The following is a 60,949-nucleotide window of genomic DNA, read 5'->3' as shown; positions in this document are numbered from 1 at the left end:
TTAAAGATAGCAAAAGATCCCAAGTATGTCTTTAATTTATGTTCTTTGACATGTTTAATATATATGTTCTTCATTTATGTTCTTGATGTATTTAATTTTCACTAACCCTTTTAGATGATGTTAGAAGTTGTGTGGGTATACGTGTGTGTGGGATAAAAGGAGGGTCTTGACCATGATTTCGACTGATCATTGTGTTGATTGGTTTCGCTTAGGTCGGCTATCATAATTGCCCATATGCATAAACTCCACGATCTTCTGACAACATCTTTAAGGTCTAGTAATCCGTATGGAAATCTTAACCCTTCTCAAGAACATAATTGTGAACCAAAAGGCTTATGATTTTTGTCTAAAGCTACTTCGAGTTGAGCAACTAAGAATTGGGTAAAATCTGAGACTACACTTCAAGAGCTCATTTATAAAATTCAAACTTCAATCTAAAACTTCTTTGACTCTGTCTGTCTCAAGGCTTTCATTTGAAAAATTCAATCACTACTCAACATTATAGTTTCTAATAATAACCGAAGTTCACAAAATCGTATAACAATGACGATGAACTTGACAAAATATGAACTACTAGACTCACCAAAATTCTTTCAAGTTTATAAAATCCTAGAAGAGCATGTATTCTAAGGTATGATTAAGATTTGCAACAACCATTTCCTAAGGAAAGCCCCCATAAATCCTTTAAATTTTCTCCTCACCTAAATAGTCTTTCAGTGTGCAGTCGTAAATCACTGAGCATCAGGTGAGCTCTCCCCAAAATCTTCAGAATCAGAGTCGTTAACCATCTTTTCCAGTGAATCCATATCGCCAGCTTCAGAAAGAGTATGAAACCGAAGTTTTTCTGCATCCTCACTGACCAAAAGATCAACAAAAGAAATAATCCATCATAAGCAAACCAAACAATTAGTTCTAGAGATTTTGTTTCTAACTTGATATGCGTGAGAAGAAAAAAAGAAAATGCTTAGAAATGGTTTGTTGAGCATTTTCAATTTCTAAATTCTTTACAAGAACCAAATTAGCTAGCAAATGAAAGAATGAAGGCCTACTCTGTAACCCCAAATATTTCCTTGACAATTAACGAGCTATCCCTTGAGCAGAACTCTGGCAGCTGGATCAAAAGTTCAGAACAGAAGCATAATTAATTCAAAATCGCGTACGCACAAAAATTCACAAAGAAATCTAGTATCACAGAATTCAGGGAACCACATATAAAACATTGTATCCCCCAACAAAAGAAAAAAAAAAAAAAAAAAGAAATTAAAGTTCACATCTTTTAGTTCTGAAAGACGGATCCAATCCAAAACAGTTTCTTTTTTTTTTTTTTTTTTTTCCACAGTTGTACAGGCTTCAAACTCAAAAGCGAATTAAATAGGAAGAATGATGCAAGTGAATAGCACAAAGATATTTCTTTTAACCAGATTTATGATATCTAAGTAAGCATGTCACAACATCGAAATCAGAATTCTCAGCCCATAAACTGAATGACCACTGTGCACAAATGTTTTTTGGGAGCAATATTGGATAGCTCAACAAGAGGGCACTACCCACAGGCCACAAAAAAAGAAATTTATTTGTGGCAAACATATTCAACACTTGTGAGCAATAACACATCTTCATGCATGTTTGTGAAACTACTGAGAAGTTGATCATACATCGCAACAAAATAAAATTGATTAAATTGTTTCATAAGGCAGTTTTTGAACCCATTGCAAAGGCCAAGGGCCAACACGGTATGGGAAAAAAGGGCATGTTATAACATGATTAAGAAATGTGACTGAACTGAAGCAACAAATAGGAGTTGGTAACAGTTCATGACTGACTGTTTGGCCACTTACTTCAGACAGATAAAAGACCTTTCCAAAAAGGGTTTGCACAGCAAGTTTTCTCTTAAATCCCTTTTCTGAGTACCCTGACATATCCATGACAACTGGACCTGAAAAACATAGACAAGCATGAGAAAAATGCAATTATCTAACTTATTTCTTACCATAATAGTGCTTCAAGGTAAACAAAAGTAAGCCACAACCACATATAAGTATCGCCATCAGTAAAATAATGTGAAAAAACAAAATAGGAATTTGGACTAGAGATAAACTTTACATTGACAAATTTGTCATGGACTACAGCTTACAATTGATCTCTATTTCAGATTTTAAAGATGAATTTGCTAAATAAGTACAGCTCTTGCTAAAATTTCCCTAGCAATACAATGGGATGATGGCATCCTTAGGACAGGCAAGAGCACAAAGCAAGCCAGTAGAATGTTATCTGAGCTACAAGTTTGGGCATGCACTTATAATCTACAATAAACCAGCAATCAAACATAAGCAGTTAAGAAAAGGGTAGACACAAATAGGATACCAGTACCCACCCTTTATTAGCTTAAAATGCATGGCTCAACTTCCACTCAACCGCCCTACCCCCTCTTTCAAAACCACCCACAAAAAGGCTATGCAGTGGCTTCTAAAGTTTAAGTTGAAAATATAACAGAAGCATGAGAAATATAAATGCATCCTAGCAGGTAAAGTCTAGATAATATTAACACTCCAAGCTAGATAAAGCAGGTGTGGCAAAACATTTAGCATAGTCTAACTTTCAAAACATAATCCCCCTGTAAAAGTCACCATCTAAATTATCTCTATCTTGCACCATTTCATAAGAAGAAAAACAAGTGAACAGTCCAGTCAATTGGCTATCAAATAATTAACAAACTAGATGGGATCATTGATTCTGCTAAGGATCTTATGGACAAGTCCAACATGAGCAAGGCCTACAAGTGTGATTGTTCATACGCAGTATCCCGCAAAATATTAAACACAAGTGTACTATGCACATCATATCATTGCTACACAGGATAGAGGCAATAATGAATGCCAGAACCAGAAACAAACCAAAATCAATGCTATAACAGTTACCTTTCTCTCTCACAATACGCCTAGAGATTTCATTTAAAATTTCAGCGACTTGGGAATCATCCAACACGGAAGCTTTTCTAAGCTGGATTAAGCTCGCAACTAATTCTGGATTGAATGGTTTCTCATTCAAAGCATACCTAATATACTTCCGCAAAATATCCTCCATGCTAAATCCTGTCTGGATGTAAATGACAAGTTGCTATCAAAATCCAATCTGTGTGCAAGCAGTACAATGTATAGTACAAATAACATAGATAAACAAGGAAGCATCACATGTTTCAACAAGAAGACCATTCAATATGCACCTATATCAATATATATGTAATTCTTCGTCCACAAGTGTTAGTGTGTGCTCATTAAATAGCAAGTTCATAGCCGCACTGCTTGAGAGTATAATATCGAAAGGAACACAGGATAAAGAGTCATATGTCTCACCTTTTGCATTAAGTCTTTTAAAGCTGATGGTTCTAATGCATTTCCTCCATTCTGCAGTAATTCATCTATTGATTTGCATAACACTGCATTCCTATTCACCTGAACATAATATCTCAAATTAGGCAAACCCCATAACATACAAACTGATAGAAACTTATCTAAAATCCTCTTTAAAAATAAAAAAAAAATTTACAAAATCTCAAAATTGTAGAATTTCGGTGTGCTGGGCACATCTGAGAAATAAATTTCGAAGTGATGGACATAATTCACTGGTTTCAAGTGTTATACTAAGCACAAGCTACATTGAAAACAACGAAAGCCAAAACTTCTCCAATTAAAAACACATATTAGAAGCACCCAAAAAATTCTCAAAATTGAATTTCTTATATTTTGTTCTTCATCTAAACAGAAACTCAAACACAACAGTGATCTCACCAATTTCTTGCGTTTATATTTAGGGGAATTGAACTTCTTAACCGTCTTAATAAAGGCAATAACGAAAGAAACACCAACATAAGCCAAAGGAACAGCAAGAATCCAAGGCAATTTGCTTTGGCCAACTCTGGGTCCAGGAATGGCTTGAGTGACTGACCCAGTGAACTCCACCAAGTCCAAAGCTTTCTCCTGAATCCACGGCAACTCTTCTTCTATTTCAATTTCAACTTCAACTTCCGCGTCTTTTTTTTGTTTCTTCACTGATTGATTGTTCTTGTCATTTTGAGCTGCCACGACAATTGAAGAAAACTTATGGGCAGTTCTTCGTTGTGGGGTTAACAAAAGAGAGGGTGAAGAGAAGGGTAGTTTGGGAATTCTAGTTCGGGGATAAAATTGGAGAGAAGAGAATGAGGAGGTTGAAGAAGAAGAAGCAAGGAAAGCCATTGCGTGACCGTGGACACCGCAACCGGTGTCAGCTGGGGTTTATAGTTGTTGACAAAATTTTCTTTTACTCCCTTAAGTTTGTTTAAATCCAATAGATCATACTAACTTTGAAAATATTCAAAATTTACCTTGAAATAATGAAATTAGTGATTGTCACATATCCTCCGAAAAACCACCCAATTTCATTGAAAAATAGACGATTTTGGAAATCACGTAATTGTCGCGTGCCAATATGCATGCATTGTGGCTGTATACTTCATGAATTTCATGAGAATTTAGAAACATTAGAAAGATATTGTAAACTTGCAAAGTTTTAATTTGTTTATTAAGGAGAGATTTACTTTTTACTCTGCTTCACCTAATTGCTAGCATATTTCTTCCACATGTTCATTGAGTTTTAAACGATCCGGCCATCTTAAAGATAGATAAAGAGGTAGGAATTTATCGAACGAATTACACTCCTCCATACACATGAGGAGTCCATTGATCAAAAGGGGTTGAGAAAGCTTTAAGGCATGAAATCATTAATCAATGAGTTGGTTAATGAATGAACAATGCCCTTTCTAACCACTTAAATCTAAGGTTTAACATTATGGAAAAATATATATTGTATAGTTTAAGGGGAACTAGAAAAGGTGAAAATGGGACATCTTCAATCTTTTCCCTAAAGCTTGGACTTTGGACTCTGAGGACCCCTGGACCATAGGGGAGGATAGATTTTGTATGTTGGACTTGGAGGTGGCTCTTCCTCTTTCTTGACTTCATCTTCATCTTCATCTAATATGTCTTTAGAAAATGCATTAGGGTTAGCTTTGATACAATTCTGCAAAGCCACGAATGGATGCACGCAATCCGAGCCCTACATTAAGAAAAAAATTATGTCAACACTGCTTTAAAATCTTTTAGATGCAATACTATAACGATAGAAAACTTAATGAAGCTTTAGCTTACCCCCATTGTTACTAGTGATTTTTTTCATCACCAAAAACTGATAATATTATTAACCAGAGGAGCGTAGCAGTTCTGGTTCTCTAAAAGTACAACTAATTCAACATGTCAAAAATGGATATACCATGTGAAAGCAGCTAAAATTTCTTTCTTTCAACTATATTAAAAACGTTCAGGATGATAGTGTGGTACAAGAGTCAAGACCAGCAAACGAGAACAAAACAATGGTATCTAATTTGGTGGCTCAGAGGATGTAAAAATAACGAAATATTCCGAGTAAAAGTGGTTCTCAAATAGTAAGGAAATACTCCAAGTTCACTCTGTCTTTTGTGTTTTTGCCAAACAATGCTATAAACAAAACATTGTCAACTAGAGTATGTCATAAAGATGGGCAACATATGCTAAGTCTAAGGCTTCTTAGAACTCAGAAAAGAGGTATGTGACATGGCCAACCTCATGCTGAAACAACATAGTATAGGTTTCACACACTCATTTCATCCTTTCAGATCAATCTAAGTCACACTAAAAGCTTGAATATCAAAGAGATATGGGAAGAATAGCTAATTAAGGTGGCAATACAAGATCCTAATCACCTATATTTCATCATAATTACCTTTTCCTCAGAAGTACTTTTGAGGAAGCAGAGAAAAGCCTCTGAGAACTGTTCCCCACATGGGCCTTTTCGCAAGTCAGCTATGCAAGGGCACTCTAATGCTTTCTGAGCCTTCGCATCAAGAGACTGAAAAATGCATGGTTCAATTTATTTAGCAGCTATTTTAAAATAGAAAGACAATTACATTACATACAAACAGTGAACCAACCTCATTCTCATCATCGCCATATGCTGCAGCTTCTGTGAAAGCACATAGTTGGAGAACACAACACCAAGAAAGAATCAAAAGGAAGATAATAGAAGAATGAGAACACTACCCAGAAGAATAACATAGAACTAAAATGCAAAAAAATAAAAACTACCAAACCAACACCAAGCCAACAAACCAGGAACATTAAATACATGGGATTCCCAGAAACTGCTGAAGAGAACAACTCAAAACACAAATTAAACTTGTGCACAGTATTTCGAAAACATAACTTTGATGCCACCGCACATAGAAATACACCCATGTTTATATAATGAAGCGAATTATCGAAGATTCGTGAAAAAACACAAACGAAAGTTTCCTTTAGACCTTTTCACAAACACCTAACAATCATGACTCTAAGCCTATATAGTTTGTAATATAGGCAGCAAAGAAAGAGGGTTAGCAAAAACAACCTGCAAGAAGCGATTCCATGGAGCTTGCAGGTGATGATGATGAGTGTTGGGGTTCACTTTGAGTTTGAGCTTCATCAACTGCCTCGCTTTGAACTTGACCCATGTTGATGATGTACCAAAAGAAAGCCAGATACTTGGTCAAAGAGTGTCGACTGTCGAGAGTTGAGATACATGAAATTCTATATCTATATTTTATGACATAATAAAACTAATTAGAAATTAATTTGTATATGTCACATATCATAAATTTTTTTATATATGATTTTATACAATGGATAGAATCACTATTTAACAACATTATTAATATTAATATGAGAAATAATTTAATTATTAAAGGTACGGTCTATCTTGTTTAGAAGAGCATTATTCATTTATAACACCTATGATAGGAATATCGGTTCCTTATCCTATTCTTATTTTATCTAAAATACATATTTATTTTCCTATTCTTAAAATTCAATCATATTCTATTTAACTATTTTTAAATTCCTAAATTTGTTAATTTAGTTAAACGATCTCTACAAGAAAACATTGAAAATTAATAAAAAAAAAAACACTCTCACCCACCTATTAAATGCCAACAGCCAACCACCCTCTGATGGTAAAAAAAAAAACACTCTCACCCATCTATTAAATGCCCACAGTCAACCACCCTCCTATGGTGGTGGCCGGCTACTGCCATTTAATGTATAAGTAGGGGTATTTTTTTATTAATTTTTAATGTTTTATTATAGGGGGTGTTTTAAATTAACAAACCTAAAAGGTGTTTTGTTATTTTTAAATCATATCCTCGTAATAACAATCCAATTAACTTTTTTAAAAATATTACTCAAAATAACAAAATAAACATAGTCATCATTCAACTATTCTTCAGAGACAGTTATCCCACAATAATCTACCGTCGCAACTATGACACAAATATTTGTTTATGCCACCGTTAAAACTTGATTAGTTACAAGTTAAATGATTTAACACTTGTCATAAATGATCAAATAATAAAAATGTCATAAACTAGTTAAATGAGTTAAATGCGCTTAGGATCAGTCCTTGTGAGGACCGATCCTATAAGTTCCAATCCCAAAATTAGACCAGGCCTATGCAAGAGGGCTTGGGCCTAGGTTTGATCCCTCCTCCAATCTCGGGCTTGGGATTGATCCCAAACCCCTGCCTAGTTTTGTGTAAGCCCCTTATAAATATCCAAAACTCCCTAATTTATTCAAAATAGATAATAGATATGGGGTTAAAATGTAGTTTACAAAAAAATAAAAATTTCCCAGGTCTTAAGGATCGGTCCGGCCCTTAAACCAGGACCGGTACCGATTGGGTCCCGTCCTTGTCCAGCTATAGATATTTTTTTGGCATCCGACCCCTCGTATTTTGGCCCGACCCTAAGTTTGCCTTAACTCACATTTTACATGTGTAATTCAAGTTTTCAAAATAATAATAATAAATAAATAAATAAAAAGAACCAAAAAAGCAACTGCTGACATGAGAAAGGACAAGAAACCAGCAAAGAGAATCCGGGAAAGCTTCTGCTTAAAGTGATGTAAAAATATCTGATTAATTTCACAAATGGAAGATCGTTCAATAATGGAAGCAGGAGACGGTGCCGTTGTTGTTAAGAAGGGAGTGTTGGAGAATTTCATGTTGAATCAACAAAACTCATTGAAGTTTCTGTTTCAGCGCAAGAGGAAATCCCCATCTCAATCCCATTCACCATCTAATGATGAAGACTCCCCTGCAATCTCTCCCAAACACATCCCTCAGCTCTCTGCTGTTGCCAACTCTGTCGTCGCTCGCTGTTCCAAGTACGCCCTTTATTCTCAGTCTTTTAACATTCATTTCATTTTTTCAATTCAACTTAAATCTAGATCTAGGGTTTGTAATTATTTTGTGGATTATAACATTAGATTGATCAATATTTGAACCTTTTGGAGTTATTTGATAGTCACTGAGTTACTATGAAGAAAGAAAGAACATTCAGATGCTTAGAGATAATTTTGGTTTTGTCTGTGATAATAAGAATAATAAATACTCGACAATGTTGCAGGATACTTAAAATCTCTACTGAAGAATTGCAGCATCGCTATGACATTGAGCTGCCTGAGAGTGTTAAGCAACTTTTGACATATGCGCGGCATTTTGTTGAGTTTTGCTCATTCCAAACACTCACTGTGATGAGTAGAACTCCAGATTATTTGAGTGACCCGGATTTCCGCCGTTTAACATTTGACATGATGCTTGCATGGGAGACCCCTAGTGTTGAGTGTGAATCAGATAATAAAGTGAGGGAGTCCTTCTTTGTTACTTATTGGCATTTGTAAGATTTAAGCTTGATGTTATTGCTTTGAATTCTGTTCAACTGCAGGAATCTCCTTCTTCCAGCAATCATGAAGAAGAGGATGAGGATGGGTTATCAATATTTTATTCAAGTTCCACAAATATGGCTGTTCAGGTTCTTCTAAAACCATTTTGACATTTTCCCTTTTTTTTTTTTTTTTTTTTTTTAAGTTTGCATGTTAGGGTGTTAGTGCAGGGAAGTGATAAGTATTTTAATCTTAGGCCTGAGACAATTGTAATCAGAATTATTATATACGCTTCCTCAGGTCGGTGACAATAAAACTGTTGGGCCAGAGGCTTTTGCACGTATAGCTCCTGTTTGTGCTGCTGTTGCAGATTTAATAACTGTTCACAATCTATTTGAAGCACTTACAAGCTCTTCAGGCTCTCGACTCCATTTTCTCATATATGAAAAATATCTTCGGAGCCTTGACAAGTATGAATAGCTCCTCGATCTTTATCAATTCTATAAACTCCAGTTGCTTAGGTTTCTGAAAATAATGTGTCAATTTGTGTAGAGGCAACAGGGCGTTATGCTTGTTGATGATTTGGATGCAATAATTCATGCTTCCTGCCTTGATGCCCTAATATTTCTCATAACATTTTTGGAAGTTGCTTTACTATTATTTTCGTATCACTTTAATTACTTACAATGAAGATTCAGAGCATTCTGTCTATACATTTTTGAAATGCTCTTTTGAGCTGATTTACAAGCCATATTGTTCCACAAACTTATATGGTTACATTGAGACCATTATTTCAGCATGTTTCATCTTTCAGGTTGAGAAGAAGAGTGTACTTTAGGTTTCCTTCATATTTATAATTGAAGCACTCATCTTAATTATGAAATGAGAGGGTTGACATAATATGCCCCATTGTAATGGTCGGCCAATTATAATCCTTAAGTTCTTGCATTTACTAGTGAGAGTATAAATTATGTGCCACAGAGGAATTCTCAGGCCGCCAAGACCATGTACACTATATTGAGTCTTAAGGATTACAGTTTTATCAAACGACGATAGAGGTTAGTGTATATTCAGTTGCTCTTCTAAGACCTTGCTTTGGCAGGAGCCATATTTGATAATGACCTTCTATGCATGTAAAACTTGTGTACTACTTGAAGGTTAAAGAATGGGCTTCAAGAAAGGCATACCCATTGCTCTTGGAGCCATAATCTAGGTTGTATTTAGCTATTTATGGGTATCAGGAAAAAAAAAAAAGAAAAAAAAGGAAAGGGTATTTGATTCCTAATTGCACCATTGCATCATATGATTCATATTTTGACCAGAAAGAGTGAAGATATTTAACTATATTGTCTTTTTTTTTTTTTTTTTAATGTAGTATTTTTATTTTTACTATATTCTTTATAGAAGTTGAAATACTTTTTCAATATTTTTATGTATGTGGCTCTTTTCTTATATGCAGGGTTATTAAGGCTGCAAAAAGTGCATTGGGGTCTTCAATTTCCAGACTCCAGCTTGCTGCCAACTTTCAGCTTGCTGAGGGGGAGATCATTCTTGATGTTGATGGTTCTGTTCCTACTCAACCAGTTCTTCAACATATTGGAATGTCAGCCTGGCCTGGTAAGTCATTGTTCCTTAAAGTAGGTCCCCAATGTCTAATCAGTCTATCTGCCTTGCTGTCCATGTTGGCTTATCACTATACCCCTTATCATAGTGTTTAGACAGTTGACTTTGTTTCTTCTGGCGCCATGTTGTTATGCTTCAATTCTAATTATTTGAGGAATAATTGGTTACAGTCGGTACAATATAGTCGCCATTCTCCTCAGCTGAATTGGGAGAATCTGATGTGCTTCAATGATTATTTTTTTCTTCTCTATTATTTTTTTTTCCTGGACTTCTTTTCATAATCATTGTGTTTCTGTTTGTGTAGGGCGGCTGAGTCTAACTAATAATGCTCTGTACTTTGAATCATTGGGAGTTGGTTTATATGACAAAGCCGTTAGATATGATCTGGCAACTGACATGAAGCAGGTCATAAAACCTGAATTGACTGGACCACTGGGTGCACGTATCTTTGATAAAGCTGTGATGTACAAGTCGACAGCTATGTATGTTATCTGACAGCATGTCTTACAGATTGTAAACTTGTATAACTCATGGGCTTACAATCTTTTTTCCTATTTTCCTTTTGTCATGGTGGTTATTTTTTTTTTTTTTTTCTTGTTTATATTATTTATTTTTGATGCATCTATAGAGAAGAGCCTGTTTATTTTGAGTTCCCTGAATTCAAAGGCAACTCTCGCCGCGACTATTGGTTGGATATATGTCTTGAGATCCTGCGAGCACACATGTTTATTAGAAAAAACAACTTCAATGAGACTCAACGATTGGAAGTAATAGCAAGGGCTATGTTAGGCATCTTCAGATATCGTGCAGTTAGAGAAGGTTTCCACATCTTCTCATCCCAATACAAAACATTACTTGCTTTTAACCTTGCTGAAAGTCTACCAAGGGGGGATGAAATCTTGGAAACTCTGTCTAGGCGCTTGACACTGTTGAATGTTGGTGGTGCTCAACATGATATGGCTGTGAGCCCACACGCAAAACAAAAGCTGAAACAATCCCCAGTTGCTATTTTGACGCTAAGTCAACTTGGATTCGTTTGGAAAACAGAGACAAATCTTGATTTAGAAGCGATGGTAATTGGAGATATTTGTGTTGGAGAGACAAATCCTTTGGAGATAGCAGTGAAAAAGTCAGTATCAGACACAGGAAGGGTTGAAGCTGCACAGGCAACTGTGGACCAAGTGAAGGTGGAAGGGATAGACACAAATGTTGCAGTAATGCAGGTAGATTTATAATAGCTTCTTGTTGAATTGTGTTTTATTGGCCAAAATATTAAAATCTGCTTGAATTATACATTTGGAATTTTATTGCTCAGAAACTGTGTTCATTTTCTTCCCTTAGTGGAAGAAAGATGAATCTTTTGTCTCTCTCCTTTAGGAAGAGACCTTGATTTGTCATCAGATCTTGAATATGTATTTCACTTAACTATAAGTGAAAAGTTTTTTAACCTTTGGAGTACTGGAAGCTGAGAAATTGAAATCAAGCTTCTAAATTGCACTGTTAGTGTTAAATCATTTTTATTTGGAGCACTGTTGAAACAAAAGGGGAATTCAATTTCAGAATATCGACACATTGATAACCATAAATAGATAGTCTTTTCTTTATCAATAACAAAAGTTCCTTTGAAATTTAATCATTATTACACTTTCCTATTTTCTGATATTTACTGTGTGTAGAGCTTATGGGATGAAATTTTTGGGTTTTAATTTGAATAATGACTGAGATTGTTCCTTCTCTATGGTGCAGGAGTTGCTGTTCCCCATCATTAAAATAGCTAACTATGTTCAACTTCGCGCCTCTTGGGAAGACCAATTTAAATCAACAGTGTTTATGGTGTTGACTTGCATTGCTATTTCAAGGTAACTTGTCTTTGGATTGAATCCTCTGCATCCTTGGTTACAAGGTTGTTCAATATCTACTTTATTGTTGCATATTGATGGCTTCTGAAAAATATTTACTTGTTTCAATGTAATAAGTTATCAAACAAGACTTACCAATCTCAACTGGATAAAAACAATAGTTCCATCTCACGTGCATGAGGGTCTTAGTTTAAGTCCTAAAATTTAGTTATTATTTTTCCAGAAATTGTAGCTATGTGGATGTTGAGTTGGGTGCTTGTCAGTGTAGAAAATTGTAGAATTTAAGTGGATTCATTAAATAAATAATACAGTGAGGGAAGATGGAAGAACAGGGTACTTTGGGTGTTTTGCCTTCAAGTCTTTCTTAAATTGGTCAGTAGATGATCCTTAGCTTCCTCCTCTTGAGCAAGCTTCTTTAGCTTCTCGTGTCCCTCAATTCTGTTAGTGTTTCCCTGAAATCTTATCCTGTTAGCTTTGCATCTCATATGATTTAGACAGCAAAACATGGAGATTTTAATTTTAGCTTGGACAATAGCTCATGGAAAACTAAACACAATTTAATTTGGAGGAGAATTAGCTTGGGCTGTCAGCTCGGAGCTCTGTGTCATCTTGGTTTCCACATTTCTGAAATTTTAAGTTTTCAAGAGATCAGACAAAGCTGTTGAATAAAGCTATTTATTTCATGTACAGGGGGTGGATCAGTTATATGTTGGCAGCCACTTCAGTATATTTGGCAGTTCTCATGCTCTGGCGTAGGTATTTTAACAAAGGAAAGCCATTAGAAGCCCTCAAAATTACTCTACCCCCAACTAAAAACGCAGTAGAACAGCTGCTGACATTACAGGAAGCTATCACTAAAGTTGAAGCACTAATTCAAGATGGAAATATTGTTCTTCTGAAATTAAGAGCTTTACTATTTGCTGTTCTTCCCCAGGTATGTACTCTAGATCTAGACATGAATATAATATTCTTGTTCCACCATATATACGTGTCTACAGGCATATTGTTTCCATTCCTTACGACATATTAATTTTTGTCATTTTGCAGGCAACAGACAGAGTTGCTCTATTGTTGGTTTTCATGGCTGTTGTCTTTGTATTTCTGCCTTTGAGATACTTAATTATCTTAGTGTTTCTGGAGCCTTACACGAGGGAGATGCCATATAGGAAAGAAAGCAGTGATAAGTGGCTAAGGCGGATAAGAGAATGGTGGTTCAGGATACCAGCAGCTCCTGTTCAGCTTGTTAAACTCGATGAAAAGAAGAAAAAGAAACGATGAATACTGTTAACAAGCATTCAATTGTAAATAAGTAATTACAGTTTAAATCTCCTACTGAATTGTTCTATTAAACATTCAATGAGCCCTTTGTTTCTCTCTACATCTCTTTTTTTAATATCTCTAAGTATACTTGTTATTCAGGTATGAAATTATCGAGTTGACACTCAACTTCATCCAGTACCTGTGACTTAGAAGCTCTAAAAGGAAAAAAGTGGCAATATGATGGTGATATATGTACAAAATTTCTATCATAAACTGTGTGTTGAGTAATACAATTAATCTTGCAACAGCCCAAAAATAAAGGGCAAAAATGAGTCTACAAGAAGTCTAAAACCTGTACAAATTCCATTGTCACACATTATCTGGCCAGAACTCCCTGCGAAATGCCCGCTCAAATTCCCTTTCCTGCAAACGTTGTTCCAACTCCTGCATCTTCCTCATCCTTTTAGATGCCTTAGATTTCCTTGGAGGTGTTTGATCCTGCAATTTATTGCAAGGATTTTACCCCAATGCAGCAAAAGGCATATAATAAGATGATCATTGCAAAAGAGAAACCATCAGAGCACATGTATTATTCATTTTATAGTAAGTCTCTCCATAATATACACGTAAGAGATATAGGCAAATATGTCCAACAGTTCAACAAATCAAGTGAAAAGGCACACTTGGGATGAGAAAACATAGATGTTTCTAATGGTTTAAAATTCTTATTAGAGATGGTCGTCGATCGATTGCTAATAAACTTTCTTCACGACCTTTCTGTTAGTTGATTTCAATCAAAGCAGTCTAATTTCACACAGCAAAATAGATGTATTCTTGCATTTTTCTGTAACCAGTTCTTATACAGTTATTCTTTGACAATATGGATCTATTTCAAGAACTCAGTGGCTAAGGCCACATCTCCTTTCTGACACTTATTTTCACTTTTCTTGGTGGAAGAAGTTTTCAACTCATGATAAAAAGGAAACCGAAGAAAAAATAATTTAAAGATATGGCTAATGAAGTCTACGGCACTAACCTTGTCATTTTGGCATTCTGAAATGGGAGCTTCAAGAGGCTTTGGTAGTTTCTTCTTTACTTTTTCTGATCCTAGACCTCGTTTATTGTTCTTCAAATAAGTTTTTACCGGCTCCAACCTACCCTGTTAGCACCGTAAGCTCAGTGTTAAGATAGAAACAAGCATAATAATAACCATAAAAGTGGCACGAAGAAAACACAAATTGCATCATAACCAGCCACAAAAGACAACTCATATATCCATCACAAAACATACTACTCTTGACCAGCAATAATATTGAGATTCAGCCCGAATCAGCTTACACAGTTCCATTCAGTTCAATAAAATCCACAGCTCTTATTAAACCACGGTCTCCAAAAGCTGAATATATCTACAATTGAGATTAATGCCCTACCTTCAACAACGATTTGTTTCTGTAATTACAACTAACTTAATCATGTTAAACTTTTTCCTTTTTCCAATAACCCAGAAATCCCTCCAACCCACCTCAGCAAATTCGCATTCTAAACAAAGAATTCACCGAATTTTACAAAACAAATTATAGAAACCAGAAATTTGTACGCAACAGAAATTAATAATGAACAAGAACATGAAACTGGTAAAGTAGTCTGCGTTTATTTAGCTAACCTGCTGAGAAATTCCAAGCCCAGTTCCTTCTTTCCATCCGTGCTTCTTCAAAAGCTGCAAAAACAATCAAACCCTTCAATTAACATCTCAAAATCCGCATAAATATATGATGATGATGATGATGATGATAATAATAATAATAATAATAAAACCCCACAAAGCTAAAATTGAAATACCTGGAAGCCGATATTGGATGAACCAATAGCCGTGGATGAACCCGAAAACTCCTCCCCCATCGCTTCCCCTTCAGCCAACTAAACCCTAGATTCCAGATCCCAATTCCAATCAAATAAAAATCAAATTTTGATCTCCCAGGCGATCACTGAATCATCAAATCTCAGTTTTTTTTATTTCTACGAGCCCTTGTCGGTTCAGGACTCTTCTTTGGGCTTGCGGGTTGGGCTTGATGGAAAATTAAAGGCCCAAATAATTTTGGGCCCATCTCATCAAGTTTTAAAAGCCCGTTTAATCATAGGCCTGGCCCAACAGTTTTTTGTTTTTATTATGTTTTCGTTTCCCGTCTACCTCCTAAAATAAATACACACGTAAATATAAAATTAAACAAAATAAAAATAAATAAATAGTAGATCTGGTTTTCTTCTTTATTTAATTTTTAAATTTTTGTTGTTTGTCGACGTAAATTAAAATTAAAAAAATTAAAAATCAAACGCACAGGGCAGGGCTCGTGAATTGCGAGATTTTTTTCTCTCCTCCCCCTTTTCTGAACACTCTCTAAACCCTAATTTCTGTTTTTGTCTCCGACAAATCGGTTGTAAAAAAGTTGAATGGATTTGGATCAGTGGATATCGAAAGTTAAAGAGGGCCAGCATCTGTTGGAAGACGAGCTCCAGCTCCTCTGCGAATACGTACGTGTGTTGTTTCTTCGTTTTATTCACTTTACGAAATCAATCGGGGTTTTTACTGGCTTTCGAAATGATTGATTTATTACCAAATTTTATTCTCTTTCAGTTGCTGATAGTATTTACAAGTAATTTTACGTTTTCTCCATTTGACAATTTCGTTTCTTGTGGTAATATTTATGGTTCGAATGGGGAATTTTTGTTGTTACATGTGAAGTGTGAAGTGGCAACTAGGGCATTTTGAATATGATTTTAGGATGGGTGATACGTTCGAGGGCATTCTTATGTTTGATCGTAGTATTGTGTTTGTGGCCTGCTAAATGTATTTTCGTATGAAATGTTGATGAATTGGGACTTGGTAAATGTGTTGGGTGGTGAAGAGGTTTTCCCAGTGAAGCAAATTTATATGGACTCTTTGTTGGAGCTTGAAAGTAGCAGATCTATTGATTTATTTCCAGAATTAAAGACCCTGTGTATACATTTTGTTACTAAGTTAGTTTTGTGCTGTGGAGTTAAATATTTACTTGGATGTTTATCGTGATTTTTGAATGGTTTTATGGTATTATATTGAATTTGTATGATGAATTTTTTGTTTTTAGTGTACTGTGAGCTGGTCTCTATGACCTATGCTACAGTTTGTGAATAAAATCCTTGTTAAGCGATGGTTGATGATAGTCAGTTAGGCCAGACAATTAGCTAACTATTGGATTTTTTTTTTCTTTTTGGTTGAAAAAGCTGACTTATTTGAATTATATGTATATTCTATACATAATGAAGCTGCCAACTCTCCAGATGAAATTTCCCTCATTTGTGAGAATAGTAGATCACATGTTTTCTGAATTTTGCTCAGTTGATGTCAAATTTATTTGTTATTGTGTGTGCAAATATTACAGGTTAAAGAAATCCTCATTGAGGAGTCCAATGTGCAGCCTGTCAACAGTCCAGTCACTGTTTGTGGTGATATACATGGCCAGTTTCATGATCTAATGAAACTTTTCCAGACAGGAGGTCATGTACCAGAGACTAATTACATATTCATGGTATTATTTCTGTTTAAAAAATGTTGTTACATTGAATTGATTCTTTATAATATTTCTTTTTTAATTGCTTGTGGCATTGAATATTGTAATGTCTTGACAGGGGGATTTTGTTGATCGGGGTTACAATAGCCTTGAAGTCTTCACTATTCTTTTGCTTCTTAAAGCAAGGTATGCCCTTTTTACAGGTTTTTTTTTTTTCTCTTCTTATGACTTTATTAGCTTTCATAGTGTGTTTTCTTATGTATTTTGTTCTTAGTTTTGCTGGTTGAGGCCATAAGACCACGTGAGAATTTGTTTGAAGTTATTCCAGCCAGGAACTTGAAAATTTTGTATCAACAATCATGTGGATTTCTTAAAGGCTTAACATTGATGCTTAGAGTTGTTGCGCCATTGCTTTAGCTGAAACTATGCAAAATAAAATTCTTTGTTCAAATTTATCAAATATTTTGATTCTGTTGAAGAATCTAATAATTCTCTTGCTATTCGACTTGTCTGTGCTTGTAGATACCCAGCTAATATTACCCTTCTACGTGGAAATCATGAAAGCAGACAATTAACTCAGGTATGCTTTCAAGTTTTCTATAGTTGTATGCTTTTTTTTTTTTTTTTCCCCCATTATTATGTTACTAAGGATACATCTATCAGAATTGTGTCATGAAGAGAGTTCAGTTTCATATGGCCTACATGCAAATGTGAGATCTTAAGCTTGGTTTTTCTCGGTCATTTGGAGACCCATGCAAGTTCTGGTTTGATCTGTTAAACCTGCTGAAACTGATTACTGTCCCAGCAGACTGGAAGTATAGAAGAGCACTGAGAAAAAATTAAAAGCTAACGATCTTTTAGGATCAATACATCTAGGAATTCTAAGCGCTTGAAAAAGTGGGATTGACAATGCAAGAAAAAAGAACCTTGTTAATAGCATCTTTCATCTCGTTAACTTTCTCTTATGCACAACCCTGTCATTAGCTCTAATTTTTTTTTCCCTAGCAGTGCCATCAATTTTGCTTGGAAATCCTTCAATTTTGATAGTACTGTGTTGTAATTTTTTTTTTTTTAATTTTTAATATGCTGAGAGGCTGTAATCTTAATGAATGTGTTGCTACATGTACAAGAGCTTGTCTAATGGGTAAACATGTGAATGGAATTCCTTTATTTGTCAAAATGGAATTTCTTCTGGAACTTAAAAATTATCTCAAGCATTTGAGACTTAAAATAGAATGGTGAGAATTCTTGAGATTTCAGTCACAAGCTTTCTTGGCTGTGGGAGAGTGTATTAGAGTTGTGGTGTATTTGTTTGATATGTATTTATGCATAATGTTTATGTTTCTAGGTATATGGCTTCTATGATGAGTGCCAGAGGAAGTATGGAAATGCTAATGCATGGCGGTACTGTACAGATGTCTTTGACTATCTAACACTCTCAGCAATTATAGATGGGACTGTAAGACTCATTTTACCCCTGCCTCTGTTCTTTCCCTCTCAATTATATACTTGTTTATATGCTTAAAAGTGTTTTTTTCTGCCTGAGTACATGAAAACTTTTTGAATTAAATTAAGATCTGTTTTTTGTTGTTTCAGGTGTTGTGTGTTCATGGTGGTCTTTCACCTGATATACGAACAATTGATCAGGTTTCTACCTTTACCCTTGCTTAGTTGTTTAGCTGACATTTATCTGCTTAAAACAATCTCAACATTAGTGCATATTATATTTAGGGTTTTTCTAATGGTCACCCAACATTTTCTGTGTCTGTATAAGTTGGAACTAATGGAATCTTTGAATAAAAATCTGGGATGAAGTTTGAGATAATTTTGTAAACCGCAAAACATGTACTGAGACTAGTGGCAATTAGTGACTGACATGAAAATTCCACTTGAACTTATCTTAAAGAAAATGATACAATATGGTGGGGGCTTCTATTATCAACCTTTTGTGTTGAAAAAAGGGTGATCTTATTAACAAAAAGAAGGTAAGTAAGTTTTGAAGAGAAATAATGAGGGAATGATGCTTTGGAGATTAAGATGTCATCTTCTTCTCAATCTAGCGTGCATGTCTCTGGCATGTCAGAAAAGTTTAAAATTCTGTTTTAAAAATATGAATTTGCTGGAGCAATAGAGAAGTTATACACTCAAGATTTTTGTAAATTCCGTCCCTTGACCTACCATGTTCAAACAAGTGTTGGATCATGTCATAAATTTTGAAATATAAACATGGATATGGTGGAGTGTTCAACATGTATAATGTGTTGTGTCAGAGATTTCAAACATTGCCTTAACTCTTGCTGAAATCAGTTTATTAGTAGATAGCTTCAGAGGGGAATTTGATAGATTGCTTCAGTTCAAATCATGATCAAGTTTTGAAATGTGGACAAGTAACATGCTTGTAGCTTTTGCATTGAACTAGGAGTTCGTCATGCATTTTTACATTTTACTGGGTTCTGGTTTGTTCAGAGTTTGGGTTTGATTGCAAAACGCATAAAGTTCATGATTTTGTATTTCATGGAGCTAGTAACCATATACATCAAACAACAACGTTCTATTAAGTACTGATTTCTCAGCAGCATATGTAACTAGCCATAATGTAATTTTCTCTCTGTTTTCTGTGTTTAAGAGCAGGAATGATCTGGTACCTTGCCTGTGTTATTTAATTTTCTACCTCTTTGGCAGATAAGGGTGATTGAACGGAATTGTGAAATTCCACATGAAGGACCATTTTGTGATCTCATGTGGAGTGATCCTGAAGATATCGAAACATGGGCTGTCAGTCCACGAGGAGCAGGTTGGCTTTTTGGTTCCAGGGTCACATCTGAGGTAATGTCATTTCAGATCTTAACTTACAACAGTATTTTTTCGCTGAAGTACTGATATCTTTCTCTGTCTTATTTTCCCTTGCAGTTTAATCACATAAACAATCTTGATTTAGTTTGTCGAGCACACCAACTTGTACAAGAAGGTCTCAAGTACATGTTTCAAGATAAAGGCCTAGTGACTGTGAGTCTCTGGACCTTTTTGTGCTCATGTTGTTGCTAAAAAATATCGACGGTTTGATGAAATAGCATGGTTCTTGATTTCTGCAGGTGTGGTCTGCACCTAATTACTGTTACCGTTGTGGGAATGTAGCTTCTATATTGAGCTTCAATGAGAATATGGTATATATTACTAGCTTTCCAGTTGATGTGTTTATATATTGGAAAATCTAATTAATTCACTGGTTTCTATCATGTATCATGTCTACAATGCTATGAAAATTTAGGTCTAATAAGTTGTTGAGTCGTATTTATAGTTATTAATTGGCCCCATTTTACCTTTGTTGCTGCCGGGAAATTGATATAGGATCACTTGGATACATTCATTTGGGGTCCAATTATTTTTTTCTGTAGTTTGCTCTTTCATTCAAGCGCTCCTTACATCTCTTGCCGTGCTGTTGATAGATCACTTTCATTAGTGTTAACCTTCATTTTTTCTGGATATTTATGCGGTTCGTATTTAATTGTTTCCACTGTTATTTGTGAAGGAGCGAGAAGTGAAGTTTTTCACAGAAACGGAAGAGAACAACCAGATGAGGGGACCAAGGACAGGAGTTCCATATTTCTTATGATTAAAAGGGAATTTATCTGCTGCATTACTTGTAACATTGTCCGAATACAAGTATTGTGATTGGTAGTTGACGACCTTGATTACCTTCTTAACCTGTTTGCAGGTGGACCTCATGTTTGCTTGGCTGGAATTCAATCTGGTCCAGGCTGCTTTGGGAATTTGTAGGTTGTGTATTAGAGTTGATGTATGTTACTATCAGTTAGCTTCCATTTTCATTCCAATATGTTTTTTTTTTTTTTGGTTGTGTATTTGTCGGCTCTCTATATGTTTTACTTAACCATTAATCAACAATCATTGTTTTTTCATAGTAATTTTGAATTTTTGTATTGCATTACTTTCTGCAACTCAAGACTTCTGGATTTCACGAGGCTGTTTATAAATGTCTTTTCTACTAACTGTTACTGAATTAGATATTGAATGCAAGACAGCAAGAGTTAGTGAAGTGAATTTAAAATAGATGATTATCAGAGTATGTCTCTGACTATATGTGCCCTTGTCCATGAGCGGTGTTGCTATCCTGAACCTGAAAAGTTGGTCCAAAAGTGAAGAAGTTGAGCAGGTGTTTGTATTAGTTGAAATGGTTGATTTATCTTGGTTTACTTTATTGCATTGTTTACAAGTATCTACTTATGAACAAAGCACTCAATTTGTTAGAATTTTACAACAGTTTTCGTTTATTTAACTTGAAGATGACGGAAGGATATACAGTTCCTATATTTTTAGCTGAAAGGTAACTAAAATGCATCCATTAAAGCTAAACGACAATGAGAAATGGTAATAAACTATAGAATAAGCAAGGATCATGCTACGAGCAGTCAGTGTGGGTCATATAGAGGAGCTTGGACTCAAAGAGGTTTCTGTCATTTGGTACATCTATGCATTCTAAGTTTCCCAGGTCTTCAATTCAAATGTCATTCCATGAGGGATCCACTGAAGGCAGCTGGTAATCTTCAGGTTTTAAAGACAATTCAAAGTCCGGCAATGCGGGAGCTGTCTGCAGAATCCTGTAACCAAAACACAACCCACCCACCAGTATAAATATGTCTACAGAATCCTGTAACCAAATTAGAAAGAGATCAAAAACTGATACCAACTCACATTTCATGATTGTGCAGGTGACCATTTTTTAGCACTCTGCTTGGAATATCTTTTGGAATCCTGTCACAGAGGTACTTGCTAGTCCCCCAAAGAGGTGGATTTCTGTACCAACATAGCGCTATGTTAGAAGCCAAAACCCAGAAAGATACATATATCAAAGAGAAAGCTTTCAGAAGTAGAGTACCTACCGCGAAAAAGGAGGTGCCATATGGAAGCACTCACAGGCCTTCTTACTTTCTTTCAGAAACTCATCAGCTGCCAGAAGAGCTGCCTCACCCATCTCATTACTTTCTTCTGTTTGTCCCTCTTCAAGGATTAGACCATGAAGATAGTATGCAGCAGCCTGAAATGTATTATATATAAGTCTGCCTCACATGTTTTTATTCATAAGATCAAGAGGAACGAATCTCATAAACAAAAATTGTACCTTGGCTTCAGCATATTTCCATTCAATGAAAAGTTTATGCTTTTCTCCCCATCCATTTGCTAGTGGAAGGTCTACTATGTTTTCTCCAGCCTGCAAAGTATACCCAATCCACATCTGAGAATTTTTGTATTCGTACAATGTGTGAATAACACTCTTTCAGCATGTATAAATTTTTACCTGATTCCAGTATTTTACCAGCTCGCATGCAAACCTTCGTTTTACTGCCAATGTGGCTTTGACACTATCAATTGCCATTCCAAGTTGAATATCAACACCCTGTATCATCGGGGGAAAAAGTTTATACAACCGATACCTAAAATTTCATGTCCATGAACAATCAATCAGCAGGAAACAATGGCATGTGTAGCTTCATTGATGTATTACCTGGCCTAGTGCTTGCAGACAAAAGGCTCGAAGCACTCCCTCTGCCAGGTCCTGAGGTAAATCTTTCCTGCAGAAAAAAGGTAGCAAATTTCGCTTCAAAAATCTGAGGTTTCTGTAAGAATAATTAACCAGGCAAATCTTATAATCTAGAAATGTTTGTTAGTGATTAACCAGAAAGAACCAAATTATCTGAAATTTTAGAAGAACCTGAGTTCAGGCGGAATTTGAGGGAGAACATGATGCACAGCAAAATCTAAATATCCAGCTGCCTTTAAGAATACATCAATAGAGTCTCGCCTGCAATCTGGTAACATATAATTATGTCAAACAGGATGAACAATAAGCGAAAACAAGAAGTAAAAAAATAACCTCACCTTCCGATGATTTTAGCTGATAACCATCGGTAGAAGCTTTATGAAGAAGCAAAGAGTTGGCCTGTGATAATAATAGCATGCTCATCAAGTGCAAAACTGATAATACCTCATACCAAGAATTTGACATTGTTGTTTCCTGCAAAGAAGCAAATCCATATAAATCTTAGCCTGAAACATCAACTGGATTCTGGAAGAACAAGTCAATTTCACCTCTGCAGCATCCTCCTGATTTGCCCAAGAGAATTGCAACTTATTGTGTTGCTGGTTTCCTTTTTCAACTAGCCCCAATACGACTGGCAGGTAATCTTCAAGAGCTTGCTGAAGATCAGCCAATGTAGATCCTCCTACAAGACAATAATCCAAATCCAATTCATCATGCTAATGAACAAAAGTTTAACAAAAAAAAAAAAAAAACTTTAACAGCTCTAAACAAGTAAAAAAAAAATAAATAAATAACCATGCTGAGTGGCTTTTCTTCTTGGTTTTACACACATGGGCGCTTCTTGGCCTGCCATGACAACTATCCTTGTTCTAAGAGCTGATAAATGTTCAACCAAGCTCCTGGATAACCCATCACCAATCTGTTCAGAAAAGTCAACAGGTTTCGGAATCCTAAACCCTGGAACAAACACTTCAATCTCCCCAACATTTCTCGGCTTTCTTCTATTTCCAGCAGAATCATTTGAAGTTGACGGAAAGCACCCCATTTCAGAACTCGTATTTGTTCTTGCACAATCAACGGAAACAAGTTTCAACACTCCCAAAACCCCTTCTGAGTTTTCAACACTCCTGTTAAACTTGGATTAAATAACACACACAAGAAACAAGTTTTCACGAGTCCCACGTTAGAAAACAAAACTATTAGTAAGAGAGTTTCAGTTGATGTGTTTTCAGAAAGCATGTTGTAGCATATATTAATGCTTTGCTTTGTGGCAAAACTTTGTTGTAAAGAGTAAGATGATCTTTTTCTACATACTTTGAACCAAATCTTAAGGAAGAAACAAACAAAGAAACATTCTAACGTAATGGGAAGAAGAAGATCCCATTCGAAGAAAACTTCATTATTATATGCAAGTAGGAAGTATAAAACCAAACATAATGACATATACTACGTTACAAACTCAACTAACTTCCCAGTTAAAATATGAAAAAAAAATATGTTTGGTGCCAGCCATGCCAAGAAAGCTATGGAAAAGGAAAATAAACCGTCAACCGCCCATTTTATACGTAATTATTAAAGTTATCAATACATAGATAGAGATGCTCATGCTAATCAAGCAAACAAAAGAATTCAGGACTGCATGATTGAAATGTTATGAATAAACATGAATGTTGAATGAAGATATTTTCTTTCTTTTTGGCATGATATTATCTTATATATAAAACAAATTAAAAACAAGCCTGATCTGACAATTTCTTTTCAAATAAAAATGGTTTTGTATCTATTTGTTTATTATTTAGAAAGACTTTACATTCATAGAGTTATTTTCACTGTAATGAATCAAAATTTATGCATGAAACCAACAAAGATGATAGACACAACCTTTTGTATATGTAGGTGTCCAACAAAATTTTAAAATTTTTTAGAATTTTTTGTTTAGACTTTAGATTGCAATATAAATCTTATTATATTTGAATAATATAGTGAAATAAAAGCGTATTTGTATATTTTGACAAGATTGAAAATATTTTTTTAACCCATTAATAATACATTGTTATTTTAATTTGGCATGAATGAGCATACATAATGTTTGAAATAATATAAATGTTTCCATCAATGGGTGGGTAAATATATTTATATGGAGTTTAAGTATTTGTTTTAATTAAATTAACAACAGCTTATATAGCATATTAAATGCAACTAAAATGATAAGATCATATGTGACCAGTTCTCCAACTATAAACAAGTATCCATTGGTCCTTGACATTATTAGGAAGAAAATTGAAACCCCATATATAATCAAATTAATTATGGTTGAATGCTTTTCAAGATTATATAAAAAAATTGCCTGCATTAAGTCATGTTGATAGAGGAAATTATAAATTAATTTGAACAAATTATAAATTAATGTGGGGAGATAATTATGTGACGCGTGACTTTTTATTTAATATAAATATAATGTAGACAAACACTTTCGACAGATTAAATGGAAATATTTAATTGAATGGTACTATGATCAAGGCTTTGAATGCAATGTTATTATTATAGTATAAATAATTTTAAGAAAATATAGTCATCATATAGTGACAGGCGATAATACTATATTAACAAAGTCTATATATAAAATTAATCATACAAAGTGACATGATACTACTTTTTCACTGTCATTTATTCACTACTATTTAATGTGTATTTTATCAAATTGATGTTTTATATTAATTCATCTGGTCATAATTTAACAAGTCCCTTTATAGGGAAAACTTTATATATATATATATATAATTCATCTGGTCATAATTTAACAAGTATATATATATAATTCATCTGGTCATAATTTAACAAGTAGCTTGGTAGGGAAAACTTTATATATATATATATATAATTCATCTGGTCATAATTTAACAAGTATATATATATAATTCATCTGGTCATAATTTAACAAGTAGCTTGGTAGGGAAAACTTTATATATATATATATATAGAGAGAGAGATAGAGAGAGAGGAAAACATAAGAATAAATCATATCACACAAAGAGACATAATATTTACGTGGTTCAATATAATCCGCCTATATTCATATATGAGAGAAATCCACTATATTTTCATGAACACAGGATATAAGAGTACACAACACCATAAACCCAGTACATATAACAGAGCAGAAATATCCTAGTTTCTAATCATGCTCAATCCAGTACCTAGAGTGAAAGCAATCCCAGTTTCTAAGACACTCTCCCCATAATGTTTAATAACCCTTACATCAAATACCCTGTGTTCACACATTCTATCATGACATTATCCCAAGCATAATAAGTATGCCTATATAATTAACTATTTTTATATTTTATGATATGAATATATATAATGTAATGTAATTTACTTATGTGAATTGCATGTATAAATATCTGTCAGTCAGGTAAAAGATGATATTTATTATGCATTAATACTTGTCATGCAATCAATCCGGAGATGATAATTCACCATTACGATATAAGATATTTAGATCGGCTCAATTTGGAAGGAAAATATTCAGATTGACTTAGATTTCAGCTAAGGTAGTCGAAGATCATGCAACTTCATAATTCTACGTATTTGAATCTTATCTCAACTCTATCATATAAATGAGTGTTATATAAACCCATCATAACTTATTTTCATAACTTATTTTCAAGGGGGTTGGACAATTGTTATTATACTGTTTTTTGTAAGCTCTAAAAAATAATAAGACAACAGTTAACGTAGACTTAAGTTCTAACTTGTCGAACCATTTTAAAATTCTTTCTATCATTTATTTTATTGTATTTATTATTCATCTGGTTTTCTGTAATCATAAGCACATGTTCATTTGGATCAATCGAAATAGTATCGATCAAAATCCTCTAGTTGGTATAGATTTCTGTATGAGCAATACTCATCCACAATATTCATCGATCGCAATCAGTTGAATTCAATCAGAAAAATACGATGAAAATCATCCAAAAAATTATTTTAACCTTATCCTTTTGATCACTGCCACTTTAAGAGGAGCAATCAAAATCCATTACGTATCTTCTTTATATTATTGAAACCAACCATTCATTCTCCATCACCAGTTTCATCGTTAACTTTCCTTTTCATCACTTCACTCACATAGCCGAGCCATCAGTCATGCCGTCTTCAGATTCTTCATCATCATCACCCCAGTATCTCCAATCCCTTTTGGCCATAGCTCGTCCTTTTCTTCGAGGTGAACTCGAATGCATTGACAAGAATTTGCCTTCCCTTGTTGCTGTTTTGCGTTCTGTTGGTGCCGGTGAGTGCTGGCATAAACATGGAAGTTTTCTTGAACATCTTGTTGATATGTATCGGATTTTAAAGATTTGGAAAGTGCCAGACTGCGTTTGTCTTTGCGGGCTTTTTCATTCTGCTTATTCAAACTCTTATGTGAATCTTGCCATATTTGATCCCAACACTGGTCGTGATGTTGTTCGTGGCCATGTTGGCGAGGCCGCAGAGCGGTTGATTCACTTGTTTTGTATTGTGCCGCGTCAGCCTTTGATTCATGATGATCTTTTGTTCAAGTATTCTGATGGAGAACTGGTTGAACACCTTAAATTGTCTGAAATTTCATTGCGGAATGCTAAAAAGAAAGGCTTGTTCAACGGAGAGGAGGCTTGGAGGAAAAAGATTAATGCTTTATTGCCTGCAAATGGGATAATTGTGAAGCATATCAAGTCTGGGGAAGATGTGTTGGTTACAAGAAGAGTCGTGGCTATTTTTCTGATGATGACTATTGCAGATTTCAGTGATCAACTCTTTGGTTTTCAGGATTTCCTGTTTGATAACTTTGATGGTCGGCTTGAATTTGTAGGGAATAGTTATACTTCTTTGTGGCCAGGAGATGGGAAGCCTGGACTATGGATGAATTCATCAGCAAGAATGGGTGCCATTTATAGTTTGATTGTGAGAGAGGAAGAGATTTTTATTGAAGAGAGGAAAAGGGCTGGCGGTGTTGAGGTGGATAAAGGGAGAGATGAGGACATTGAGCTTGTGATACCACCGGTATTTGAGAATTGCACTAAAGTTTTGGGTGCAAATGAACAAATAGAGGGAACGGATTTGTACTGGGAAGCTGTTTGTGATGGTAACAAAAAGGGTTTAGACAAAGCTGAGGAGTTATTGTTGAAGTGCATTGAGAAGAACCCATTTATTGGTGAGCCGCATGTGGTGTTGGGTCAGATTTATTTATCAAAAGGGAGGTTTGAGGAAGCAGAGAAAGAGGCTGAAAAAGGGTTAACACTGCTGTTGGAATGGGGGAGTCCTTGGGATAAAAGAATGTCTTGGGAAGGTTGGATTGCTTGGAATAGAGTTCTGTATATGAAGGCAAAAGAAAAGTCTTGGCCAGAGACATCTTGGGGCATCCTTAATTTGGGACTTGTGAGGTAAAATGACGATTTGATTGATATGTTCTTCCAGCAAGCACTAGTTAAATTTGCTAAACCAAAAATAAAGTTTGCTCTGTAGTGTGTAGCAGTCTGTATGTTAATGATGTAAGGTGCCGCCTGTAGGCAGCAAATTTAAGATTTCCATAATTAGGAATAAAACATTCCTGTTTGTTATGCTTGATCTGAAAGAAAATATTTTTCAATTTTCCTTTCGTGTAGTATAAACTTTCCCAGCTGTATTGCAAATCAAAAGCTTTTCTTAATGTATAGAAGACAATATATACCTAACAAATTATGATATGTAATGTATTCATATGCAAATCCTCATCGGATGAACACGTTTGTTAATATGAATCCAAATATTACAAAATGCAATTATTAGAAAACGTGTCATTGAACAATGATTAAAAGAAAATAATTTTTTTTTTCTTTTGATGTCTGCCAAATTAGAAGAACAATGAAACCCCATTATGTCTCCTCTATATTAACGAACCACTCACTAGCTCATTCTCCAGCCCCAGTTCGACCTTTCAATCTTATCAATTCACTCACAAAAACAAGCCATTCCATCTTCAGATTCTCCATCATCACCCCAGTACCTCCAAACCCTTTTAGCCTGGACTCGTCCTTTTTTTCTAGGTGAACTCTAATGCGTTGACAAGAACCTTCCTTCCCATGTTGCGTCCTTTCGTTCTGTTGGTGCTGCAGAGTGCTGGCGTAAAATGGGAACTCTCTTGAAAATCTTGTTGGTATTTGTTGAAGATGGTGATATCTTGCTGAAAATGATGAAGTCTAACACACGGTGGGAGTTGTAAGTTTTTGGCGCCACGGTTTGAAATGGTGCTGTGCGTGAAGCTGCAGTTTTTTTGTCACTGTTTGAAAGACTTTCGTGATGTTCAGTAGTGATGTGTTTAGGTGGATTCAACTTTGATTAAGGAATGTATTTGAAATGCTTGTACTTGTATTAGTTTTATGTGTTTAGTTTAAATTCAAACTTGTAAAATATCCCCGCATTAGGTGATACAGTGGACTGACTTTGTATATAAATTACCCCTGTTTTTTTAATGCAAAACAGAGCAAAATTTCAATTCAGATTTTCTCTCTCTATGGCTCTCTCTCACGTCTGTTTTGGTCCCCTTTCCTTAGTATTCGCCAGATCTAAAAACCAACAGTATTTATCATATTTTAGTGATATGGGGAGTGCCAGACTGTGTTTGTCTTTGAGGGCTCTTTCATTCAGCTTATTCAAACTCTTAACGGAAGTTTTGCCATGTTTGAGACAGCTTGACAGTGTAGGAGCTTACTTTTATTGCCTGCAAATGGGACCACAGCGAAGCATATCAGGACTGCTGAAGATGTGTCGGCTACAAGACGAGTGGTGGCTATTCTTCTGTTGATGGCTACCGCAGATTTCAGTGAACAATTCTTTGGTTTTCAGGATGTCTTGTATGATAACTTTGATGGTCGGCTTGATTTTTCAGGAAATAATTAATGCTACTTTGTGGCCTGAAGATGGGAAGCCTGGATTATGGATGAATTCATTATCAAGAATGGGTGCCATTTATGGTTTGATTGTGAGTGAGGAAGAGTATTTTCCTGAAGAGAGAAAAAGGGCTGGTGTTGTTGATGTTGATAAAGAGAGAGATGTGTATATTGAGCTTGTAGTACCACCAGTATTTGAGAATTTCACAGTAGTTTTGGGTGCAAATGAACTTATAGAAAGTAGAGACTCGTATAGCCACAACTCTTCTTACAACCATTGTATCTTCACCAGTCTTGATATGCTTTACTGTGATCCCATTCGCAGGCAATGAAGCATTAATCTTTTTCCTCCAAGCTTCCTCTCCGTTGAACAAGCCTTTCTCTTTTGCATTTCACAAAGAACTTCAGACAGTTTAAGGTGTTCAACAAGCGGTTCATCATAATCAAAGGTGGGCGCTGAGCAACACAAAAGAAGCGAACTTTCTACTGCTCTGCAGCCTCACCATCAAACAACTTACCTTCGCTTGTTGGTGTCCATGCATTCAGGCTCACCAGAGATGGCATGGCTTCTTTAGTCAGAAAAATTATCAGATATTGTAGGTATCTTCGAAAGAAACAGAGTATTATTATGCAATTTGTGTACGATCCATCTTTTATTTTGTATTAAATATTAACTAATTTGCTTCGGCTAGAATGTAATCCTAAATTGTACCAATGTTTTGGGTACAAATGAATAGATAGTGTAACAAATCCCGGTCCATTGTAGAATATTGTTGGATTTTTGTGCTCTTCCGTATAAATAATAGGGATTAAAACTCACTTCCTTAGTGGGACTCAAAGACAGTTCCTCTTGATGTTGATACCCAGTTATTGGTGAGCCACATGTGATGTTGAGTCAGATTTATTTGACAAAAGGTTTGAAGATGCAGAGAAATGGCTGATACTATTATTGGAATAGGGTGATCCTTGGGATAAAAGAATGTCCTGGGAAGCTTGGATTTCTTGGGCTAGAATTTAGCATATGATGGCTGAAGAGAAATCTGAGCTTGAGATCTTTGGGCAGCCTCAATTTGGGGCGTGTGAGGTAAAAATGTATCGTTTTTTCTGCTTGATTTATGTTATGTTTGCTAATCGATGGATAAAGTTTAGTACTAGATGCAGTAGTGTAGTTTGTGTTTGATTTAAGGTGGAAGAGCACAAATAATGTAAGAGTAATAAGTTGTAGGAATTTGAGATGAAACTCTAATACAAATGCAAATACAAAGATGAAAGCTCTAAATTTGATAGCAAACATAGAAACAATACTCTCTCCATTAGAGCTGATCCAATGGCGAACATGTTTTCAAGCAAAGAGATTCCTTTGCTATCATCATGATCTCTCTGCCAGAGCCTCCGATTGTTGTTTCAAGCAATACCAACAGATTTCGTAATAATCAAGTTCTGAGATTATGCCGTGTCTAAACTCCACCAAATATTCAACTTTCCTTCTCAAGAAACCACTGTTGTTGTAGAAGAAATCACCAAAAGGATCAAAGTTACCAAATCCGCAAAAGAGTAAAACCTTTCGTTTCAGCTATATCCTCTGCTTTTCTGGAGAACAAATGGTAAGAGACCATTTGAGCTTACTTTCCACAAGAAACACAAGGACCTGGTGAGGGATTCTCCTGCCATTTTTTCTCCAGAAAGCAGAGGATATAACTGATGATCAAAGGGTTTTAAAGATGTCTACACTTAGCAACTCACAGCAAGATCAATGAATCAATTGGGATTGCATCAACCTTGAACATCCCTCAATATTTGAGACTTTGGCCAAGAGCAAGGAGTTCTAGAAGAGAGTAGGGAGGGCATGGAAACGCGGCCACTCGTTATATTGTCCTCCAGGAACAGAAAAATCAAGCTCGGTTGCTGTCAATGGCCAATTATCTCAAGTTTGATGTGTATGATCTGCAGCTAGCAAATGTAAAGTGTGACTCTGATCTCAGAAGATTGTTGCTGGCGACTGGGAATAGGTCATTTCTTGTGATTGAAGATATTGATTGCAGTGAAGACTTGCCTGAACGGCGAAATGATGATGCCCGAAAGAGAGGTAGAGTTGCCCGGAAAGAGAAGATTGAAGAGTTAGCTACACTACATGTTAACACTCTCTGGAGTCTGGACTACATTGATGGGGTTTGTGGTCTAGCTGCGGAGACCAGCTTGACCACAAACCACATCTCTTATTGTAGCTTTGATGGAGTCAAGCTATTAGCCTCAGATTACTTGGGTATAAACCTGCACAAGTTGCAGAATAGCTGTGAAGAGTGACTTAAAGGAGAAAGAGAAAACTGATGTGGTGACTGCCGACTGGGAAGGAGAAATCCAAAGAAAAAGAAGCAGAATAACATGAGCAGGCAGTTGTGGGCTATGGGTGAAAGCATGTGGATGAACCAGAAATGTAATGGTATATTGTTCGAGTGACCCACTAATCATAATGCTTATGGGCTTATACAGTATTGAAAATTACAAGCCTTGAATGGTCTATTGAGTAACCATCTTCAACAATTATAAGAGTCTATTCTAGAGTTTTTGATACAGTTAGATTTTGATTTGAGCTACTCTTTACTGTTTGTGGAATATAAAAAGAACCATTCATTGAACTTCAAGCGAAGAACACTTATAGAGATGATCACATCAATGGATTCAATTACAATACAATAATTTTGATAAGAATATTGCAGCACGGACTTTACTTTGTTTCAGTACCAGACGACATAGTCACATTGCAATATTGGAGGCCGGCCCCTACCACAACTTTATAACAAGAGTAGTAACATGGGGCTGAAAAAACCATACAAGAATGTCCAAGAGTTGAAGCAATTACAGAGATGACCCAAAGAGACATGGATGACGACAAGAAACCCTGAAACCCTAGTAGCCATATATTTCCATGTGTGTGGTCATTATTCTGAGCCCATCAAATGGACAAATCCATCACAGTTGTGTGTTTACTTTAAAGGCAGGCAACTAAGTAAGTAGCTCATGTGAAGGCTTCTTGTCTGATAGTGTATACAAAACATCCAGATTTCTTTTGACAGCAAAAGTGCTTCTGTAGCCAACATGCATGTACTTTGACTCCACTAATCCAGTTCCTACAGTTTAAAGCATTAGGATATACCCCTGATTAGAGCAAATATTAAGAATAAAATCGGGACAATATCAAAATGAATGGTATTTTAGTCTGTAAATAATAAAAATACTCTCTTTTATTAAATTTAAAGTGGGGTAAATCCTAATATTTCAAAATTAAGGACCTAGACTAGCTGACTGAAAACTCGAGGTGGACAAAATCTCTCTCCCATATGAGTGAGTGATCAATGAATTATATTCTTGATGGTTCCACACGGCAAGCAAAACCAAATAACACACTAAGTAGCTAGATAGGGCCAAAGGAAAATGATCGAATATAAATGGTAGAATAAATATATAAAATTAACTCATTAATTGATATATCATTTAAAGAATAATGTCACATCATTTTATATTCATTTTTTTTTATATGAAGATTTTGTAAGTGTCTGTGTTATACTCATTTGGTGGCATTTATACGTACAAAGAAATTATTAAGCCAAACCAAAGCACATCTCTTTGGTTTATGCAAATATTGCTAGTTATTATTTATGATGAGTTTAATGGTTGCCTCATTACACGAATATTGCTTTACGTCCTGACTTGACCTCTCTAGTTCAATGTAGTTATAGCGTCGGGAGACATCACATATTACAACGTCGAATCACTGGCATCGTGACAGAGTTCATCGGAGAAAGCTACATTATCTCATATAGTGCCTGCATGATCTTTATTTGCTTTCACTTTCCATGCAGCTATTCAGCTTGTGAGTATATTACTTTGTGTATAAATAGATGAATATAGTAAGCAGATGGATGGAAACTTCGTTTGCGACAAATTTCAAGAATAATTGACACAGGATGTATTACACACTGTGAAAATATTCAAGTTTCAGTCTAAAATTCATATTTAAACTAGCCAAAGTTAAAGAATCTGGATTTTTAAAAGAAAAATCAGAATTATCTAATTGTTTTTTTTTTTTTTTTTCTTTTTCTTTTCTTTCTAATGAAGAATAGGTAGCAAGTAAAGAAGCATTAATGAAACCATGATATGGTTCTTGCAGTCGTGATTGAAAAGAATTATATGTAAAGATAATACAAATGGGACCATGATATCAACGATTAATGTCTTAAAACTTGAACTCAACGACTCCAAAAACCAAATCAAATCTTGAGTTGAAGAAAAAAAATCATAAATCACAGTCAATATTGTCGATTATTGCTTATGCATGTGGGCCGTCCGTCCAAACACCAACCTCACTTTTCTACCGCAATCAACGCAGCCTAACTAGCATATTCATCTCAATTTTTCGTATAAATTTTGTGAAAAAACGAAACACCCCATAAAATCATTCATAAAATTTAATCTTCATGCATACAAAGATATATATATATATATACAGTTCATTTCCCACTAACGGATGTTGAAGGATTGACTTGAAAACTGTAAATCACTGGAAATATTAAGAAAGTGATTGCTAACTATTAGAGTTTCTTAAAAGAACAAGCTTCGAATTTGAAAATCTGTAACCTTAATAATTAATAGAATTAGGTTAGAAAGTTGCATGAGTTGTAAAGTGACAATTGTTGTTTGTCGGCTCATTTTTCGGTGAAATGAAATCGACCAATAAACTATACTAATATATAATATAATAAGGTATATATATATTTGGCCAATGAACATTCATTTATTTCATAAATGCGGCTTAACCCTATCCAGAAAGAAATCAAGCTTTTTCTGTTCATCAAAATTCAATCAACATCTAACATCTATCAAAAATATATTATTTAGAGATTAATTTGATAAAATTATTGATAAATTTGAAGGTTAAATTGATGATATTTTTAAAACTAACAAGTGCTTATTACATAAAACTATAAAAGGTTAAACACACGAGAGTTAGGATTGCATTTCCAAAAATAACGAGTGCTCATTGCATAAAAGACCAAACACATAAGGATTTAGTATAGAAAGAACCGTAATATTTATAATATGAGAATATTATATAAATGTAATTATGTATTGATAAGCAATAAATTGTCATTTAAGTCTAGATAAAAGGGTGATTAATTAAATTTCATCATAAAAGACAACACAACACCAAGATTGTGAATGATAGCAAAGGATGGAAGAGTGGAGAGATAGAGATGATGATAGTGGAATCCTTCCAGCTAGCAATAGCAGTGAGCTCAAACACCAAGAAATTACTCACAAAAATGGTTTAGAAACGGCAAAATTTATGGACCCATCAGTACTTTCATTCCCAGCACTCCCCCACAAAGTGGTTGATTCATTGTCCCCTTAATTTAATTTTCGTTTGATTAGACAGCCAATAAGACAATTTGATTAAGAAGAATTAGGATAATAATCTTATGTTAAAAACAGGGAAAGATTTATTAGAGTCAAAATTCAAGGATGATTTAATCGTTTGACAAACTCCTCTCAAATTTTCAACAACTCTGACTAAATTACATTCACACTGTAAAGAATGTCTAGAAAAATGTGCAACTGTAGAAATTTTTTTATTCAATCTTCCTGTTCATTATATATCCTCCATTTCTATGTTAATTTACAGAGAAATTATATGGTGGAGGATGCAACATGAAGCTCACTGAAGTTCAAATGAATCTAAACCACTTACTTTCTTTACTTTGTCAACTTCCTTCTTTTAACATTTTTTAATGATTACTTTTTGTCAACTTTGTATCACAAATTCAAAAACACAGACATAACGGTAACAATTTCTAATTGTAGAAGAAGGTAAATTTGTTTTCATGGCCTTCTTTTTAAAGGGAGTAATATCGTTGTAAATCCCTTTAGAAATCAAACTCTTGAAAATTTATACGTTTTAAGTTGGAATCTCAACTTTGTATCTGAACCCATAATTTTTTTATTATTATTATACAAGTTAAGATGCGAGGTTTTCAAAGTGGGATGATTTGGAAGGCCATTAAAACTCAATTATGGAAGAGATAAATAAGCTAATGGGAATTGACTATTTAGAGAAATGGTTGAATTGTGGAGGCCATCAAGTTGCAAAATAATGAGAGCCCACATGGAGTGTTTGATCACCTGAGTTTCACCATCAACATTAATGGTGTACACACACACACACACACGGACAATACAAAACAAAAGAGATCAAACCCAGAACGTGAACGAAAGTTCATATTAATTCACACCTGTGATTGATTTGTTTTCAAAAAAGTATTTTGTTTTTGATAGAATTTGAAATCTACTGCGCTCCAACGTTCAAAAGTAATTAGGACCCCCTCGTGATCCATCAAACGGTCACAAATTTCCATGTGAATGTCTTTAATCTCATTTCAACAGTCTCTTTGTAAAGTTCTTTTTCTTTAGTTTCTTTAGTTACTATAAATATGTGACTATATTCTTCAGGTTCTTGAGCAAGTTTCAATTAGTTTTATTTTTTTTTTTAGGTTTTTCTAATATCTTTTTCATCATTATACCTTCCTGTCTACGTGAAGAAATAGAATAAACAAACAAACACCATGTTTCCTTTACAACTAGTTTCCCTACTTTTGTGTTTGTGATAGAATATATTTTTCATTCTGCCAAAGTTTTCTTCTTTTTTATATATATAATTTGGAGGAAATTCTCTGATCTGATCACTACCCACTTCTCAAAATGCAGATTCTGAGATGGGTTTGTAAGGTTTTGTTGATTTGTGGTATGTTTTCAGTGTACTCATCACTAGCTGAGGAGGGGTCACCGTCACAATCAGCGACTCCTCCACTTTGCTTTGAAGAAGATAGAGTTGCTCTTCTGGGATTTAAAGCCAAAATCTTGAAGGATACTACTGATATTCTTTCTTCCTGGGTGGGAAGAGACTGCTGTGGAGGGGATTGGGAGGGTGTTCAATGTAATCCAGCTACAGGGAGAGTTGTTTCTTTGGCTTTGCAGAGACCTGAGAAGGAGAATGGCATGTACATGAAGGGCATTCTGTCACCTTCTCTTGCTAATTTACATTTCTTGGAGGCGATGGTCATTAGTGGCATGAAGCATATTACAGGTCCAATTCCCGAGAGCTTCTCAAATTTAAGCCACCTTACACAGTTGATCTTAGAAGACAATTCTCTTGAAGGGAACATTCCTCCAGGTTTAGCTCATTTGTCTTTACTCCAAACTCTCTCATTGAGTGGTAACCGTTTGAGGGGGAACATTCCTCCAAGCCTTGGGAATTTGAGAAACCTTGTTATGGTAAATTTAGCTAGAAATTCTCTGACAGGTCCAATTCCTCCCACTTTTCGCAACTTTGTTGGCTTGCAGTCTCTTGACCTTAGTGCCAATCTACTATCTGGGTTCATTCCAGATTGTTTTGGAATGTCCCAAAACCTTACTTACTTTGACCTTTCCAAAAATCTTCTATCTGGCAAATTCCCCATTTCCATTTGCGGCTTGGCCAAACTGCAAGACTTGTCGTTAAGCCATAACCAGCTCACAGGAGCAATTCCTGATCAGATTGGAAGCCTAAAATCCCTTGCTACTCTTCAGTTGAGTTCCAACAAATTTATAGGTCACATTCCAGTTTCCATTTCTAGATTACAGAACCTTTGGAACCTTAATTTGTCCAGAAATGGGCTCACAGATCCTTTACCAATTATTCCAGGCAGAGGCATTCCTTCTCTGTTGTCAATAGACCTGTCTTACAACAACCTGAGTTTAGGTACAATTCCAAACTGGATCAAAGACAGACCACTTTCAGATGTCAGTCTTGCTGGCTGTAAGCTAAGAGGAGCCCTCCCCAAGTTCACAAGATCAGACTCGTTAAGCTCCATCGACCTGTCGGATAACTTATTTGTAGATGGGATTTCAGGGTTCTTCACAAATATGTCTAGTTTGCAGAGGGTCAAACTCTCAAACAATCAATTGAAGTTTAATCTTGCAGAGATGAAATTTCCAGAGGGGGTTACTTCTATTGATCTTCACACAAATCAGCTTTTCGGGTCTCTTTCTACCATCATTAACAACAGGACAAGCAGCTTTTTGGAGGATTTAAATGTGGCAGGCAATCAAATCTCAGGTGGGATTCCAGAATTCGCTGAAGGGTTGAATTTGAAAGTGCTCAACATAGGAAGCAACAGGCTTATGGGCCGCATTCCCAGTTCAATATCAAATCTTATTGAACTCAAAATGCTTGATATTCAGAGGAATCAATTAACAGGCACAATCCCTACAAGCTTAGGGCTATTGTCAAACCTGCAATGGCTTGATATATCGGTCAATGCACTTGCAGGGAAAATCCCAATCAGCCTGCTGGGGATTAAAGATCTGAGACATGCAAACTTCAGGGCAAACAGACTATGCGGAGAGATCCCACAAGGGAGACCATACAAAATCTTCCCTGCAGGCGCTTATGCTCACAATCTGTGTTTATGTGGCAAGCCTTTGCCGCCTTGTAGGGGAAAGAATGAAGCAAATATGGGCCAGTAAAATGCTGACTCCGTTGTCGAAAGATAAGTGCTCATGCCATGTGAGCAATTTGTAATAGAAGGGATAGGTTTCTGCTTACTGCAACAGTTTATAGTCCATTTTTTATCTTATTTCCAGTTCCCATTTCATCAATAAGAATTATTATTGTAGAAATCATTGATTCAAAGCTCTACTTATTACAATGGGGCATGCATATACATCAAAGGATACAAAATCATTTGGCGAAGAAACCTGTCTCAAGAATGGAGACAGGGACAGAGTTGGCCCATAACCAATCATCTATCCAGTTACTGTATTCAAATAGATCTATTTGAAACAATCAAATGTCATGAATGCAACAAAACCTTATTACAATTCAGCAAATCACAGAGAGGATGCTTGAAGACTAATTCAATGATGCATGATTACAATTTGGTGAATTGCAGAATGATGCTTGAAGATTAAGAGACTATGAAACTTTGACCAAATCTGAAAAATCTGATTAAATTCATTCACTAAGGGAGATAAAAATTTACAATGCCACAGTAATTCCGAGGACAAAAATTAACATGTGATTCCCGGAAGCATCATATCCTACTTACCATCTAATAATCATCTAACACTTCTTCCTCTTCTTGCTCAACCTTCTCTGCAACATCATCTTTCTTATTACCGTCTTCCTTCTCTGCAACATCCTCTTTCTCATTAGCGTCTTCCTTCTCTGAACCTTCATCCTCTTTCTCAACAGCATCTTCCTTCCCTGAACCTCCTTCCTCCTAAATAATCACGAACAGACAAATCTTTCAGCACAAAACTCTGCATGTTTAACACATAAAAAAACAGATAATAATGCAAGTCTTACATCTCCATTTTCGGCATCATTATTACTCTCCAAGGCTTTCCCATACTCTGCTTTAAGCTCAGCAGCCTTGTCAAGATAAGGCTTCTTCTCCTAAAACAAATGAATATAAATAACAAAATTAGAACTCAAAAAGTCCATTACTACTACCGCACAGCTTTCAGAACTAAATAACATGAAGATTTAAACTTACTTCTTCACTCATATTATTCCACCTCTCACCACCCTGTTTCGCAACCTACATTTCATCAAACAAAATCAAACCCACAAAACTTAATCACAATGCTTAAAATTGAACATGCCATAATTGAACCACCAATTCAGAAACATATAACACACCCACCTCTTTTACACCCTTGGACTCGGGATTTGCTTCCTTGTATTCTTTTCTAAAGTCATCCCTGAATAGCAACAAACAAAGAAACACTTGTTACTCTAAAGCCAATTACCTAAATGTCAAAATATTCAAAAATCGAGAGAGAGAGAGAGATTAGTTACATGAAGAGGAAGAAAGCAGTAGGTGGGCGTTTGGGCTTGTTTGAATTATCTTTGGCAGCCTTTCTGAGTCTCTTTGGTTTTGGTTCAGTTGAAGTTGGCTTCTTCCTTTCCACAGATTTCTTCTTAACTTCAGTGGGCTTTTCCACAACTTGAGCCTCCAAATTCATCTTGATTTTAGCATCAAGACTACAACTATGCATACTAATTAGCACCACTGGAACACTCTTGTTACACTCTTCACTGCATTTTTCAAAAAATCCAAACTCACTCATTAACTCAAAACCCTAAAACTTTAAAAAGCCTACCAAAAAAACCAGAAACAAAAAAGAAAAAATTACCATTTGGCGAAAGCGCTGCCATCTCTGGCACGAACAAGAGAAGAAGAAGCCGAAGATTCGGCCTCCACTCTCTTTCGAGGCTTCGGTGCGTTTGAATTCGACGACCCACCTGCCATTTCTTCTTCTTCTTTCAGAGAACAATTGAGAAAATAGAAATGAATTTAAGCGAAATTAATAGACACTGCAGAGAGGGAAAATGAAATTTGGGTTTCCAAAACCAAAATTTTTGGCGCATATTGTTTCTGCAAAGCCCGCGCTCTTTGTTTTCATTTTGGATCAATGACTTGGCACTAGTTTCCACCGTTGGATATTATTTGACGGTTGGGATTCAACATCCCAAATTTTGAAGTGTTACAAGCCCTTGTGTGGAGGGTAAATTCGGGAAAGTGGTATTTTATTACTCTGAAAACCACTTATAAAAAAAGCAACTTTTTGTAGTCTGAGGATTTCATGGTGTTTAATGTGTTGTGCTGTAAATGGAAATGGTTGGAAACACAGCTAGTCAGCTACCTACAACAAGTCTTAACATAAGAGAACCAAATTGGAATACGAAGATTGCAAGCAGTTTTGAGTAGTAGAGGGTGTTTCTACAACACTTTACTGATTGTAATACTTAAAACTTATATTCACTGTTTTAAAAGCCCGTCTCGGTTTAACTGAGACCCAAAAGCTTCACCAAGTCGGGTTTACGTTTTTCTTATTCACCAAAAACCCTAGAATTTGGGATGATGATTGGCGAACAATTGAAGGTCGAGATGTTGGAGCTTTTGAAAAGAAAGTGTCAATGAGTTCAACGGTGACGACGAAGTTGATTTCCGGTGAGTATTTATCAACCAGAAATCGAAAACAATTGGCAACAGTAACAACCGACTTTTGCCAATGATTGACGAGGCTAACGAGGGTGGGGTGAGGTGGGTTTTGGTCGAAAGAAAGGGATGAGTATTTTCAGAGTGATGGGGAGGGTTGTCGACACTGTTGTTGATGAGATCTAGCCTGGAATGTCGTTCAATTTCAACCAAATATTGGGTAAATTTTCAAGGGAATGAGCTCAAGGGACGATTGGGGTGTATTTACTAAATTTTAAAAGTTTTTGTTACTTGGTTTAACCGGCGGTCAAACCAGGACCTGACAACTTTGTCGAGTTTCACCACGGGGTTGGGTTTTAAAACATTGCTTATATGAGAACTATAATTTGTTAAGTGTTAGCTGAAGCTTATGATAATCTATTTGGATAAACCATTTAAAAACAAAATTTCAATTCAACAAAAACTCTTTTCAACTCAACAGTAAAGAGCGTACACAACCATTTATCTGTTGCCGCTCAATGAAACTCTCCAACTAAGTTACAGTTACAACTCTATTCGACAGTCCTATGAGAATACATGCAAACCTTCAAGCTTTTAACTTCTTTGAAGACTTCAATAGCCTATCCTTTCTGTGTCGTTTCTTTACTGATCTGTCTTCACAGAGAAATGGCTTTACTGCACTTTCTGCTCCTTTACCAGATGCACCAGTATGCTCAGAAGCAACTAAATTCTTCTTCTTCTTGTTGTTTTTGCCTCTTGAGATGTCATCAGCCATTGCATGTTTGGCATATTTCCCAGTTTGCTGCTCTTCTTTCTCTGGGTGCCACTTCATGTCTGCCTTGTCCAAACATGGTACAGCAGAATCGAGGGAATGATCAATCTCTTTCCGCATGTTTTTTATATCTAGGGAGTGAGGCGTGTGCTTGGAAGGATCAGCACCCATTTTGAATGATTTAGTTTCAATTGAGCCGAATGTTGCATAAAATTCTTTGTAAGTTGATTGCTTAGAGCTTTGTTTCAACTTCCACTGATCAGGCCGTGCAGCAAATCTGTTGTAATAAGAAAAGAGAACAACCAAACATCAAAAACAACAATGGACCATAAGAAATTAAGGCCAAACAAACAGCACTTAATGTTTCCATGTATTAACTATAGTTTACGGCGTGTGTGGGGACTTACATATGGGTATAGACTAGGCATTAACTTGTTAATCATAATTATTATTTTACGTCAAGAAATAGACCACAATTTATTCGAAAACAAAACATGTTAATAGGTCAGCGTGATTATCTCACCCGTCCATGTCAAGTTTCCTCAAGAGATAAGGGCCTTGTTTTGTCTTGGATAACTCAGTTCGCACCGCTAATAACTCAGATGCTAATGCTATGGACTCTTAATGACAAACTACCAGCTGTAAAGCACCTTTCCACAGTAAATGAACCAGATGAATGCGTTGAAAGCTCTCCAAAGTGTCCTCGTAGCCTAAACAAATGACAAATTAGAATTGCTTCTAAATAGAAGTTCTACATTGAATTTCACTAGAAAGAGGTGATCTTGAGATAACAAGAAGAAGAGTATAGCATTTCACATCAGAGCACGAAATATTTTCATCAACAATTGTGCTTCTAAGAATTCCATATGTTAAAAGAAGCACAGGTAAGAACTTCGCAAAGAAATAGAATATCCAAATAAAGTAGCATTACATACTTCAGAATTAATCTGTGCTTCTGTTTTCCAGAAGCATTTGAACCTAAAAAGGCTTCAATAACTCGTGCTCCCCCTGCATCTTTTGCTGCTTCAAAGACATGATCAGCTTCCATGGATGTGATACTAGTGATGTAAGGCTGTGTAAATTCCTGCGAAACAGACACAAAATATGGCATTTTAATACAAGAAATCATGTAGCAAGCTGAGGCTAGTTCAAGCTTTGATAATAAGCTCCAGAAGATAAATGTCCAATGCTCATCTTTAAAGCAAGTCTCACAGTCCTAAGCATCTGATCTTTTACCATCAGGCGAATTGCCAGAGCATATTTTGTACAAATGAGGCACACTGCACCATACTGTGTATGTGACACATGACATTTTTTTTTTTAAATATTTTCCACACATAATGTAAACTGCCTTAATCTTGAAGGCAACATATAACTGATTTTATTACTCACTCTTCTGTGGTCTCATGTAAAAAAACATATCTATTAAGTAAAAAGTTCCTTTACACATATTAACCTCAGTATGGACAACTAATATTTATAGCAACCAATTAAAAAAACAACGTAAATTCAATTAACAGGAAAAAGTGGGGGGGGAAACATGAATATGGAACGGCTGCATACACTTTGAAATTTAAAAACTGCTTGCAGAATCAGAGAACGAATAACATGGATCTTAAAACCATTTGGCCAATTCCAATTTGACTTGTCTTCACAGCTAAAGTAACTTTCAAGAAACAGGATACGCGGAACGATGGATCTTGGGGACTCATTCGTTTAACCTACAGCAGCAGCAAGACCCTGACAACACTGCCAAACAGGAAAAAGAAAAACATAATCATGGTTAAAATTAAGATATGAATTTACACATCAAAAGAAGGTTCATTTTGGGTTACTATATTTCCATTAATGTCTTAAATTGCATATTCTGGAACACATTAAATATAATAACTATAAGTTTATTGCCAGGTTGATTAACATCAGAAGTTCAAATATAGAGGCATACAAAACTAGAAAAGATGAAATGAATGGAACAATATTAAACCTTTTGCTCATGAGTATGGAGTCTTTGAAATGCAGCAATAAGAGCAGCAATTACCCCTGACCTCCCCATTTCAATAAGTTCCCTAAATTTTGTACCAAGTTGCTTCCAGATCAACTCCATCTAGTAGTCAAAAGGAGGGAAAAAAGAAAAAAAATTGTAGAAACTCAATCCACAAAAGGTTGACAGCACATATAAAATGTAAAGGTAGCTGAGAAATAGTAAAATAAGTAGTACGAGAGCTGTTGTAATTAGTTTATGAAAATAAAAGAACTACTACCTATGAATAACAAGTATATCCACGATGTTATAGAAAACATACTTGATCTTGATCTCTTGCATGGGAAATCAATGCTTGAACAACAAAGTTTGCACACTGATGTGATGAAAGATGGAACAACGAATTTCTGAAAACTTTTGTGAGCATTTCATTATACAAGCTTTCGGAAGCCACTTCCAGAATTACCTGCAAATTTTTCGGAATTTTAGCAAACCAAAAAATAAGAAACTGGTACATGTTTCACAAACAGATGAAGAAATTATGAAGGGTAAGCATTCAGTTGCTGTTATATCTATATGATAAGTCTCATAACCATTTATGCCATCAATATAAAAAACAAAGGAAGAGGATTCAAAATTTTATCAGTTAAATGAAGATGTTCTTTGAAAAGATGGACTTTCTCAAAGCGGTGGCTGTATGTTTCCAGGCTAATAGAGTTTATCACATAACAGGACATGATCAATAGAAGACATATTCAAGGGAATTAACTGTATGCATCAGGACAAACATCACATCTCAATGAAAAATGCAGCAGTCTAATTTGGTCTGTTGAGATTATAGCTATAAAAAGCATATTGTCATATGACTTTTCTTCTCTTTGCTGATGGATTACTTATTTCATCGATTCAAATTCATATGTGGGAACAATACACACACATACAGACAAATGATACAGGAAATTAATAAAATGGCAAATACAAAGATAAACAATACCATTGATAGGTTGCTTACCTCCATTAAATGGCTATATGCAGTTTCTTTCATCAAGTCTACAATGCTACTCACAACAGACATCTCTATGAAGTTTCCTTCTACAACATTCTCTTTCTTGCAGCCAAGAAGTACAGGAATTATCTTAAGCAACTCCTCATCGTGCCCCACTAATAGCTTCAAAGCTGTCTTCCAAGAGAAAAAAAATGTCACTGGCATTATGAATTCAGAAGTACTATAATTCCCATAATTAAACTATTATTTAAAGAAATAACAAGGTATGGAATAAGAATTCTACAAAAAGAAAACAAAATTGTAGACACAGACCTTATCGTATAAAGAACAAGTTATTGTATAAAGAACATTAAAGAAGAGAATTTACTAACCAAAAAAAATTAAACCAGGAGAAGTTTTATTTAAACTATGACAAACTTTATCGTACAAAGAACATTAAGAAGAGAATTTAACATGTTAAAACAATAAAAGAAACAAAATATTGCTTAAGCATATTTCAATTTTCAGAAAATTAGTTGACTACTGAACAGAAAATTTAAGGACTCAGAAACAGGTCCCAGGATCATATACTCATATTTGAAGTTCTAAATTCTCATATTAATCTTCACATCTAGATAAAACATCTCAAGGCTCATTTGACCATGCTAGTCAAGTATGGTAAAAAAGGACATTTGATTCAAAATTACAACAGCTTACTTATTCATTATATGTTTTAACAATGAAAATAATCAAACCAGAGTAAATGTAAACATGCCTGCAAAACCAAACTGCTGTACTGATCAGTTTGCAGTGTCTTAATGTCTTTCTTGGAACATTTTAATATCCCTGATATAAGGAGCTTCAATAAATCTGAAAATAACGGGTGGGGATGTGGTAAATCATTTCCAGATAATCAAAAGGCATTCAAATTTAACCGCTTCGCAAGAACAACTGACGGCTTTGCACGATGAAATTGTGAGGAATCTAATGGTACTCCTTTACAAAGACAAAAAAGACTCCAAAAGACATGAGATCCATAGCAATTACACATCACATCGACAGGATTGCTAACAATAACCTGGGAAGATGGAAAGAAGAAATAAACAAAAATGGTAAGCAGAAATCTATTCCTAAATTGCATTATGTCAATTGACAGTAAAGACTGCAGCAAAACTAAAATTCATAACCTTATCTTGACATGAAAAACATCAGATACCTTGCATATCATAGTTAGAGTCTCTTCGACAACAGAGTAGTTCTGTTCATCTTGCAGATGCACAGCTAAAGACTTGAGAGCTGTCTCGGCCACATGAGATCCAGATCTATCCATAGCAATAGCAGGAAAGACCTTTGCACAGCCTCAGAGGAAACCACAAAGGTGGTCCACATCACAGCCTTCAAGGAGTGTCTGCAAAGTGTGACTTATGATGTAATCAGTTGCAAGTTCAAACTCTTTCCCTCTAGTTTCCTCAAGGGCATTACGACATAAAACTGATCGCTCCTCCAAATCAGCCTCATTACTTTCAAAAAGATTTGCAATCTCTGAAAAGTATTTTGCTAAATCAGGGTCAACCTGTTTCCTACAAAGATAATTCAATTTGCATACGTGATTACACCGGCCACCATCCAAATTGGTCATTAACAATAGTTAAAAACACATGACACGAGTGCATACTGTTCAATCTCAAAACCCAGATGATGATCAGAGCAAAAACTACCAAAATCATCATTAATTTAAGTAAACAAAGTAGCAATACCTAACAACCGATGTTTGTGGCTCTGATGAACTATGATGCTTCCAAGATTTGTGGGACTTTGCTGTTCCATCATAGCCACGCCCAGATACATTTTTCTTGGAAGTATTAGCATCAAGACCGAAACTTTCTTTCTTGGCCTTCATGCTCAAGTTGTTTTTCTTCCAACCAAGTTTATATGATTTATCATCCTCACCCATCAAGCTGTCCTCCACTGATTTACGGATTCTAGGTCTCTTCGAAGGTAAAGCTTTTGAACCAACAGAAACCATCCACACCCTAACACAAAAACACTGCCTTAGTAATAACCCCTACAGATAGAGGTGTGCAAAACCGGATATCCGATCCGGTTAGGGTTTTTGGTGATCCAATCTGAATCCGATCCAGATTTTTGGATATCCGGTTTTTCGGATATCCAATTTTTTGGATCAGATCAACCGGATATCCAATTTTTTGGATCAGATCAACCGGATATCCGAAATTGATCCGAATTTAACAAAAATGCTTCTTTAAAATATCAAATTCCCCCATTCTTCAGTAGCCAAGACAGAATTTATTAAAATCGAAATTAAATAATGCATGATTACAAAATTATTAAGCCACAAGTTGATGTGCACACATTAGAGATCAAAAGAAGCTAAAACAATAGTTCTGAAAGATCACTGAATTTTATATATATTTATAAGAGGAATCAGTAGATTACATCATAGGAAAAACAGAAAAGATAAAATCCTAATACAACCTAGGAACACATTTTGCAGTGACATCAACCCAGATCCTATCGCAGCAACTAAATTCTTTTTCAGACTCTTCTAATTTCAATCTGAGGCGGTCAACTATACAACTCAACAAACAAATTTAAACTACAACATCAAAAATAACCACAACGCATACATTACTCACAGTTTTTGTTAAAATATTTAAACTTCAAATTGAAATTAAGCTTTCTTGATAGCTAATCAAACTGAAAGTTACAAAATGAACCCAGATGTTAAAACATAATAAAAAGATAATGCAACAGGAAGAGATTATGAAACGCAGGTTCATTGAGTACTTTTATCAAACAGATGGTGGATTGACTATACTTTTGACTAAAAACAAACTAAAAAACCGTCGAATTAGCAATCCATATCAAGAAAATATCTCAAAATCGTGGAGAAGAGATGAAGAACAAATTAAGTAACCAGTAACCACAAAATTCGAAGCCTAATCCGAATCGTGAAGAAACCGAGTCGTGAAGAGAGTTCAGTCTTGAGTGAAAGTGTGAAACAATAATGAAACCGAAGAAAAAAGCAGAGTAAATATACCAGATCGTGAACAGAGTTGACTCTTAAGTGAGGAAAGAAAAAAGGCGCCAATTTTGTTTGGAGTCTTCAATCTTCTTTTTTCAGTGTTAGACTTAGCAAAACAATATAGGACCGGATCGGATTGGGATAATTTACAACTCAATAATCTAGAATTGTCATATGAGTTTAGTATTGGGCCTAAATTTATTAGGCTTAAACATAACTTGGGCCTGTAGTTCTAAGCCTGGGTCTAATGGGCTGGAAAGCCCGTCGAGATATAAACATTTGAAGCCTAAGTTTACCGAATCCATGCACCGAATGACGTAGCAAAATCCTGACCATTTATTAATATTAACTTATAATGAATCAAAGATCAGGATTGTGCCACATCATTCAATGTACAATACAAATTCGGTATACATCCTTCGGTAACTGTAGCATTATTGAAAAAAGAACCGGATTGGATTGGGATAATTTACAACTCAATAATCTAGAATTGTCATATGAATTTAGTATTGGGCCTAAATTTATTAGGCTTAAAATAACTTGGGCCTGTAGTTCTAGGCCTGGGCCTAATGGGCTGGAAAGCCCGTCGAGGTACAAACATTTGAAGCCCAGACCCGAGCCCATTGTTTTAAAATAAATCCCGACTCAAAAGTTTACCATCCCTCTACAAGTAACATATCCTTCGTACACTCATCTAATAAAACTATATATTATGTATGTATTTACCTCGAAAATCATTAACTAGAATGGTGAATAGTAGAAAAGATAAAATAATATTTTTTTTAAATTTATTTTTTTAAAACTACTAACTATAATAGTAATTTGATGGAAAATAAACGTATATATTATGAAATTTTGTAGAAAAGACATAAAAATTTAACGGGATATATTTTCTAACCAAAACACTTTTATTATCATATCCGAAATCTCACCGAAAACATATTTACTAAGTAAAGAAGACTCAAAGCTTTATAAATCGAGTCCTAGACTCATTCACTAGAGATATATCGTATGTGACAAATTCGACCATCATAATGAGCCGGCATTGACACTAAATGCAAATCCATGACATTTCCTATCATACTAACAATGGTTTAAAACCAAATTTGGGTAAAGTTATTTGGTATTTTGATAAAAATGGTGATGTGAATACGATAAGTGAGTAGAGAAAAGTCATTGTCGAGGCTAGGAATGTGTCGACATTTATTCGTAGTAGTAGAGTTTGATTTTTAAGGCACACATTGGATTCATGGATGAGGTATCCACATCATTACATTATCCTTATATAATTTGATAATATATGGGTACCCTTATTCTCTATCTTTCATTAGGAAAACAACACCAATTAATACCATTTCCATCTTAATTTTGTCAAGCTTTTCCGTTGCCCGATGTTGATTGTTGTTATCCAAATTAATTAAGGGTGCACTTGGTTTATTATTCTGATACTTTTTAGAATAATATTTTGAAAAAAGTAAAATTGGGTGGTTATTACAATGTAGGAATTGAAAATTAACAAAAATAGCCCCTTAAGTTTATTTATTTACTAAACACCCCATAATAAAATATTAAAAATTAACAAAAACACCCCTACCCACCCATTAAATATCGACGGCCGGCCACCACCACTGGAGGGTGATTAGAGTCGTCGTATTGGCGCACAACTGGTTGGATCTGGCCGGTCATGTACCGATATACCCTTTTTCAGCCAGATCAACGGTGGATCTGGCCAGAAAATGCCAGATTTACGGCTAGATCTAGTCGTATTTGGTCGTCAACGACGGCCATATCTTGGCCGTCGTTGACGATTGGCTACAGCTAAGGATGTAGTCGGAAAATACTAGATCAGTGCACTACCAGCCAGATCCAGCCGGTAGTGTGCCATTATACTAGATTCCGGCAAACTTCCGACAGTGGTAGCCAAAATCTGGCAAATGTGGGTTACTGGGGTGTTTTTGTTAATTTCTAAAAAAAAAAAATTGGGGGAAGTTTAGTTAAATTAACAAGCCTAGGGGGTTTAAAAAGAATTGAATAAAATAGAATAATATCTTGAGAATAATAAAATAAATGTGTATTTTGGATATGATAGGGAATAAGGTAGGGAAAAACTGTGTACCAAAGGGTCCCTAAGTCTTTTATTCACCAACCCAAAGTAGAATATCTGAAATTCACCTTGCTTTGTATTTCTCTCACTCTACTTCAAAATATCAATAGAGTGATTCGATGGAGACTCTTAGGCATATCACTCAAGAGGTCTTGAGTTCACGTCTCTCCTCAATTACTGATAAGGATAGCCACTAGAGTTTTTATCCGATCGATAGATTCAAGGTTCCAAGAGATTAGTTGAGATATGCGTAAACTGGTTTTGACATTCTCAAACAAAAAAAAAAAAAAAAAGGGTCGAGAGAAGTGCTTTATCAATATTGATGTATAATAACGCGTCGTAGTTGATGTATAGTGATGCGATAATCACCTAATTCTTGTATTGAATTTCACTTGATGATAAACCCTAAAATAACATTGTTTAGCTTGAGATTAGTTGTTTAAAACTCTGGAGAGATATTTTTGACCATACCGAAATACGTTATACATTCCATTACAGATAATTCAAAGCTTTAAGAAAAAGATAGGATCACGGGGACCGCAACATAGAGCTTATTCTCATCCTCACCACTAAAAGGCCCCACGAGAAATCCCTTCGATTAGAGCTTCCACCAATCAAAACTCAAACCTCTGGATCATCTTCAGACGCTCAGCCAATTGCATTCCAGATAAGGCCATTTCATGGTTCCTTTCTTTGCAGAAAACCCAAAAGTGCATCCCTAGGGCCACACTCGAGCTGAAAAAAGCGGTGCTTGTGGGTCACCATCCCTTTTTCCTATACAAATTATTGTAATAAAGAGTGAAATTTAGAACAAAATTTAGTAACCCTTTTTGGTTTTCAATCCAATTTCTGAGTCTGAGTCGATGATTACTAGTAAAAATGTTGCCAATGCCGTTGGTGGGAAAACGGCTCGAGCTTGTGACAGTTGTATAAAGAAACGAGCTCGATGGTACTGTACTGCTGATGATGCGTTTCTTTGCCAAGCTTGTGATTCTTCGGTTCACTCGGCTAATCCCCTTGCACGTAGACATGAAAGAGTTCGATTGAAAACTGCGTCGTTTAAGTCTTCAAGTGGTGGTGGTCGTGGTGGTGGTGGTGGAGGAGGAGAAGGAGGAGCTGCTGTTTCGGAGAATTCAGTGCCTTCATGGCACCGAGGGTTCACCAGGAAGGCCAGAACGCCTCGACATGGGAAGCCCTCAAAACCTGATCATCATCATCAACTAATACGAAATCCTCTTCCTTTTGTCCCAGAAGTTGGTGGCGATGAGATATCTCAAGAGATCAATGAAGAAGAACAGCTTCTTTATCGGGTTCCGATTTTCGATCCCTTTGCAGCCGAGCTATGTACGTCTGCCAACTCAAACAATGAAACGGAAAAGAAGAGCGAGATTAGAGATCATGTAAATGGAAGTGAATCAAAAGTGATTGCAGGAGGTTATGGAAATTCAAACACGGGAGATGTGGATAGTTTACATGGATTTCTTCCATCTGACATTGAGCTTGCTGAGTTTGCAGCTGATGTAGAGAATTTGCTGGGAAGGAGTTTTGAGAATGAGTCGTTCGCCATGGAAGAGTTGGGGTTGAAGGATTACAAAGAGAAAGATTTGAAGGAGTGTTGCCTGGGGAATAGTGGGAAAGTGAAGGTTGAAGATGAAGATGAAGAGGGTGTTAATACTAAGGAGTGTAAAGTTGAGAGTGAAATCGACATGGAAAAAGAACCTTTTGAGTTGAATTTCGATTATGATGATGATTCTCCGACTGCAACATGTACCGGAGAGGAAGATGAGAAGATTTTTAAAGAAGAGTTTGCCATGGAGACAAGTGGAGGAATCTTTGAAGAAGAAGAAGAAGATGGTTCAAAGATGAAGAAGAAGAGAAAAATATTGTTGAGCTTGGATTATGAAGCCGTGATAACTGCTTGGGCAAGCCAAGGCTCTCCGTGGACCACCGGCAGCCGCCCGGAATTTGACCTTGATGAATGTTGGCCTGACTGCATGGTACGTTTATTTTTTATTTTTGTAATTTCATTTTTGTGCATGCAAACATTGTATCGTAGTGGATGTTTCTACCTGGAACATTCTGTCGCGTCGAAAGATGTCATCGGAAAAACGCAATATTACTGTGATTAATGTTTATGTTTCACGCATCTCTAGAATTCAACTATGGAAATCAATTATAGAAACCCTACCGAATAGGGGAATCGATTCTTCGTACTCTTTACTATTGATTCTTGCTTATTGGCTAGTAATCGTGGATATAAATGTTGTGAATATGTTTGTGCAGGCTGATTGTGGGACTGACCTCCACCACACTTATGTGGGCATTGGGACACATCCGGCCATGGTAGACGGAGGAAGAGAGGCAAGAGTGTCGAGATACCGAGAGAAACGTCGAACACGGTTGTTTTCGAAGAAAATACGGTACGAGGTTCGGAAATTGAATGCAGAGAAGAGGCCTAGAATGAAAGGGAGGTTCGTGAAGAGGGCATCCTTTGCAGGAGGAACTCAAGCTTTTCCTTTGTTTAACAAGTAAATTAACAACGTCTAGATGTGAACTCCCTGTTTAATTAGTTTACTTATGTTGTTTTTATAGCAAGATCATAGAGTAAACTTGAGCTAATCATGTGTTGATAGTATCCAATAAATTGAATAAAAACAAAAAAATAAAAAAGCTTAGATGTATATGCTTTCGTGCTTATTATAACTGTATTTAACATATGTTTACTTGGAATTTCTTCCTTAATTTCACTCTAATTTCTTTGGAGACATATTGCATTTCATCAAAATTGAAGGGTTGAAAGCTTGGGACAGTAGCTAAAAATGGCATATTTTGTCAGCTTCGGGATTCTCACAATTAGCCTACTGTCTGCTACTGACTGACACTTATGGAGCCAAACTTTTTCAAGTTATCGACATTCCACGCTGCAAAAATGAACAAAATTTCATATCAATTAAATACTACTTACTAATCACCTTTATTTTGAGTGTCGTGCTTCAGAGTTCTTGAGTTTAAGTACTAATTATTCGTATTTGATAAATTTACTTTAGAGATAAAACATTCAAATACAAAGCTTATTGTTACATGAAATAAGGATAATTAGAAATTTGAGTTTAATAAATAGCAATAGAACAGCATATAACTAAGTTAATTATACGTTTGATATATTCAAATATGATTGAAAGACATTCAAATCCACCCATTTTTTGTTCATCATATGCAAATCATGTTAAGTGAGCCATTTAGAAGCAAACACTTTGATCCAGTCTACGAAATTTACTGATAAATTATCTGGCTTATTTCTTTGATTTCACAAAGTCATCTAGTAGTCGACTTTTATGGCAAGATTAATGCACTGTTTCCAACAAGTTTTTTGAATATGAAGAAGAAATTACAGGTAATTTGGATAGTGAGACTGAGAGTGAGAGTGACAGTGAGAATGGCCCCTGTATTAAATTTCAGAATTGGCTCTTTCTCCGCAAGTGCTAGTGGGTTTAAATGCAAAAGAGGTCCCCCATTTTGATAATTCACCTTGGCATTTCATAACCACTGCCTCTCCCATCTCATCTTTTTTATTTACGCATTTCCCTTTCTAAACGTTCTTGTCTTTAATTTCCTTTTAGAGATGAATGGATCAATCAATCAATATTGCCATTGAAATTGAAAGAATAGTGCTCCACTTCTTCAGGGATTTTTTTTTTCAGTAACTAATGTGTGGTATATATCCACGCGTATGGTGTAAACTTATTGAGGTACGACTTTGATGGTCAGTTTCGTTGATAATTTGAGGCTGATCTATTATAGCCAGAGATCTAAAGGCATCAATCCCGATGCTATTTTAAAGTAAATTGACACAACATTTTTTCAATTTCTGGGTTCTATCATGTCATGTACTTCTTCCTGCATATTGCGGCAACATCCATGTACGAAAATCTGGCATGTATTCTCTTAAATCGAGGTGTAAAACTGTCAATTTACATTAGAAGATAATTTCTAAATCTGAAAAATGTTTTGTCAAAAATTGTAGATAATTTTACAAAATTTATCCTGAGATATTTATTGACATCTATATTAAGGCAAGAACAAGTACCATTATCTATGCACAAGTGGTCAATATCCTAGTCAAGTTGTCTGACAAATTCCATTAGCAATATTACAGGCATCTATTACTTGCAAGAAATCCTATTTAAGAAGTGCATTGAGGAGTTAATTGATTCAACCACCATTAGTGTAGACGGTGAAATCTATGGTTACAGAAAGATAGTTTGATTTCATGAGATTAAGGCCATTAACAATCAGTTGAATTTGCACACACAAAAAAATAATCGTGAAGCAAAAGGGAAACACCAGGGTAGTGTTTGTCGTAGATGTTCAAGTCAGCAAGGCTGAATGAGGCTAATTTAGTGAGGGTAAAGGAAAGAGAGGGTTACCAAAAGTTTAATCGGAGACTAGAACTACGACGGTGATGTATAGTTCTCAAGGGTGAGAACTAGGAGGGGCTTGAAGGTGTAAGGTGTAAGGTTGAATGTTTTATGAGAGGACAAGCCTCTATTATAAAGTAGTCGTAGGATCTCCGAATCCTAATAAGACTATGAGTCAGTAGTAGAGATTTAGTAAATAGGAAAGTCTTTGATTTCCTACCTTTGAAAGAGTTGGAATCCCATTCAATGTAAGATCCATGATCTTAGAGGAATTAGGATATTCATGGATCTTCTAGGAAGACCAAGATTGTACCAAAATAAGAAGTAGATGGTTTTAGAGTTGGAGTAAACTTTGGATTCTTAGAATGATTTGGATCGATGGGCCTAGACCCGAATAAGCTGTTAATGAGGCCTAACCGAATTAGGGCCTTGGTGATTGGATTTGTTCAGTGGACAACCCGGTTGATGTAATGAGCTGGCCCATTATGTGAATCTTACCTTGGGCCCAACCTGGATCGGGCTACAGTTTTGGTCCATATAGAAGGTGCTTCGTAGTTAGGCCTGTTAAGGTCTATGACATTTTTTTGCCCCAACAACTAGGTGGTCCAACAGTCAACTAGGACTTTTGGGTGTATTACTCAAAAGGTTCTGAGTTTGATTCACCTGAGTTGCTAATAAGGGTAGCTACTAAGGGGATTTACCGGGCTGTCAACTTCAGGATACTTGGAGATTAGTTGAGGTGCACGCAAACTAGCCTGAACACCCTCGTAAAAAAAAAAATTAATTAATTTGACACAACTTCATGATAATCACTAGGGGTGAGCACGGGTAGCGGGTAGAATCGGAACCGAAACCGAAACTGAAACTGTACGGGTAGGTTCCGGTTCCCTTTTTTTGGAACCGATACTATGCGATTCCGGTTCCAGTTCCTACATGTGTAAGAACCGGAACCGGAACCAAAACTTGAAAAAAAGAACCTGTAGCGGGTACCCAGCTTGGAACTTGCTTGGAACCTGCAATGGGTACCCTGTTTTGGAACTTGGGCTAAAATGAAATATCTATGAAGAATGGGGGTCTATTGTAATTTTACATATAAAAAAATTAAAAAATTAAATTTTTACAATAACCTAATTAAATAAATATACAATTATACTTATTACATATAAACTACACCATATAAAAAACTTTAATATATTATAATATATTAATATTAAAGTTTTGATTAAGTGTATAATTGAAGTTAGGACCATTAAAAGTATTTTAATGTTATTAAGAGAATTATTTTTGAATAAAATAGTATATTTGATTGAATAATAATATAATATTTAGTTATTTACTTTAATTATCAAGTTCAAAGCATATTTATAGTAAATTAGTAATTAATTAATTATATAAAATAAATTGATAAACATTAATATATTACTAGTTAAATGATTATTTAATCAATTATAATATTACATTATAGTTAAATAATTATTTAATTAATTATAAGTTTATAGCATTAAATTACTAATTTAGTACACTACTTAATTAAATAATTAGAAATTTAATTAGTTATAACATTACACTATAGATTTATAGTATAATTACTTAATTAATTATAATATTACATTATAAACAAATAATTACTTAATTAAATGATTAATTAATTAATTATAACATTTCATTATAAACATTAGTACAATACTTAATTAAATAATTAAAATTTTAATTTATTATAATATTAAATTATAGATTTATAATATGATTATTTAATTAATTGTTTGTGTTTTGGTTTTGATTGAGGAATTTTATGTGAATTGTAATGAGTTGACTGAATTCAAGTGTTGCCTAGAGATTAGAAGATTTATGAGTCACATTAGACACAAATGAATGAGTAATCAAAATTTGTTAGGGTTGTATCTATAAACTTTTAATGTATTTTTGTTCTTTTTTAAACTAATAGGGGGGTAATTGATTTTTTATAGGGTACCCGGGAAAGGAATCGGAACTTGTATTTTAGGTTCTGGTTCTTTGAATTTAAGAACCTACACTATGCGGTTCTGATTCTAGTTTCCCCGAACAATACAAGATACCCGAAACCGCTCACCCATAAATTAATCATATTTCCTCAACTACTTTACGTTACAAATTATTATTTATAATTAAGCCAAACGTGTTCAGCCTGACATGCTCTTGACTTTGCTTAAAACATTGTTAATTAGTGTGTCTTGGATTCAGAAAAAAATAATTTCATAAATAATAATTCCTAATAATTAGTGGGAAGTAGTGTCAAAATTACCACGACAAAATAAACATTAATTCGCCAAACTCTGGGACAAATATATCGAAAATGATAGAGCCACTTAAAGTTATGCATTGAATTTGTGTATTGAATGACGTGATAAAATCTTAACCGTTGATTAATATTAACTGATAATGAATAAACGATCAGTATTTTACCACATTATTCGGTGCACAGATTCGGTGCGTAACCTTAGGTGGTCTGTAGCATTACTCAAAATATATATATAAAAACAACTCCAAACTCTTTATTATTCATAAAAATAAAAGTCCAACAGACTCTTTATCTTTAAAATATAAATTACAGAGTGAGTTTGACTCTCCACATTTAAAGAGTCAAATTTCACTCTCTATCCTAATTTTAATTAATAAACTACAAGTTTGTATGTATTTTATTTATTAATTCTCTCTCCCATTAACTCTCTTTTTTAAAAATAAAGAGTATATTTATTAAATTTAAAGAGTCTATTGAATTTGAATAAAAATTATGTTCTTTATATTTTAAAATTAATGAAAATACTCTTTATTTATATGAAAGATGCTCTTCAAAATAAAGAGCACCATTGGAGATACTTTTATAGAGTCAAATTTTACTCTTTATCATAATTTTAATTAATAAATTACAAGTTCTTATGTATTTTATTTATTAATTATTTCTTCCATTAAGTTTTTTCTTAAAAATAAAGAACACCTTCATTAAATTTAAATAAAAATTATATTATTATATTAAAAAAATAAAAGAACACGCTCTAAGAAATTTGGATTTGTTTGACGACATTAAATGTTAACGCATTCATTTAAGAAAATATCCTGCAACATAGGCAAATTAAATTTTGAGTTTTCCAGATAATGTTTCCTTAATTAAATTTGACGATAGATCTGGAGAGGAGACAGGTCCAGGCAGGATTATCATTTGATAAATGAAAGAATCGAAAATTGGAGAGGTAGCCCCACAAAAAGCAATGTCCACATGGAATAATTCATGCAATAAAATTTGTATACTTTGACAATCACAAACTCCAATGGCGCTGCATGTTGAGCACCTGTCTGCTCTCTCAACTCAACGTGGATTCTCCTCTCTGCCCATCTCCCCCCCACCACCAAACCACGAAAATTATGTAATCAATCTTTAATCACATGTTATAATCGAATTAACTGATAAAAAATATAACCTTGATTGTAATTAAACACTACTGTATGTAGATGTGGCTAATTAAGCAAATATTTAAACAGAAAAAAAAATTAAAAGGATTACATGTGTGTTCATATTACCTACACCAAAGCCCTCATATTTTGCTCACCAGTATTATTAATTGATTGCCCAACAGTAACTCAAGTTTACACCTGTTACTCTTTCACTATTTCATTGGAACTACTAATTAAACCCAGAGTTAGTTCCAACCCAACCAAGCTCCGGCTCCCATCCACGGTCTCCGCCGAGCTCTCTGCATTCCCAAGCGGAGTTAGCCATATTGATGAGTCAAGACCGGGATGAGCCCTACCACCCGTTGAGTCAGTTGCAGCAGGGGCTTTGGGCCTGCGGTTCCAGGATCGCTTCATGCGGGGGGTCTTGGTGGTGGTGGTGGTCGTGGTGAGGTCTGAACTGGAAATTGGTTCCTTCGAAACATGGCGGATGTCGTAGATCTTGAGAGGAGGGGGAATCTGGTGTAATGCAGAAGAAATTGTAGTAGTAGTAGTAGTAGTTGTTGATGAAATGGAAGAAGAATAAGAAGATGAAGAAGAGTTTTGCTTGATGGGTTTGCCTTTGAGGACGGCGTCAACCGCCGCTTGGCATTGAAACCATTTCCCTGACCAAAGCAACCCTGCTGAACCCGATATCGGATCCACAATCCGCCCACAAGCCTCATACAAAAGCGACCTAAATATAGCTGCAAATTAATCATCAAAAGCACTCACGTTAATTATACATCAAAGACACACTCAGAATGATATATAGATCACATAAATACATATACCAGGGCGTAGGTGTTGGGGGCCGGCTTCAATGAGGTTGATAAGGCCGGCACGGCCATAGAATTTGGCGAGAAAGAGAGTAGCATTGGCTTGGGAATCGGAAGATTTGATCCAATCAAGGCAAGGTTTGATGGTGCAATCATCACTGCAACCTTTTCTAAGGATCCTACAGCCATTGCAACTCATCCTCATGCTAGCTGATATCACAGAGAGAGAGAGAGAAAAGAAGAAGGGGAAATGTACGGACAAGGAGAAGGGGAAGAGAGGAGTATTTATTGAAGAAGAGAAGGAGAAAGAGAAGTGACAAATGGAGATGAGTTGGTGAAGGTGAAGGGAAAAGAGTTTGAAAGCGCAGTGGTTTTCGTAATTTCCAAAGGAGTAGTGAGAGAATAAGGGAAAGAGCCGAAAACAGGGGGTTATTCTTTTAAGCCAAAGTTTTTTATCATTAAAACCTCCTTCTAGTAATAATAGTGGGATTAATTAATTTTATTACTATAAAGATAATAGAGATGTGATAATAAAAATTTCTTTATAATTCATGTTTTAGTAATACAGTATTCAGATTTTAATTGATGTTTTAATACTATTAAGATTTCAATTTAGCATTTTAATTGCCTACTTTTTAAACGGATAGAAAATTGTGTCTTAAAACCAGTAAAGATAAGTATCCTTAATAGAATTATAAATGCAGTTGTTGCATAGTTAAATTAATGTGAAGCCACAAACTATTGTCAGTTGTTTAAATCATTACAAAATTATGCAGCAAATTAATGTGAAGCCATATATTATTACCAATTGTTTTAATCATTACAAATTATGCAACAAATTGACGTGAAACCACATACTATTACTAAATTAGGATCCCCGATGTTGATGAATTGCAAGTTACAAATGAAGTGGATGAGAAGAATCAAAGAGTCATTGTAAAATTTAGTGATCAGATTCGATAACTTCATTACACTAATCGAATGGATATTAATGTCTTTCTCAATCATCCAAATGAGCAATAAGTCATGTATGCTTTAACTAAAGAAGAAATCATAAGAATGTAGAACAATATTTGGCTTCAACAAGAAGATGTTCATACTAACGAGTAATATACCCGCAAGTTAAAAGATGTAGTAACAACTCTAAAGCATAAATAATTATCTCAAACAACTTTAGATAAATATTTTATTTCATCTTAATCTTTAATATAACATAGCATATTTTTTTTTGTAATATACGGATAATTATTATTATGTGGAGACAACTTTTCTTAAAACGGGAATTAGAAAAATTATAACTTATTACAATGTAGAATTTATTCTTATTTATAACTATTCTAAATTGGGAATTGTATTTTAATTAGGTACATGTTTTTAGGATTACTTGTTTTAGAATCACCCCACATGCACCACTTTATTACATTCCCGACCAATTCCATTTTCCCTCAATACCACTTTTTTTTTCCCCATCTTTTATTCACATCATACATGTATATTAATCAACATATACAGATTGTATTTTTTATTTTTATTTTTCTCTGACTAGGGCTGTTCGGTCTAGTTTGCCTCATCTAGACACCTAGAGGTGGTTTATATGGTCGTGATTTGGTTTAATAATCCTATCTATTTCATATAATATTTTCAAATCAAAGTGTATATTATAAGTTTTATGTGTTTGGTTTATAAGTTGCAAATTTAAGTATTGTTATAGCATTGTACTACAACTACTTCTATTAGTTGAATTATGTTCTTACTGCCTTCATCAAGTGATGTTATAAGAAGATTAGGGCTTGATACATATATTTTGATACTAATCACATAAAATTTGCGGGGTTAATGAGATTATATTATTCATTCATTTGGGCCAGCTAATAAATTTGACAATGATTAACATGTGTTCTAATCTTTTATAATTATATAAGGAAAATTTACAATAAGGTAAAAGTTTTTTACTACAATTGACATGGTATAATACATCGTTCATTATGTTTAACGTGAAAAACGTGTACTTTAATATGTTTGATATAGAAAACGCATTAACTTACTCGTATAATATTGTATCATCATATTGACATCATTTCGTAATATATTGAACACGTTATTGACAGAATTTATGATTTTATTGATATTTTTCACACATTAAACTATTTTATAAGTCATATATAAATTACTTAACAAAAAAAAAAAAAGTCTATGTCAATATACATGAATTAATATCAGCACAATGAAATATCAGATTCCAATTTCCTGGTTGAACTTTCATATGCTTAATTAAATTAGTTTAGGAAAATATATAATTGATTTCATATAATAGTGTGAAAGGCACGTGCAAAGACGAGTTCAGACCGAATAAAGAGTCGACAAATATTCGAAGTTTTAGAAACTCAGTAATAACTCCAGATTTTCAGGAGTCCGTACATTGTAATAAAAATATTTATGAAAAATAATAAGGAAAAATTAATTAATTAATTAAAACTAAAAAACCAGCAGTAGTTTATAAAAATCTGGGTGTAGAAATATATGGGACTGTGGGCGCCCGAGATTCATAGCATGGTTTTAAATTCATTTTTGGGAAATTTTTTAATTGGAATTAACTCTTAATTAATTGAAATTCAAGTTTTCATACTTAATTGATAGATTTTATGAGAAAGAAAACTTAGAAACTAATTAAAAATATTTATTGTGAGTGATCTGTGTAAAAATTAATTATTGAGGTGAAATAGTTAAATTAATTATTATTTTTAAAAGAAGGAATTGAATTAAGAGACAAACAGTAATACTATGTTATTCACTTTCAAAATTTTGTTTCCAAAAAAATCAAATCTTAACTTTCTATCCTAACTGATGTA

General features: G+C 35.0%; 12 protein-coding genes, 1 long non-coding RNA gene and 1 pseudogene across 14 annotated transcripts; 7 read left to right on the top strand and 7 right to left on the bottom strand.

The window, feature by feature from the left end:
* Positions 1–472: 472 nt before the first annotated feature.
* LOC116128304 lies at positions 473–4,264 on the bottom strand. The gene is made up of 6 exons (XM_031414013.1): positions 3,789–4,264; positions 3,354–3,452; positions 2,919–3,096; positions 1,839–1,936; positions 1,050–1,111; positions 473–855 (listed from the first exon to the last, which is right to left on the bottom strand). Exons 1-6 carry the CDS (start codon positions 4,230–4,232, stop codon positions 732–734), a joined length of 1,005 nt encoding a protein of 334 aa, XP_031269873.1. The 5' UTR covers positions 4,233–4,264; the 3' UTR covers positions 473–731.
* Positions 4,265–4,654: 390 nt separating this feature from the next.
* Positions 4,655–6,686, bottom strand: LOC116128310 (mitochondrial intermembrane space import and assembly protein 40 homolog). Its single transcript, XM_031414019.1, has 4 exons — positions 6,457–6,686; positions 6,002–6,033; positions 5,794–5,919; positions 4,655–5,091 (listed from the first exon to the last, which is right to left on the bottom strand). Exons 1-4 carry the CDS (start codon positions 6,557–6,559, stop codon positions 4,897–4,899), a joined length of 456 nt encoding a protein of 151 aa, XP_031269879.1. The 5' UTR covers positions 6,560–6,686; the 3' UTR covers positions 4,655–4,896.
* A 1,239-nt stretch (positions 6,687–7,925) lies between these two features.
* LOC116128295 lies at positions 7,926–13,783 on the top strand. 2 transcript variants are annotated; one of them, XM_031414004.1, is made up of 11 exons: positions 7,926–8,264; positions 8,507–8,741; positions 8,825–8,911; positions 9,063–9,232; positions 10,222–10,379; positions 10,690–10,867; positions 11,014–11,608; positions 12,132–12,244; positions 12,935–13,178; positions 13,292–13,553; positions 13,664–13,783. In XM_031414004.1, the coding sequence occupies exons 1-10, from the start codon at positions 8,029–8,031 to the stop codon at positions 13,520–13,522; spliced, it is 2,247 nt and encodes a 748-aa protein (XP_031269864.1). In that variant the 5' UTR covers positions 7,926–8,028; the 3' UTR covers positions 13,523–13,553; positions 13,664–13,783. The 2 variants fall into 2 exon arrangements, with proteins under 2 accessions (XP_031269864.1, XP_031269863.1); XM_031414003.1 differs by lacking the exon at positions 13,664–13,783 and having other exon boundaries at positions 13,292–13,622.
* LOC116128298 (G patch domain and ankyrin repeat-containing protein 1 homolog) lies at positions 13,743–15,502 on the bottom strand. The gene is made up of 4 exons (XM_031414008.1): positions 15,344–15,502; positions 15,168–15,221; positions 14,541–14,663; positions 13,743–14,002 (listed from the first exon to the last, which is right to left on the bottom strand). Exons 1-4 carry the CDS (start codon positions 15,401–15,403, stop codon positions 13,874–13,876), a joined length of 366 nt encoding a protein of 121 aa, XP_031269868.1. The 5' UTR covers positions 15,404–15,502; the 3' UTR covers positions 13,743–13,873.
* A 258-nt stretch (positions 15,503–15,760) lies between these two features.
* Positions 15,761–21,028, top strand: LOC116128297 (phytochrome-associated serine/threonine-protein phosphatase). The gene is made up of 10 exons (XM_031414007.1): positions 15,761–16,033; positions 16,921–17,067; positions 17,168–17,235; positions 17,572–17,629; positions 18,398–18,508; positions 18,646–18,696; positions 19,732–19,875; positions 19,960–20,055; positions 20,142–20,213; positions 20,579–21,028. The coding sequence occupies exons 1-10, from the start codon at positions 15,953–15,955 to the stop codon at positions 20,660–20,662; spliced, it is 912 nt and encodes a 303-aa protein (XP_031269867.1). The 5' UTR covers positions 15,761–15,952; the 3' UTR covers positions 20,663–21,028.
* A 193-nt stretch (positions 21,029–21,221) lies between these two features.
* LOC116128296 lies at positions 21,222–23,984 on the bottom strand. The gene is made up of 10 exons (XM_031414005.1): positions 23,402–23,984; positions 23,155–23,288; positions 22,945–23,080; positions 22,778–22,874; positions 22,571–22,637; positions 22,364–22,462; positions 22,187–22,276; positions 21,948–22,102; positions 21,760–21,861; positions 21,222–21,665 (listed from the first exon to the last, which is right to left on the bottom strand). The coding sequence occupies exons 1-10, from the start codon at positions 23,649–23,651 to the stop codon at positions 21,566–21,568; spliced, it is 1,230 nt and encodes a 409-aa protein (XP_031269865.1). The 5' UTR covers positions 23,652–23,984; the 3' UTR covers positions 21,222–21,565.
* Positions 21,584–22,375, top strand: LOC116128299. The gene is made up of 2 exons (XR_004127738.1): positions 21,584–21,667; positions 21,777–22,375. It is a non-coding gene; the product is annotated as an uncharacterized LOC116128299 (long non-coding RNA).
* Positions 23,985–26,539: 2,555 nt separating the features above from the next.
* On the top strand, positions 26,540–28,241 carry LOC116128292. The gene has a single exon (XM_031414001.1). The coding sequence runs from the start codon at positions 26,753–26,755 to the stop codon at positions 28,028–28,030; it is 1,278 nt and encodes a 425-aa protein (XP_031269861.1). The 5' UTR covers positions 26,540–26,752; the 3' UTR covers positions 28,031–28,241.
* A 510-nt stretch (positions 28,242–28,751) lies between these two features.
* Positions 28,752–30,263, top strand: LOC116128289 (annotated as a pseudogene).
* A 5,503-nt stretch (positions 30,264–35,766) lies between these two features.
* Positions 35,767–38,209, top strand: LOC116128306 (polygalacturonase inhibitor 2). Its single transcript, XM_031414014.1, has one exon. The coding sequence runs from the start codon at positions 36,265–36,267 to the stop codon at positions 38,068–38,070; it is 1,806 nt and encodes a 601-aa protein (XP_031269874.1). The 5' UTR covers positions 35,767–36,264; the 3' UTR covers positions 38,071–38,209.
* Positions 38,210–38,596: 387 nt separating this feature from the next.
* On the bottom strand, positions 38,597–39,945 carry LOC116128320 (high mobility group B protein 7-like). The gene is made up of 6 exons (XM_031414028.1): positions 39,745–39,945; positions 39,407–39,646; positions 39,252–39,309; positions 39,102–39,146; positions 38,912–39,001; positions 38,597–38,825 (listed from the first exon to the last, which is right to left on the bottom strand). Exons 1-6 carry the CDS (start codon positions 39,858–39,860, stop codon positions 38,655–38,657), a joined length of 720 nt encoding a protein of 239 aa, XP_031269888.1. The 5' UTR covers positions 39,861–39,945; the 3' UTR covers positions 38,597–38,654.
* A 1,191-nt stretch (positions 39,946–41,136) lies between these two features.
* LOC116128288 (pumilio homolog 23-like) lies at positions 41,137–46,314 on the bottom strand. The gene is given in 11 exon segments (XM_031413997.1): positions 41,137–41,599; positions 41,846–41,937; positions 41,939–42,032; positions 42,258–42,406; positions 42,886–43,071; positions 43,307–43,426; positions 43,626–43,769; positions 44,316–44,483; positions 45,064–45,366; positions 45,505–45,868; positions 46,046–46,314. Coding segments are annotated over 11 exon segments (2,352 nt in total).
* Positions 46,315–50,169: 3,855 nt separating this feature from the next.
* On the top strand, positions 50,170–52,135 carry LOC116128276 (zinc finger protein CONSTANS-LIKE 6-like). Its single transcript, XM_031413987.1, has 2 exons — positions 50,170–51,435; positions 51,722–52,135. The coding sequence occupies exons 1-2, from the start codon at positions 50,302–50,304 to the stop codon at positions 51,968–51,970; spliced, it is 1,383 nt and encodes a 460-aa protein (XP_031269847.1). The 5' UTR covers positions 50,170–50,301; the 3' UTR covers positions 51,971–52,135.
* A 5,351-nt stretch (positions 52,136–57,486) lies between these two features.
* On the bottom strand, positions 57,487–58,305 carry LOC116128287 (LOB domain-containing protein 42-like). The gene is made up of 2 exons (XM_031413996.1): positions 58,116–58,305; positions 57,487–58,028 (listed from the first exon to the last, which is right to left on the bottom strand). The coding sequence occupies exons 1-2, from the start codon at positions 58,303–58,305 to the stop codon at positions 57,487–57,489; spliced, it is 732 nt and encodes a 243-aa protein (XP_031269856.1).
* Positions 58,306–60,949: the final 2,644 nt, after the last annotated feature.

The sequence above is a fragment of the Pistacia vera genome, unplaced genomic scaffold, assembly GCF_008641045.1.
Source record: "Pistacia vera cultivar Batoury unplaced genomic scaffold, PisVer_v2 Contig199, whole genome shotgun sequence".
In the NCBI taxonomy this organism is placed as follows: Eukaryota; Viridiplantae; Streptophyta; class Magnoliopsida; order Sapindales; family Anacardiaceae; genus Pistacia; species Pistacia vera.
Note: the sequence above shows the minus strand (reverse complement) of the source record. Positions and strands in the feature narration are given on the sequence as shown.

Bases quoted from the DNA above. Each gene is read 5' to 3' on its own strand.
- LOC116128292 (XM_031414001.1), top strand. From the start codon at position 26,753: ATGCCGTCTTCAGATTCTTCATCATCATCACCCCAGTATCTCCAATCC.
- LOC116128298 (XM_031414008.1), bottom strand. From the start codon at position 15,403: ATGGGGGAGGAGTTTTCGGGTTCATCCACGGCTATTGGTTCATCCAAT. The intron at 15,222-15,343 runs GTATTTCAATTT...TTGTTTTTGCAG, and splicing joins CATCCAATATCGGCTTCCAG to CTTTTGAAGAAGCACGGATG. The intron at 14,664-15,167 runs GTTAGCTAAATA...CGGTGCTAACAG, and splicing joins GGCTTGGAATTTCTCAGCAG to GGTAGGTTGGAGCCGGTAAA.
- LOC116128287 (XM_031413996.1), bottom strand. From the start codon at position 58,305: ATGAGGATGAGTTGCAATGGCTGTAGGATCCTTAGAAAAGGTTGCAGT. The intron at 58,029-58,115 runs GTATATGTATTT...ATTAATTTGCAG, and splicing joins CCCCCAACACCTACGCCCTG to CTATATTTAGGTCGCTTTTG.
- LOC116128297 (XM_031414007.1), top strand. From the start codon at position 15,953: ATGGATTTGGATCAGTGGATATCGAAAGTTAAAGAGGGCCAGCATCTG. The intron at 17,236-17,571 runs GTATGCCCTTTT...CTGTGCTTGTAG, and splicing joins CTTTTGCTTCTTAAAGCAAG to ATACCCAGCTAATATTACCC. The intron at 17,630-18,397 runs GTATGCTTTCAA...TTATGTTTCTAG, and splicing joins AAAGCAGACAATTAACTCAG to GTATATGGCTTCTATGATGA.
- LOC116128310 (XM_031414019.1), bottom strand. From the start codon at position 6,559: ATGGGTCAAGTTCAAAGCGAGGCAGTTGATGAAGCTCAAACTCAAAGT. The intron at 5,920-6,001 runs GTTGGTTCACTG...TGCATTTTTCAG, and splicing joins ATGGCGATGATGAGAATGAG to TCTCTTGATGCGAAGGCTCA. The intron at 5,092-5,793 runs GTAATTATGATG...TTCTTAATGTAG, and splicing joins AAAGTACTTCTGAGGAAAAG to GGCTCGGATTGCGTGCATCC.
- LOC116128306 (XM_031414014.1), top strand. From the start codon at position 36,265: ATGCAGATTCTGAGATGGGTTTGTAAGGTTTTGTTGATTTGTGGTATG.
- LOC116128320 (XM_031414028.1), bottom strand. From the start codon at position 39,860: ATGGCAGGTGGGTCGTCGAATTCAAACGCACCGAAGCCTCGAAAGAGA. The intron at 39,647-39,744 runs GTAATTTTTTCT...TGAAAAATGCAG, and splicing joins GGCAGCGCTTTCGCCAAATG to TGAAGAGTGTAACAAGAGTG. The intron at 38,826-38,911 runs GTAAGACTTGCA...GTGATTATTTAG, and splicing joins ATGATGCCGAAAATGGAGAT to GAGGAAGGAGGTTCAGGGAA.
- LOC116128296 (XM_031414005.1), bottom strand. From the start codon at position 23,651: ATGGGGTGCTTTCCGTCAACTTCAAATGATTCTGCTGGAAATAGAAGA. The intron at 22,875-22,944 runs GTGAGGTTATTT...ATATGTTACCAG, and splicing joins TCAGCTAAAATCATCGGAAG to ATTGCAGGCGAGACTCTATT. The intron at 22,463-22,570 runs GTAATACATCAA...CCGATGATACAG, and splicing joins GTCTGCAAGCACTAGGCCAG to GGTGTTGATATTCAACTTGG.
- LOC116128304 (XM_031414013.1), bottom strand. From the start codon at position 4,232: ATGGCTTTCCTTGCTTCTTCTTCTTCAACCTCCTCATTCTCTTCTCTC. The intron at 3,453-3,788 runs GTGAGATCACTG...TATTATGTTCAG, and splicing joins AATATAAACGCAAGAAATTG to GTGAATAGGAATGCAGTGTT. The intron at 1,112-1,838 runs GTAAGTGGCCAA...CTTTTGATCCAG, and splicing joins AGGTCTTTTATCTGTCTGAA to CTGCCAGAGTTCTGCTCAAG.
- LOC116128295 (XM_031414004.1), top strand. From the start codon at position 8,029: ATGGAAGATCGTTCAATAATGGAAGCAGGAGACGGTGCCGTTGTTGTT. The intron at 8,265-8,506 runs GTACGCCCTTTA...ACAATGTTGCAG, and splicing joins GTCGTCGCTCGCTGTTCCAA to GATACTTAAAATCTCTACTG. The intron at 8,742-8,824 runs GTGAGGGAGTCC...GTTCAACTGCAG, and splicing joins AGTGTGAATCAGATAATAAA to GAATCTCCTTCTTCCAGCAA.
- LOC116128276 (XM_031413987.1), top strand. From the start codon at position 50,302: ATGATTACTAGTAAAAATGTTGCCAATGCCGTTGGTGGGAAAACGGCT. The intron at 51,436-51,721 runs GTACGTTTATTT...ATGTTTGTGCAG, and splicing joins AATGTTGGCCTGACTGCATG to GCTGATTGTGGGACTGACCT.